Genomic DNA, 72,089 nt, shown 5'->3' with positions numbered 1-72,089 from the left:
AAGGCTAATTGATTTCATCTTCTTCCTCTTGCTCACAATTCTTCTCTCCCTTTCCTCCTTCTTGCCGAGACCTTGCTTGAGTGCTAGCACACTCTAAAGGTTTCTTCTCCATCTCTTGCTTATGTGGATACACATAGAGAAGTGTCTATTTTGACACTTTCGAGATCCGGCGAACCGAGGACAAGCGGGATTGCGAAGGGCTTCGCTACAAAGGTATAAAAAGGTTTATCCTTACGTAGATCTACTGTAGATCATAGTGTGATAACCCTTTTTTCACGTAGATCTAAGAGTAGATCTCGGTAGAAACTCGTATTTGTAGTTTTTGAAATTTTTCTTTGCACGGATCCATTGGCTTTGGGGCTTTCGGGGTTTCCGCGACGCGAAAACACGGTTTTCGCGGCCCGAAAAACCCAATAGTGGTATCAGAGCCACGTGCGAAGCTTGTACGAGTTTAGTTTTTGTTTTTTATGACAAAAATTCAGTTCTGTGATATTCTGTAATTTTATGGTTTGTAGAGTTTTTATGGGTATTTTTCTCGTAGAAGCGAAGCAAAGTGTTTCGGCACTTGTAGGCTTCGACTACCGAGAAGAATTTTTCAAAACGGCAAAGTTTCGCCCCAAAATTTTTTGGAACAGCGGGCTAAGGCGCTCTTGGATCGCTTAGGAGCAACTCGCGATGGTTAGATCGCGGGTAGGGGTACTGCCCCTAACCCCGCAAGGGGATTTGCTCCGCGATTGCACCCGAAATCGCTAATCGGGATCGCCGGGAAAAATTTACTCATAAAATCTGTAAAATTATATATAAAAAAATTACAGAAAATTATAGAAATATATAATTTTGAATTATATATTAATTTTGTGATAGTCATGGCCCAAACGACCCAAATTGGATTTGGAAATGTGTTGTAATTCATAATACGGCCTGCGTGCCGTTATGTGATGTGCGTGCTGTATTTATTTTATTTTCACGACCTGCGCGTCGTGCCTTTCTCTTATATTCTGGTTGTAAATTAGATTTAGACTCGAATATAACTCGAGTTTCAAAATTGTAATGTAAATTTTGAGGCGGTGGAAGGTCCACTCGAGACGGAGTTACGAGGAGGACGCGAGCAACACGAGGTGGTCAAAGGAAGGAGCTTGAGAAGTTGTTAACCTTAGGTTGACCATCCGATCTTCTCATTGGCTTGAGAAGATCGTAGTAGGGCCATGACATAATCACAAAATTATTTAATTAATTGCTTATATGTATGTGATGCATGTTTAATTAAGTAGTTAATTAGTGCCTAGCGATTAGATTAGATCTAAATCGTGCACAAGATGCACCCTTACGATTAGATTAGATCTACATCGTGTACAAGATGCACCCTATCGATTAGATTAGATCTATATCGTGTATATGATACAACATCGACGTTTAGATTAGATCTAAATCACGTCAACTCTAATGCCTACCGTGCCATGATACCTACCACTACCTCGATCGCATGCTGTTGTTGAATCTGCCAGAGCAGAGCAACACATACTATCTTGGTAGGGTACGGAAGGACAATCTTGGTCCTGCCTATTAACGCATGGGTGAGTACAACTCAATTAGATTGAGTAACTAGTTAACTCGATTGGATCGAGTACAACTATAGGCATTCTTCCAACGGTTGGAAAGGTAGGACAAAATCACGTTTATATTAATTCTCGGGCGTATTAGCCAAAGCTAACTCGAGTTTTAATATAAATACGGATTTTGATCCTATAAGCAAGAGTTGCATAGAGATGTAATTGGTAATCGTTATCTACCGATCATACTAAGTCTTGGGCGTATTAGCCAAAGTTAACTCAAGGGTTAGTATGATGTGGATCTTGTCCCACATGAATTATAAAATTCAGTGGGAGCATCATTTAGTTAAAGACCTAATTAAATGATTAAGAATATGATATTTATTTCTGTATTTATTTCTGTTGTAGAATTGTCATGACGTCGAACACGAACATCTTCTCTCTGCGTTCTGTCCTTAAGAAGGACAAGACAGCGCCGACGAAGCCAGCGAGAGACGAGGCCTGGGAAAGCTCCGTCGCTACACCATGCCGTTTTATTCCTTGTTTCATTTTTCTCTGCCACGTAACGGTTCTTTTATTAGGTTTTGCTCGCCGACCATGAACTCGAGCTTGAAGCAACATGAGTTGATGGGCGCTACGATATGGTTGAACATCTTTGTCACCTATATCAAGGACAAGCGGGGAACTCAAAGAATACCGGAAGATCTTAAGAAAAGAGAAATAAGATTTCTAATTCAGGTATACATGTTATAGAAGTCAACCTCTATTTCTTCATCGTGGGTATTAGATCCCGGATGTGCTTCAATGTACAAGCGCTGAGGAAAAGTAGAGCATTGACGAAGGTGAGATAGACCTACGAGTGGGCAATGGTTGCTGCTATTGCTGTAGGAACTTACCATCTATCTCTTCCCTCGGGCTTGTACTAGAATTAGATGATTGTTGTTACTGCCTTGACTAAGAACATAATTTCAGTTTCTTGTTTGGACAAGAAAGGATTTTCGTTCAATAAAGAACAAATGTTGTTCCGTCTTTTTACGATATGTTCTATTATAGTGCACCTCGATAAGCGGACTCTATATTCTAGACCTTGAGAGCCCTATCTATAACGTAAATACCAAGAGGTTCAAGTCAAATGACATGAACCAAACCTACTTCTGGCACTGTCGCTTAGGTCATATAAATGACAAGCGCTTATCCCAACTCCATAAGGATGGGTTCTTTGGACTCATTTGATTTTGAATCATATGAGATATCCGAGTCATCCCTACGAGGCAAGATGACCAAGACTCCTTTAGTGGGCACAGAGACTGATTTGTTAGGACTTATACATAGTGATGTATGTGGCACTTTCAATGTTGCTTTGCTAGAGGCGGTTATAGATACTTCATCACATTTCTTGATGACTTCAGTAGATATGATTATGTACTTGATGACACATAAGTCAGATCCTTTGAAAAGTTCAAAGAATTCAAGAATGAAGTATATAACCAATGACAAGAGTATTAAGATATTTCGATCGGATCGAGGTGGAGAATACCTTAGCTATGAGTTCCGTGACTACCTAGTGGGATTCTATCCCAACTCACTCCTCTGGAACACCACAGTGGAATGATGTATCCGAAAGGAGGAATCGTACCTTATTAGATATGGTACTATGATGAGTCACACAGATCTTCCGACATATCTATGGGGATATGCTCTAGACACGGCAGCTTTCATTCTCAACCGAGTTTCATCCAAGGCCGTGATAAATACACCATATAGGATATGGACTGGGAGAGATGCCCAGGTGTCTTTCATGAGGATTTGGGGTTGTGAGGCTTACGTTCGACGTCAAGTCTCAGACAAGTTAAAATCCGAAAAGTGCTACTTTATTGGATATCCCGAAACTAAGGGATATTATTTTACATTCCCAGAAAGACTCGGGTCTTTCTAGAAAGGGACTTTGTTTCTAGAAAGACTAGTGGGGCACGTTCGATCTTGAAGAAGTTCAAGTTGCGAACAATAGCACCGATGCCTCGATGGAAGTCGAACCACAAAGTGTTGTTGATGATGTTGTTCCATAAGGAGTTGAGGAACAACAATCAGTAGACATACCTCTTGGCAGGTCCGATATGGTACGTCAGCCTGAGAAATACTCATTTCTCTTGTCCGACCATGATGACGTTGTGCTCATGGAGGATGAGTCTACCACCTATCGGGAAGAGACCAGATTCTAGAAATGGCTAGAGGCCATGAGATCCGAAATGGAATTCATGTACACCAACCAAGTATGAACTTTGGTTGATCCACAAGGGTAAAACCCATTGGGTGTAAGTGGGTCTTTAAAAAACATGGATGAGCTTATCTATAAGGGTCGCTTAGTAGCTAAAGGTTTCAAGCAGTTTATGGTATTGACTATGATAAAACCTTTTCTCCAATAGCGATGTTTAAGTCCATTCGGATCATGCTTGCTATGCAACCTACCATGACTATGAGATATGGCGGATGGATGTCAAAAGCGCGTTTCTGAATGAACCAACTCGAGGATGTGTACATGACACAACCCGAGGGTTTTGTAGATCCAGAACATAGAGTATGCATGTTGCATAGGTCCATTTATGGACTAAAGCAAGCTTCTCGGAGCTGGAATCTTCGATTCGATGATGCAATCAAACAGTTTGGTTTCATCAAGAACGAAGATGAGCATTGTGTCTACAAGAAGGTTGTAGGGGATATAGTTGTCTTCCTCATATTGTATGTGGATGACATATTACTCATGGGAAGGACATCCCTATGCTTGATCTGTCGACCCGGCTAGGGAGTTGCTTCTCAATGAAGGACTTAAGTGAGACATCCCGCATTCTAGGATTCGATTTATAGAGATAGATCTAGAAGATTGCTAGAGTACATATATTGACAAGGTACTCCTACGGTTTGCCATGCAGAACTCCAAGAAGGGATTTCTGCCGATGAAACATGGCGTGAATCTTTCGAAGACTCAAGGTCACTCTTCTAGAGAGGAGAGAGACCGCATGGATCAGATCCCTTATGCCTCAGCCATAGGATCGATCATGTACGTCATGTTATGTACTCATATGCTTTGAGTATGACGAACAGATACCAGTCAGATTCAGGTGAAAGTCACTGGATAGCGGTCAAGAATATTCTTAAGTACTTAAGAAGGACTAAAGAATATTTCTTGATATATGGAGGCAATGATGAGCTAGCTGTAAAGGGTTACAGTGCTGCCAGGATGACTATAGATCGCAATCGGGGTTCGTATTTTGCATTAATGGTGGTCTTGTCGGTGGAAGAGTTCAAGCAGGATCTGATGGTGATTCTAACAACGAGTACATTCGCATCGAGGCGTGAAAGGAGGCTGGATCCGCAAGTTCATCATGAACTTGAGGTGGTTCTAGCATTCTTGACCCATTGAGCTCTATTGTGACAACAATGGAGCTATAGCACGAGCGAAGGAACCTCGCTCACACCAGGAAACCAAACACATACTCCATCTCATTCGAGAGATCATCGAGAGAGGAGATATGAAGATTTGCAGAGTACCTACAGAGGCTAACATTGCAGATCCCTTGACCAAGGTTTTGGCACAGAAGAAGCATGATGGTCACACTAGGTCATTTGAGCTTAAAGCCTACACTGATTGGCACTAGTGCTAGTGGGAGATTGTTAGCTAGAGCCCTAGAGTCAATCATTTGATGATTGTATTTTGGACTTATTGTATCATATTCTATATAAATAAAGACATTTGAATTTTGATTATTATACTTACTTGTATTGGTGTCAAATAAATTAAGTATAATAATGTCCTTGAGTAGATGGTTCTCACCTATATCAATCGGTTAGTTGAACCGATAGTGAGATGATATAGGGAATGCTACTCTTAATCATTCCTAGTCGAGTATTAATATTCAGGGACAATGTTAATGCAATAAGACTAGCATGTAGGACAACTCGATGACTTGATCTCACAAGTCATGGATATAGAGATATCAAGTTGACACATGGGTATACATTAGAGAATGTATACTGAATGACCCGCCATGAGAAAGTATCATGGATCGTTATATGAGTGTCATATACTTTCTCATGTGGCTATTAGTATGACTACTAGTCCTTAGACCTGAAGTCACCATAGATCCCTACATAAGGAGTTATGTACTTTGGTTTCGTCAAACGTCACCCGTAACTGGGTGGACTATAAAGGCGATTACTGAGTATATAACAAATTATGCAGAGGGATGTGAGTGATGTAGATGAGATATATCCCTCCTATATGACGGGAGAAACATCGGTATTCTTGATAGAGTGAGACCACGAAGTGCATGACCATGCCCAAATGAGTCAATATAGGATATTGAGCTCATTTAATTTAGTGAGTCTACTTGGAGTTCAAGATTTAGATTGGTCAGAGGATGACACGGTCTATGCCTCACATTGACCAATCTAGATGTCTAGGATAGAAGGACACTTGTCATATATTGTGAGGAGTCATAATTAGTAGTCACAAGGTGATGTTGGATTTCAACATTCTTGTAACTTGGGTAGTAATGATGTGTTGCTAGATACCGCTCATTACTTATGGTTTAGGGGCATTGCCAACGTTACAAGAACCTATAGGGTCACACACTAAGGGCAATTAGATGGAGACTAGGTTCATTTGATGAACCTAAATGATTAGGTTCATATGATGAACCAAATTGGATTAAGAGTAATCCAAAGTAGGTTAATTGAGTTGGACTCAAGTTGGTTCATGTGTTAAGTGAGTCTAATTTGGACTTAGACTCATTTAATTAATTTAATTCAATGAATATAGATTCATTAAATTAAAATTGGCTTGGACCAATGGTTAGATTAGATCAACCAAGGGATAGAAGTGGTCAAGTTTGACTTGACTTAAGTAGGAAGATGAAGAGTCAAGTTTTGACTTAACTTTGACTTGACCAATGTCACATCATCAAGGCTTCTTCATTTGGTCAAGTTTGACTTGACCAAATGCCACCTCATGGGTGTTACCAAGAGTTGTGACTCTTGATATTCCATGGAGGTTACAAGTCTTAATGTGGACGACCACTTTTAGTGTGAATGAAAGTTTTATTTTCATTCAAGGCTAATTGATTTCATCTTCTTCCTTTTGCTCACAATTCTTCTCTCCCTTTCCTCCTTCTTGCCGAGACCTTGCTTGAGTGCTAGCACACTCTAAAGGTTTCTTCTCCATCTCTTGCTTGTGTGGATACACATAGAGAAGTGTCTACTTTGACACTTTCGAGATCCGGCGAACCGAGGACAAGCGGGATTGCGAAGGGCTTCGCTACAAAGGTATAAAAAGGTTTATCCTTATGTAGATCTACTGTAGATCATAGTGTGATAACCCTTTTTTCATGTAGATCTAGGAGTAGATCTCGGTAGAAACTCGTATTCGTAGTTTTCGAAATTTTTCTTTGCACGGATCCATTGGCTTTGAGGCTCTCGGGGTTTTCGCGATGCGAAAACGTAGTTTTCGCGGCCCGAAAAACCCAACATCAATAATATCCTATAAGCAATCATTACATCTGGAAATATATCCATTGTTTTAAAAACTCTAATATTCGAATGAAAGATCATTTTTTTATTTGTTTCATAAGATTCACTTGATAACATTACGTGCAAAACTTGTAATTTTGAAAAAATATATATTTTACATCAATATCAGATGTGTCACCATTTTTTAAAGTATTTTCAAGATTCACACAAGAACTCATTAATACATCATTATCCAATGAAATTAATTTTGTAACATCATACAAGAATCAAAATATAGATTCGAAATATTACAGCTATTCAAACATATTCTTCAATTGTCCAAGAGCAATATGGGCCACTAAGAAAAAATAACCTATTCGAAAAGATTCTTTCGATGATTGATTTTCCCTTTCAATGTTAGCAATCTCATCAAAATGACTTTCTATAAATTTTACGTTTTTTAAGGAAATACAAGCTCAATTTTTATATAAGATGTTTTTTTTTTTACATCAACCATAGCAGAAATAAAATCATTTTTTCTAAAAAAGAAATAAGACCAGACAATTGTTTTACAACAACATCAAGACACATCCTTTGACTGTATTTTTTTGCTACGCTAATTTTATACAAAATATTATGCCAAATAACAAGGCTTAGTATAAATTTAAAAATCGAATGTGTACCAAATATAAAGTTTCAGCATCTCTACTTAATTTATTTTCTTCACTTATTTATGTTAATTTGAATAAAGTTTCTCGCATTTGGGAAGCTTGAAATAATATTACTTTGACTGTTTCAATAGGACTTTCCCATCTTGTAGTTGACAATGATTTTAAAATTACTCTATCAATATATTCAAGCAAAACATTTCATCTTTTTATTAAATTAGAGAGCATAGTATACATACATTGACATGCTCTTTAGTATAAGAACTTGTTATGTTACAGACAACTAAGTTAAGAGAATGAGAATCACATGACATGTAAAATGTTTAGGATTAGTGTCAAACAATATCCTTTACACACCTTTTTTATCTTTCATATTAGACTCATTATCATAACCTTGTCGTCTTACATTATCACTATCAAATTCCAAAGATTGTAAAACAACTTGCAATTCATTGAAAAGATTTAAACCAATTATATCTTCTACATTTACAAATTCTAAGAGTACTATTCTATTTTAATTGGAATTTCTGAAATATCTATATAACTTAATATGAGTCATTTGTTCTTTGTGACTTGCATTTGGTGTACAATCAAGAATTATTGAAAAATATTTTACCTCATTTATTTTTTTAATTATTGTATTCTTGACTTTGGAAGAGAGAATAGATATTAACCCGTTTTAAATTTTATGACTAAGATAATGATGAAGAATCTTTTTTTTCTTGAATGGGTCGAAAATGCTCTTGTATTATTCGATCAAAATTTGTAATCATTTCTGTTGGGGTTGTAAGGTTGCAAATATAGTCCTACATTGAAAACACATGGGAAATGTCATAAGTTTATAAGAGAAAGATGGCAATATCATGTCATTGTGGAGATATCTAAATTTTTTTCGATCTCAACAATTGGTATTAGAACGTTGGGAATAAAATTTTATCCCCCCAGGCGCCCGAAACCCTTCAAGGCGCCCTGACCAAGGCTATAAATAAAGCCTTGGTCCAGATCTTTTCATTAATTCAGGCAATCAACTCTGTATTCATTTATAGCAATAGTTCTGAGCTTTAAGTGTGTAAAATGCTTCTCCGCCTTCAGAGAAGGAGATCGTTAGTGCGCTTTTCATTGTCATGGATTAACAACCATCTTGGTTGTAACCAAGTCAACTGTTGAACCCCATGGTAGTTTTGATGTGATCAATCAAGTTTGTTAGGTCTTGCGTTGTATTTGATCCCTGTGTCTGAGTGAGCAGGAGCTTAGGAGCACAGGAAGTCGAGCGGAAGACGCAGCTAGCGAGAAGGACGGCACGGGAAGGGAGCCGACGGGCTCAAACGAGAGAGCTGCGGAAGAGTACTCGGTGGGCGTGAAGGCGCTTGGCGTTCGAGGGCGTTAAGCGACGAAGGTGCTCGAGGAGAAATTGGGTTGGGTGAGCCCTATTTTTGGCAATCACCCAAGATCGGAGCATCGGAGTCGCAACAAGCGGAAAGTCAAAAGAGCCGGCTTGGGCGCCTCGACTGTTGGGCGCCTGCGCGCTCAACCGGTTGGCGCCTTGACCAGTGGGCGCCTTGACCTGATTGGGCGCCAACAGTCAAAATGACCGTTTCGTTCGGATAGAGTTCTATCCGCTGACCGAGCCTTGAACCTTGTTGGAGGCGCCTTGGACCCTCGGATAGAATTTCGAAGCTATTTAAAGGCCCTTGGAGCTAGGAATTGAACAAGAACTCAAGCAATCAATACTCAATTCCTAGCAACTAAGTGAGCGTCTAAGTGTAAAAGGCTTCTCCGCCTCAAGGAGATTCGATAGTAGAGCTTTTCATCGCCTGGATTAACAACCTCCTTGGTTGTAACGAGGTTAAATTCTGTTTTTTTTTGTCTCTTTAATTTAGTTGTTATTTTATTGCTGATTTAATTAGAGTTGAAATCCGAGGAGGGTATAGTTTGTTTTTGTTTTGAGCAATTCACCCCTCTCTTTTCGCTGCCAACAAGTGGTATCAGCCTGATCGCCTCGGAAGGACTAACCGCCGAAGCACTACGATCAAGATGATGGCCGGAGCGAACATCCATCCCGAGTTTGAGATTTGCTATATGGAAGAAAAATGGAGGTATTTTTAAAACTGATTTTGATATTCTTATTACAATGAAATATGATTTTGCAGTAGAAAGACAAAGAAGAAAACACATGGAGCAAGAAGGAGCAAGTCGATTTCGTGGCAAACGCAGTGTTCTGCCGCCGCAAGAAGTAAATCGGATCGGAAGCTACGACTCGTGAAAGATCTCGGAAAAATTCACGGAGCTACGAGGTACTTGAGCGAAGCTAGCGCGACATCCTCGGAACCGGTTAACGAACCTCCGGATGAACCAAGGCGAGAAGGTAGCGCAACTCAAGCGAGAATCAAGGAGCTAATAACGCAACTAACGAACCTTGGAGAAGAGGTAACCAACCGGGACTCTATCCGGTCAACGCCTTCCCTAGAACTCGAGTGGGCTTCCTTAGTAGATGCGTATTACATCTCTAAGGACCTCGAGTAAGTACTTTAGAACAATTATTTTCCACTTTTGAACTTCACGAATCTCGGTTTGCAGAACCCATAGAGAAGACAAGTCGGAACATTGCCTTAAAGGCAAAGATGAATAGTTCGACTCCGAAGCCTCAATCGACGAATCCGAAGCGGCACTACTGGTAAGACGCTTCAATCGAAAGAAGAGGACGGTTCGTTGCTACAACTGCAACGAAGAGGGACACATCAAAGATGACTGCCTAAAACTAAAGAGAAAGGAGAAAGAAAGGGCAAAACCAAAATACAAGAAACCAGAACCCTCCAAGCACAAGAATCTGAAGGCTACTTGGTCAGATTCGTCAACCTCCGAATCGGAAGTCGAAGAATTCTCGAGCGATGGCCAACCATCGGAAGAAAGCGTCCGCTCGAGATGAGCATCGATGAAGGGGAGGAACATCAGAAGAAGACAGTGAAGGGGGAGCGTCACCAGACCAGGTAAGTAAGGTACGCAATCTAACCCCAACTCAATCTTTCAAATTTATCAAGTCTCTTTCTAAAGAGTTAGATCAATTAGAAAAAGAGAATGCTGAACTAAAGTTGAACTTAGCAAGAACATGCCCGTTAGAAATGTATGATCATATAAAATCAGAAAATGAAAATTTAAAATTAGAAATTGAAAAATTGAAAAATGATGCATGCTTAAAGAAATTTCCAAAGTCAAAAATTAGAACTTATGGTAAATTAAATTGGTATATAAGGAAGCATCAAGGTCAACTTAGAAAAATACCAAGAAACTATGTACCCCCTAGATTTTTGAATAATCCTGTAGGAAGGAACCTCTATTGGGTTCCAAAATCTGTGCTTAATTAATGTTTCAAAAATTAAAATCTTAAAGTGAGAGAATTAAACATTGAAATTCTTTATGGAAGCTTTGTGTAAGGAAGTGGTTGTTGCTCCAATAACCAAGAAGGCCTAGTGTCTCGCCACGACCTGGAAGCTAAAATATTGGAAGAAAATGTTTAATTAACTTTTTTGAAAAAGCATTAAACTAGAATCAAATAATGCTTTAAAAGTTTTTAAATCTTTTTCAATTCTAAAAAGTCAGATTGTGAAAATAAAAATAAATAAATAAAATATTGACTTAGAAAATTTTTTTCTGAAAAATTCAAAAATTTGACTTAGAATTTTTTTTTAGAAAAATTTATTTTTCCTTAGAATTTTTTTTTTCATATTGACTTAGAAATTTTTTTTTGAAAAAATTCGTTTTAACTTAATTTTGACTAGTTATTTGTTTCAGATTTTCTTAACCCCATTTTTTGCTGTGATCAAAGGGGGAGAGAAAAGTACAAGTTTAGGGGGAGTTAGAAAAATTTAAAATTTCTGTTATTATTTTTATAAAAAGTGTTGCAATTTTACTAATTGCAAAAATTATGTTTAACTTGTTAGTTTAGTTATTTTTCTTTAAAATTACTTTTTATGTCTATTTTAATCCTAACTTGAACTTGGGTTGATGCACATCAAAAAGGGGGAGATTGTTGAACCCCATGGTAGTTTTGATGTGATCAACCAAGTTTGTTAGGTCTTGCGTTGTATTTGATCCCTGTGTCTGAGTGAGCAGGAGCTTAGGAGCACAGGAAGTCGAGCGGAAGACGCAGCTAGAAGGACACGGGAGAGAGCCGGCGGGTTCGGTGCGTCCAAGGACGAGGGCTGCAGAGTACTCGGTGGGCGTGAAGAGCGTGCGGGCGTTCGCCAGGACGGAAGGCTGCTGAGGAGAAGGCCGGAATTGGGTTGGGTGAGCCCTATTTCGGTTGGCCGCAATCACCCAGATCGGAGCATCGGAAGTCGCAACAAGCGAAGTCAAAAGAGCTTGGATGCGCCTCGACTGTTGGGCGCCTCCAGGCGCCTTAAGGCGCCCCAGTGGGCGCCTTGACTGATTGGGCGCCAACAAGTCAAAATGACCGTTTTCGTTCGGATAGAGTTCTATCCGCTGACCGAGCTGTGGAGGCGCCTTGAACCTTGTTGGAGGCGCCTTGGACCCTCGGGATAGAATTTTCAGAGGCTATTTAAAGGCCCCTGGAGCTAGGAATTGAACAAGAACTCAAGCAATCAATCTGTACTCAATTTCTAGCAACTAAGTGAGCGTTCTAAGTGTAAAAAGGCTTCTCCGCCTACAGTAAAGGAGATTCTGATAGTAGAGCTTTTTCATCGCCCTGGATTAACAACCTCCTTGGTTGTAACCAGGTTAAATTCTATTTCTGTTTCTTTTTCTGTCTCTTTAATTTAGTTGTTATTTTATTGCTGATTTAATTCTGAGTTGAAATCCGAGGAGGGTATAGTTTGTTTTTGTTTTCAGCAATTCACCCCCCTCTTGCTGGTCTCCGCTGCACCAACATCAACTTCTGGTCTTATCTGATTCTTTTTGTTTTATTACTTTATTATTATTGCTATTTATTTTGAGTTGAAAATCTTGAGGAGGGTATCTTTAATTTTGTAGGCAATTCTCCACAATGGCATGATATTGTTCACTTTAGGTCTAAGTCCTCATGGTTTTGCTTTTGGGCTCTACCCAAAATGCCTCCTACCAATAGAGATATCTTTCTCTTATAAACTCATGATCTTTCCCATGTGTTTTTAATGTGGGAATATGTTTGCAACCTTGCAACCCTAACAATCCCCCCTCAAACAAAGGACTACATGCTCCCTAACGTTTGATCCTCGACCCACTAGGACTTCTTGCCCCTCGGTCCATCTGACCTACTAGGACTTCCTTGCCTAGCCGCAACTAGGACTTCCTGCCCCTCGGTCCATCCGACCTACTAGGACTTCCTTGCCTAGCCATAACTAGGACTTCCTGCCTAGTGTTTGGTTCTCTTGATCTGGACACGGGAGCTCCCACTTCTTCGTTCGAGGTCAATATTTCATCACATGGTTCGATTGGATCATGACTCTTATGCACAGTCGACGGTTAGTCCTTCTGGCAGTCCGGGCTCTGATATCAATTGTTGGGATCGAAAAAAATTTAGATATCTCCACAATGACATGATATTGTCCACTTTAGGCCTAAGCTCTCATGGTTTTGCTCTTGGGCTCTACCCAAAAAACCTCCTACCAATGGAGATATCTTTCTCTTATAAACTCATTATCTTTCCCATGTGTTTTCAATGTGGTACTATGTTTGCAACCCCAACAATTTCAAGTAAACCAAAAAAATTACCATTACCATCTTCATAAATTTTGTCATGTGTACCGCGAAATGTCAAATTATGTATAGTAAGACATTTGACAACAACAGTTATTCTTAGCTTAATGTATTTTTAATATTTTGTATCCTTTTCAATTTGTTCTTGCATTTCTTTATCAATTGTGAATGTTTTCTTTAATCTCATTGTAGTTCAATAAAAGCTCTCAGATTAGTGTGATGTTCAACACTATTTTTATATTGTTTAAGTTTGTCACATATATATTTTTAGTCATTAATTCCTTTTACTAAATTACTTTTGATATGCATTACTTTATTACTTTACACAACTTCTAATAAATACAAAATATTTTCTCCAATTCTTTCAAATATACTAATCATTTTTTATCATGAGTCTCACCATTTAATAACATTTGAACATAGTAAGTTATAGTAAGTTTGAGAAAAATGTCAAGATTTTTTATCTAAAGAAAATTGGGGAATACATTCTCTTTTAGAACTTCTTTTAACGAGTAAATATCTCATTTTTTGTAATTAAGATTACCCTAAATTCTTGGATTAAATATGTTCAAATCATATCTAGATGTTGAACATTAATATTTGTTTGTATGCTCATTGATAGGGTTGTAATACGTGGACTCAGAAGGTAACGTGGTGGTCAAAGTCAATATAAGGTGGCAGTTATACTCTAGAAGGAGTAAAATCCTCTCATCCAGCTTTGATTAATCATTCAGTGCTAAGCTTCTTAGATTCCACCAGACCGAGTTATAATCCGGTCGGGGAAAGGTGATCAACCCTTAAGTTGAGCAAACTGGGGAGCCTAGTGTCTCAAGGGCAGCCAGATCTTAAGGTGATTAAGCTTAAGGCCGGTCGACCTTACATATCGGTCGGAATGATTGACTCACTACACAACATACCAATCATAAGTGACAGTGTGTATGTGTATCCGTCTAGTCTCAGAATAGGATGAATATACATATCCTGGCCATATAAAAATTCGGTCGGGCAATGATATGACGTAGTTCAGCTCAATATACTAACCGAACTTCTCATAACATATCTGCATCTCTCGGTAGCCCATTCTAAGTCTGGGCAGGAAAAGGATGACCGAGCCTGTAGTACCTATCCTCATATTACCACTCGAGCGGGATTTCAGTAAAGCATATGCTATCAGAAGGACTTCTAGGGAGCATGAGACACTATATTATTTCTTGAGCAGATTTCCAACATGACTAAGACATTATATCACTCTCAAACGAATTTCTCAAGGTAGCGCAAAATATAACAAAGCAGCTTAAAGACTAGCCAAAATATACTCAGCGAACATCAACATAATGAGGCGGTCAAATTAAGGATCGGTCGAGATACATGTAGACACACGATAAATCAAAATGCAACTGAACATCTCAACAGGGCAGTCGACTTAAGGATTGGCCGAGTTATGCTCAACATATAGCATTATCCTAACCGATAGCCAACTTAAAGACCATTTGAGACATATTCAGCAAACTATATCAACCTAACAGGGTGGTCGGCTTAAAGATCAACCAGATTATATTCAGCCAATGACATCATCCTAACTGAGCGGCCGACTTAATGACCAACCGGATTGTATTCAGTTAAAGATACAAGTATATCAACTTTATTAAAGAAATCAAAATATGAATGTTCTTGTCGGGAATCTGAGAAGAGGGGGTTGCCGGAATGACGTGGTTGGAATGTTGACCGCATCTCCATGACTCGGATGGTGAGTTGTCTTATGTGTTGACCAAGTCATCAGAAGACCTCCGGTCAACACTACTTGCAGCCAGCGACCGGGTTGCCCGATCTCTGGTATCCCAATGCTCGAGGCGGGTCCCACAAATATATAAGCAGTCGAATAATAGTAGAACCATGAAATAAATATAGGATGAGTATGGTGGCGTATCCTGGCCCCGGGGGGTGTCCTCGGACGAATAGGTGAGCTGGTCGCGCTGCTGATCGAGTCGTCACGACCCTGAAGGATAGATGTGTCAGCTGAGAAGCCAGATCTACCTGCCTGGGGGCCGAGTGTGACCTGGATCCGGCAAACAACATGTCGGCCGATAGATAATAACGGCACGTCGGCCGAGAGATGACGTCAGCATGCAGGCCGAGATATAATATCGGCCGCAGACCAAACACACCACAATGGCGCGTAGGCCGAAATACAACGATGGCTCGAAGGCCAGACCAGTGCCGAAAGCGCCCGTTGGCGTGGATCAGATGCCGGCTCGACGTTGAAACTATACGGCAGTGTGGATCGGAGGATAACAACAGCTGTGAAATCAGCGGAGGTCGTGGATCGGTCGATGGATGTCGCCGGGTGTGATGGTCGAAAGAGGAACGACAATGAGGAACGCGGTCTGGCAGCTGACAAAGGTGGCGAGGTGACTGGCCGGCAGTGGTGCCGATGGTTGAAGGTTGCTCGCCGGAGGCTGTGGAGCAGGCGACAACGCTGGGAGGCAGAGGCGTAGCTGGTGGCGTGCTCTATCGGAAATGAGGCCAAGTTGTCGTGCATAGAAGTGATGTTTGTCGCCACGTCCGCACGAAGAGGCGACGTAGGGAGTCGCCTGCGGGGTCGCCATCACTAGACGAAGAGGCAGAGTGAGCCCGTCTTCGTGACGCCGGCGGGCGTGAGAGAAGAAGAAGAAAGAAGACGGCGGAGGCGATGAGGAGCGACATCGAGGGCGGGGTCGGCGTGGAGAAAAGGAAGACGGCGGTCCCTCCCTCGTGCCCAGGCGACGGTGGCCGCAGAAAACCCATCGCCCCTCCTGTGCTTGGCGGCATCCTCTCTACCAAAACCCCCTCCTCTCTCGCTGGCGTGATGAACAATGCCCTCTTAAAGCAAAATCCTACTCCTGTTAAATGACCCAAACACCCCTATCTTTTCTCCTATTTCCTATTAAGTCAAGAGATATATCTGCATCACAAGCCTTCCCTTCAAGTCTAGTTGAAGGAGGCGCGAGTCCGACTGATTAGACTGTCTATCACAAAAGCTGGATCACTCTCGATCATAGAGTCAAATCGTGAACCCCTCATATAATGTCGCGCAAGCGATCGCTATAGTAATGGTTTCAGACGAGAGATGGTAGTAACGCCAAGCGAACTACGGAAATGGTACCAAGTCGATAACCGGATAGATGCTGGGCGAGCGGCAAAAACGTCAAGCGAGCGACGAGTAAATAATTGTCAATCAAGGACCAACAAGACGCGAAGTGTGCCACAGCGAAGATGTCGACCGGACGATTGAAAGGATGTCGATAGGGTGTAGAGACGTTGGGTGAGCAATGTCGAGTGCACGACCGCGAAGATGCCGACTGAGAGGTCAAGAGAATGTCGACCGGATGATCGTAAAATGCGACTGGGCGACCTAAAGAATGTCAAGTGCGCGACCTAGTTCAAGCGCGTGGCCAAGCGGACGACCGAGCGATACCGGTCGGATGGCTACCAGAGTGCTGAACGAGCGACCCAAAGAATGTCGACCAGTCGATCGTAAATGCTAGCCTGGCAATCGAGTAATACTGAGTGAGATGATGCCGAGGGGGAGAGGATCGTGAGAGCAAAAAGCACGACGTCAGTGTCCCGAACGGGTGCGAGGCTCATGCGACCAAGGGGCATGGAACCCGCAGGATACCCTGGTCTGAGACTAGTGAAAATACTTCAGTCCTAGACCGATGGCAATACACTAGTCCGAGATCAGTAGAGATACTCCTATCCGAAATCATTGGAGATAGCTCGACCCCAAACGGGAGAGATAAGATGCTTTGATATGCTCCGTGACCAGTGAAAATCGCTCGACTCCGAACGGAGGGAGATAGAATATCCAATAAGACTGGTCCATGACCAATGAAAACTTCTCGACCCTCAACGGGGGAGATAGAATATCCAATAAGACTGGTCCATGACCAATGAAAACTGCTCGACCCTCAACGGGGGAGATAGAATATCCAATAAGACTGGTCTGTGACCAGTGAAGACCGCTCGACCCCGAACGAGGGAGATAGAATATCCGCTAAGACTGGTCCGTGACCAATGAAGACCGCTCGATCCCGAACGGGAGAGATAGAATATCCAATAAGACTGGTCCGAGACCAGTGATGATCGCTCGACCCCGAACGGAGGAGATATGAGATTCGATAAGACTAGTCCGAGACTAGTGACTGTTGGAGTGTATACTGAAAGCCTAAGCTTTGTAAACATTCATTATGAATAAAGAATCACATTTGGTCAAATTTTCTACATTTAGTTGTAGTTGTTCAATTAATTTATATTGTAGATAATATAGTATGTGGTGTCACATACAGAAGATGATATTATCAGTACCTTATAAATTATAAACAGTAGCTCACGACCAAAATGGAAAGGAACAAACCATTAGAAGGTCGTAGTGTAATTAGGTATCAGTTTATCTTGACTGTATAATTACACTAGTACACTCAGAGTGTATTGAGTAGGACCATTTGAGGTCGTTTCTTTTATACTGACTTTATAAAGAAACAAAGACCTCGGTTATTATGGAAGTGTGTGCTCTTAATCCTAATATAATAACAAGCACATATATTTGATATTTATTTCTTTAATTTATCAATGGGTGAGATTTAGTTCGATAAATCAATAAGCCCGATAAGTTGGGAAATGGTATCACTTATAGTGTGTGTTGTTGATTATAGAATGAAACTGTGTCCTAGAGATACTAGGTTGAGAATGTCCTCAAGAGGAGCTCATAAAGATTGTCATGTTAAACCCTGCAGGTGGACTTAGTCCGACATGATAATAAGGTTGAGTGGTACTACTCTTGGACTTAGATATTAATTAAATGAGTTGTCAGTAACTCACTTAATTAGTGGACATTCGATATCTTAAACACAGGGAGACTAACACACTCATAATAAGAAGGAGCCCAAAAATGTAATTTGGGATTGGTGCGGTAGTTCAATGATAGTTCTCTAGTGGAATGAATTATCATTGATAAAATTAAGTTGTGTGTTCGGGGCGAACACGGGATGCTTAATTTTATCGGGAGACCAAAACTAATTCCTCCTCTCGGTCCCTATCGTAGCCTCTTATTTATAGAGTTCTATACCCACCTATACCCATCTTCTATACCCACCCAATGGGGGCCGGCCAAGCTAGCTTGGGAACAAGCTAGGGCCGGCCTAGGTATAAAATTGGGTGGCCGACCCTAGCTTGAACCCAAGCTAGTAGGGCCGGCCAAATAAAATTAAAAAGAAATTTAATTTTAATTTTTATTATTATGTGGAAGATATATTTTAAAGAGAATTAAAATTAAAATATTTCTCTTGTAAAAGATCTACAAAAGATTAAAGAAAGAGATTAGATCTCTTTCCTTATTTGTAGATTGGAGAGATGTTTTATTTTTTCTTTTAAAATTATTCACATGTTGATAAAATTAAAATTATAGAAATTTCCTTTTATCAACCATGAAGAGATTTTAAAGAGAAATTTTATTTTTTAAAATTTCCAGAAACAAATTAGGAAAGTTTTAATTGTTGATTTAAACTTGTCCGATTTGCTTCCTCTTGATGTGGCCGGCCATTAGAGTTTATTTGGAAAATTTTATTTTATTTTTCTCAAATAAATCATGTCAAGGAAATTAAGGAAATTTTATTGTAAATAAATTTCCTAATTTGCCTAGGCCAAGGAATATAAAAGAAGGGTGAGGGGTGCCTTCAAGAGACACAACCTCTATTGTTTTCTCTCCTTTTCCTTGGTGTGGCCGGCCACCCTCTCCCTCTCTTCCTCTTGTGGTGGCGAATACTTCATCTTTCTTGGAGTTCTTGTGGTGGCGGATACTACTTGGAGAAGAAGAAGAAGGAGAGAAAGCTAGCATCTCTTGGAGCTTGGTTAGTATTTTGATTTTCTTCTTTGGTAAAGTTCTTCATTTGTGGCCGAACCTTGCTTGGAGGAGAAGAAGGTGGTTGGTGGTTTCTCATCTTGGTAGATCGTTGCCCACACAATGTCCGAGGTTAGAAGAGGAATACGGTAGAAGATCAAGAGGTTTTTCTACAAGGTATAACTAGTAATTTCTATTTCCGCATCATGCTAGTTATTTATGGAAATAATACCAAATACAAGAGGCTTACGTTCTAGAATTTCGAATATGTTTTTCGAAGTTGTGTTCTTTTGTTTCTTTCTTTTCCTTGTGATTTGATTGTTCTCTTTGGTTAACCTAAAGTTATTTTAGGAAATTAAATATTAGCTTTCTATTAAAGGTTTTGTCTAGTCGGTGGTGGTTGCTCCCATATCCAAGAAGGCCATGTGTCTCGCCACGTCAGTACTGGGAACCTTTTATGAAATTAATATTTAATGGAATTAATAACTTAAGGAGACTTGGGTCGAACGTGTTAAGTTCCGCAGAGATCCAAGTCAAAACCTAAAGAACATATAGATTAAGTTTTGGATCAAACGTGTTAAGTTCAGCGATCCAAAATTTAATTTAAAAGAACACATGGTAGCTAGGAAAAGGTTCGAGACCTTTGTACAAAATTTTTATGCAGTGGAACCTATAGGTTCTTAGTAGCAACCAACAATTGGTATCGAGCTAGGGTTTTGCCTCGTGTATTTGGTATTTAGTTTAATTATGCACATGTCATACATAATTTAGGCGGGATAATAGTAGGATGTGCTAACTTTGTGGATGAGGATCCAACTATTATGGCTTTTAGTTAATTATGTGTGTGATTGGACCCTTGGACATGTCAAGGGCAATTTAAATGTGTGTGCATGATTGTATTAAAATAGCAGGAGCCGTATTTAGTTTTATTAGGATTTTATTTTTGATCTAGATACATGTACATTCCTTTTATGGAATATAGGATCAAAATGTAAAATTCTATTTATGTCATGGATCGAATCTTGCAAAGCGTGGAACCTTCTAAGGACCAGAGGCGCAGTGGAACTAGGAGCAAGATGGATGCAACAATTAGACCCGGTGGCGGTGGCCAAATATGGCAGCAGCTTGGATGACAACACACGGAGGACAATTAAAGATAAAAGCCATAATAGTTGAAAATTAGATTTTCTATTTATTGCTTTTATATTGTGGTGTGTTAGTTTACAAGTTTAGTAGGCTAGCATAGTTAAAATTCCTCATTTATAAATAACTAAGTGGGAGAGGGATTTTAAGTAAATCCCATGGTGTCCATTCTTGGTTTGTAAGTGATGCAAACAAGCTTGCGTTGGCTCGAGTGCCTTCCTCCATAACGGATGAGCTTGTTTGCGGATCACTAGAACAGACTTCCATTTTTGGATGACTATAGGAAGTTAATTAGAGCGTGTGATCTTCCCCAACGGAAGGGGCATAATCTTATTAATGGACTTAGTGTCAAGTAATGGTGTACACTTAGACACATCTAATAGTATCCTCCCCACGGAGTCACTGCTATTATTTGTGTGACCAATAATACCAACTATTAATTTTATTTGTCAAAAGTTAGGTTGACAAGATAATAAAATTAATGGGTTAAAACTCTCCTTTTACAAATGTTGAATTTGTATCGTCCACACTAACGTGGCATACAAAATTCACGGTGTTTTAAGGTGTTGGTTAATTTAAAATAGTATTGTTTGAGGAATCAATATTATTCTAAATTTAGAGTTCGACCAAAAGTTATTTGTGATTCTTAGGATGTCTTTCAACCCATCGTCCATCATACTTCAACAAAATAGACTTATCGGGACTTAACTACATAGATTGGAAAAGAAACACGGACATTGTTCTTCTTTGAAAGCTATAAATTTATCTTGATGAGCATTGCCCGATGCACCCTCTTGGTGAATCTACCCAAGAGGAGATTGAATATCATAGGAAATGGGTAAAAGCAGATGAGATGGCACGGTGTTACATTTTGGCTTCAATGTCAAATGTATTGCAACATCGGCATCAAGATTTACCAACGACCTATGATATCATGAACAATCTCAAGGAACTCTTTGGTCATCGGGATAGGGCTTCTAGGCAAGAAGCCATGAGAAAGATAATGACGGCCACCATGCAAGAGGGTACTCCTGTAAGGATCATATCCTAAAGATGATGGCTTATCCGAACGACATCCTTGGAGGAGAAATTGATGGAAACCCGGATCGATATGATCCTCCAAACCCTACCTAGAAGTTTTGACAGTTCCGTTTGAACTATAATATGAATAAAAGGATTTATTCATTAGGGGAACTACTGAACTTGAAGCAGAAGGGTTATTTCGTCACAATGCTCAAATTCACTATGCCGAAAATGGTTCTACTTCTAAACCGAAAGGAAAGAAGAAGAAGAAACAAGTTGGTTCAGCAAAGAAAGTGAATAAAGAAGCCGAAGGGCAAGTGCTTCATCTGCAAGCAGGCAGGACATTGGAAGGCGGACTGTTCTCGTAAGAACCAAAACAAAGGTATATCTCATACTCTAGTTGTTGAAACATGTTTAGCGGTGTTATCTACCAACACCTGGTGTGTAGATACGGGAGCCATGATCATGTCTGCAATTCCTTGCAGGGGTTCCAGGAAACCGACGACTATCTGAAGGGGAGATTACCGTCTACATGGGCAATGCTACTAAGGTGGCAGCTGTTGTGGGAGACGTCTACTTATCTTTTAGTAGAAATAAAAATTTGATTTTAAGAAATTGTCTTTATGTACCCGTTTTAGAAAGAATTTAATTTCGGTTTCTAAACTGCTTTTAGATGGATATTCGGTTTCTTTCAATGTGATGTAGTTATTAAAAGAAATAAAGTGATTATCTTCGGTGCATTAGTTGGCAATTTGTATACTTTAAATCAATTTCTTCCACAAAGCAAAACATGGAAATTTATAACTCATCTTCTAATTCTAATAAGAGAAAAGAACCTTGAAATGAACCAAGCATATCTTTGGCATCTAAGGCTTGGTCGTATTAACATAAGTAGGATTCGGAGGCTTATAGCCGATGGACTTTTGAGTTCATTAGAGTTTGAAAATTTTCCAACTTGTGAATCCTGCTTAGAAGGTAAAATGACCAAAAGGCCGTTCAAGGCCAAGGGTATAGAGCCAAAGAAGTGTTAGAATTGGTTCACTCGGATTTGTGTGTCCTATGTCCATCCAAGCGAGAGGAGGTTTTGAATATTTTGTCTCTTTCATGAGCGATTATTCAAGATACGGATACATTTACCTAATCGCAAGTCCGAGTGTTTTGATAAGTTCAAAGAATACAAGGTTGATGTGGAGAAGCGATTAGGTAAAGTATCAAGACACTACGATCGATCGTGGTGGCGAATACCTCTTAGGAGAGTTTAGGAATTACTTATCGAAGGCGATTCAATCCCAATTATCGCACTGGAACACCCCAATGAAATGGTGGCAGAGCGAAGGAATAGGACTCTTATGGAGATGGTTAGATCGATGATGAGTTATTCGAAATTCAAATTCGTTTTGGGATATGCTCGGAAACAGAAGTTATCGCTCGAACTTAGTACCTTCTAAATCGTTTCTTCTACTCCCATAGAATTGTGGAATGGCGAAAACCCAGTCTAAGACATATTCGGATTTGGGGTAGTCCAAGACATGTCTGAAACCAGATCTTGATAAGTTAGAATCTCGCACTGAAGTTCGCGTGTTTGTAGGATATCCCAAAGGAACGAAAGGTGGTTTATTTTATAGTCCTAAAGACCGGAAGGTCATTGTTAGCACCAATGCCCGCTTTTAGAAGAAGATTATATAATGGATCACAAGCCCAGAGGTAAAGTCGTTTTAGAAGAACTTAGAGGACATGTCTTCTTCAGTAGGACAAGATGAAGTACCACAAGAGGCAACACGTGTCACACATGATACACAACCACGCAGATGTGCCTCGTCGAGTGGGAGGGTTGTGAGGCAACCTGAGAGATTCATGTTTTGGGAGAGTCTTCGGACTTGATCCGGGTAAACATGAACCCGATCCCCATATAATGAAGCACTCCAAGATATGAGCATCTTGGCAAAAGGCGATGAATTCGAAATAGAGTCTATGTACTCTAATAAGGTCCGGGAGCTTGGAACCACCGATGGTGTAAAAGCTGTTGGATGCAAGTGGATCTACAAAAGGAAAAGAGGGATGACGGGAAGGTAGAAACCTTCAAAGCTAGGCTTGTTGCAAAGGGTACACTCAAAAGAGGAATCGATTATGAGGAGACCTTTTCACCAAGAGCCATGCTTAAGTCTATCCGGATACTCTTATCCATTCGCTCATATGGATTATGAGATTTGGCAAATGGATGTCAAGACGACTTTCCTTAATGGAAGTCTTGAAGAGAACATCCATATGAAGCAACCGAAGGGTTCATTGAAAAGGCAAAGAGCATCTAGTGTGCAAGCTCAATCGGTCCATTTATGGATCAAGCAAGCTTCAGGTCTTGGAACATCCGATTTAATGAAGTAATCCATCATATGGATTTATTCAAAGTCCGGATGAGTCTTGTGTATATAAGAAGTGTAACGGAAACGTGATGGTATTTCTTGTACTATCGTAGATGATATTTTGTTAATTGGCAACAATGTCAAGGTATTATCGGACGTAAGGGTATGGTTGTCCAAACAATTTGATATGAAGGACTTAGGAGAATGTGCACACATTCTTGGGATCAAAGTTATAAGGGATCGTAAGAAAAGAATGTTGTGTCTATCCCAAGCTTCATATATAGATACAATCCTTGCTCGTTTTAGCATGGGAATCCAAGAAAGGTTTCTTACCTTTTAGACATGGAGTAGCTCTATCTAAAGAGATGTCTCCAAAGACATCGAAAGAGATAGAGGACATGAAAGAAGTTCCTTATGCTTCGGTTGTAGGAAGCCTAATGTATGCAATGCTATGTACGAGACGATATCTGTTTTGCCGTGGGCATGGTCAGGAGATATCGAGTAACCCAAGACAAGGACTGCGGTAAAGCATATATTAAAGTACCGAGAAGGACTAGAGATTATATGCTAGTTTACCAAGCAGACGATCTGTTCCCTGTGGGTTACACGGATTTCAATCAGATAGGGAAATAGTAAGTTTACATCGGCTATGTGTTTACTTTAGGAGGTGGAGCCATTTCATGGAGGAGTGTTAAGTAGAAATGCGTTTCAGACTCAACCATGGAAGTTGAGTATGTGACCCTCTGAGGCAGCCAAAGAAGCGGTATGGCTCGGGAACTTTCTAATGGACTTAGACGTGATTCTGGTTTGCCCAAAATCATCATAATTTATTGTGATAATAGCGGTGCGATTGCAAACTCGAAGGAACCATGAGCTCATAAGGCAAGTAAACATATAGAGCGCAAGTACCACCGATACGAGATATCGTGAGCGAGGAGAAGTTGTCATCGCCAAGATTGCATCGGCGGATAACTCGGAGATCCTTTCACTAAGGCCCTTAAGCTTTCGATCGGCATGTGGAGGAATGGGAATCAGATGTATGGTAGAAGATATGGCAACTTAGTCATTAGTATAAGTGGGAGATTGTTGGAGTGTATCTTGAAAGCCTAAGCTTGTAAACATTCATTATGAATAAAGAATCACATTTGGTCAATTTTCTACATTTAGTTGTAGTTGTTCAATTAATTTATATTGTAGATAATATAGTATGTGGTGTCACATACAGAAGATAATCATTACCTTATAAATTATAAACAGTAGCTCACGACCAAAATGGAAAGGAACAAACCATTAGAAGGTCGTAGTGTAATTAGGTATCAGTTTATCTTGACTGTATAATTACACTAGTACACTCAGAGTGTATTGAGTAGGACCATTTGAGGTCGTTTCTTTTATACTGACTTTATAAAGAAACAAAGACCTCGGTTATTATGGAAGTGTGTGCTCTTAATCCTAATATAATAACAAGCACATATATTTGATATTTATTTCTTTAATTTATCAATGGGTGAGATTTAGTTCGATAAATCAATAAGCCCGATAAGTTGGGAAATGGTATCACTTATAGTGTGTGTTGTTGATTATAGAATGAAACTGTGTCCTAGAGATACTAGGTTGAGAATGTCCTCAAGAGGAGCTCATAAAGATTGTCATGTTAAACCCTGCAGGTGGACTTAGTCCGACATGATAATAAGGTTGAGTGGTACTACTCTTGGACTTAGATATTAATTAAATGAGTTGTCAGTAACTCACTTAATTAGTGGACATTCGATATCTTAAACACAGGAGACTAACACACTTATAATAAGAAGGAGCCCAAAATGTAATTTGGGATTGGTGCGGTAGTTCAATGATAGTTCTCTAGTGGAATGAATTATCATTGATAAAATTAAGTTGTGTGTTCGAACACGGGATGCTTAATTTTATCGGAGACCAAAACTAATTCCTCCTCTCGGTCCCTATCGTAGCCTCTTATTTATAGAGTTCTATACCCACCTATACCCACCTTCTATACCCACCAATGGGGGTCGGCCAAGCTAGCTTGGGAACAAGCTAGGGCCGGCCTAGGTATAAGGTGGCCGACCCTAGCTTGAACCCAAGCTAGTAGGGCCGGCCAAATAAAATTAAAAGAAATTTAATTTTAATTTTTATTATTATGTGGAAGATATATTTTAAAGAGAATTAAAATTAAAATATCTCTCTTGTAAAAGATCTACAAAAGATTAAAGAAAGAGATTAGATCTCTTTCCTTATTTGTAGATTGGAGAGATGTTTTATTTTTTCTTTTAAAATTATTCACATGTTGATAAAATTAAAATTATAGAAATTTCCTTTTATCAACCATGAAGAGATTTTAAAGAGAAATTTTATTTTTTAAAATTTCCAGAAACAAATTAGGAAAGTTTTAATTGTTGATTGAAACTTGTCCGATTTGCTTCCTCTTGATGTGGCCGGCCATTAGAGTTTATTTGGAAAATTTTATTTTATTTTTCTCAAATAAATCATGTCAAGGAAATTAAGGAAATTTTATTGTAAATAAATTTCCTAATTTGCCTAGGCCAAGGAATATAAAAGAAGGGGTGAGGGTGCCTTCAAGAGACACAACCTCTATTGTTTTCTCTCCCTTTTTCCTTGGTGTTGTGGCCGGCCATTACCCTCTCCCTCTCTTCCTCTTGTGGTGGCCGAATACTTCATCTTTCTTGGAGTTCTTGTGGTGGCCGGATACTACTTGGAGAAGAAGAAGAAGAAGGAGAGAAAGCTAGCATCTCTTGGAGCTTGGTTAGTATTTTGATTTTCTTCTTTGGTAAAGTTCTTCCTTTGTGGCCGAACCTTGCTTGGAGGAGAAGAAGGTGGTTGGTGGTTTCTCATCTTGGTAGATCGTTGCCCACACAATGTCCGAGGTTAGAAGAGGAATACGGTAGAAGATCAAGAGGTTTTTCTACAAGGTATAACTAGTAATTTCTATTTCCGCATCATGCTAGTTATTTATGGAAATAATACCAAATACAAGAGGCTTACGTTCTAGAATTTCGAATATGTTTTTCGAAGTTGTGTTCTTTTGTTTCTTTCTTTTCCTTGTGATTTGATTGTTCTCTTTGGTTAACCTAAAGTTATTTTAGGAAATTAAATATTAGCTTTCTATTAAAGGTTTTGTCTAGTCGGTGGTGGTTGCTCCCATATCCAAGAAGGCCATGTGCCTCGCCACGTCAGTACTGGGAACCTTTTATGGAAATTAATATTTAATGGAATTAATAACTTAAGGAGACTTGGGTCGAACGTGTTAAGTTCCGCAGGAGATCCAAGTCAAAACCTAAAAGAACATATAGATTAAGTTTTGGATCAAACGTGTTAAGTTCCGCAGGCGATCCAAAATTTAATTTAAAAGAACACATGGTAGCTAGGAAAAGGTTCAGACCTTTGTACAAAATTTTTGTACATTGGAACCTATAGGTTTTCCGAGTAGCAACCAACAGTGACGACCGCTCGACCTCGAACGGGGTAGATATGAGATCCGATAAGACTGGTCCGAAACCAGTGACGACCGCTCGACCCTGAACGGGGGAGATAGAATATCCGATAAGACTGGTATTTGACGAGTGAAGACTGATCGACCCCGATCGGGGGAGATAAAATATCCGATAAGACTTGTCCGTGACGAGTGAAGACCGATCGACCCCGAACGGGGGAGATAAAATATCCGATAAGACTGGCCTGAGACCAATGACGACCTTCACATGGGTTTAACGTCGTCGCTCGATGATCTTCACAGAGGTTTAACGTCGTCGCTCGACGGTCTTCATATGGGTTTATAGTCGCCGCTCGACTTCTAGAGCCTATGACTCTAATATAACTCAAATCCGGTCGATCGGCGCGGGAGCCTCTGACTTTGAGCCCATGTCTCTAATATAGTATAATCCCGGCCGATCGGTATGGGAGTCTTCGACATTGAGCCCGCGACTCTAATATAATATAATCCCGACCGATCGGTACAGGAATCTTCGACATTGAGCCCGCGACGCTAATATAATATAATCACGGCCGATTGGCACGGGAGTCTTCGACATTGAGCTCGTGGCTCTAATATAGCTTAAATTCGGTCGATCAGCACGGGAGTCTTCGACATTGAGCTCGTGGCTCTAATATAACTTAAATCCGGCCGATCAGCACGGGAGTTTTTGATCGAGGACTTGTGGCAAATTCTATGGTCGAAAGAGAAAATATAACGGAAAAACTGACCTGCCGACCAGTAGAGGATCTGACTCAATTTCTCGACTCCCGAATACCCGTGGAGTGAGGAGAATATGATATGCTCGTCGAAACTTACCAAGGTCATGAGTATGGTAGAATTTTTCGACGTCATCCATCTTCACGTTCCAAATCAGGTGAAGTTCCCACAGACGACGGCAATTATGTTCCTGTCGGGAATTTGAGAAGACGGGGTTGCCGGAATGACGTTGCTGGAATGTTGACCGCATCTCCATGACTCGGATGGTGAGCTGTCTTTTGTGTTGACCAAGTCATCAGAAGACCTCCGGTTAACGCTACCAGCAGCCAGCGACCGGGTTGCCCCGGTCTCTGGTACCCCAATGCTCGAGTCAGGTCCCACGAATATATAAGCAGTTGAATAATAGCAGAACCATGAAATAAATATAGGATGAGTACGATGACGTACCCTAACCCTGGGGGCCCCCTCAAATGGATCAGTGAGCTGGTCGCGCTGCTAATCGAGTCGTCACGACCCTGAAGGATAGATGTGTCAGCTGAGGAGCCGGATCTGCCTGCCTGGGGGCCGAGCATGACCTGGATTCGGCAAACAACATGCTGGTCGAGAGATAATAACGACACATCGACCGAGAGATGACGTCGACATACAGGGCGGGATATAATATCGGCACGCAGGACGAACACACCACAGCGACGCGTAGGCTGAAATACAACGATGGCTCGAAGGCCAGACAAGTGCCGAAAGCGCCCGTCGGCGTGGATCGGATGTCGGCTCAGCGTCGAAACTATACGGCAACGTGGATCGGAGGATGACAACAGTTGTGAAATCAGCGGAGGCCGTGGATCGACCGATGGATGTCGCTGGGTGTGATAGCCGAAAGAGGAACGATGATGAGGAACTCGGTTTGGCAGCTGACAAAGGTGGCGAGGTGTATGGCCGACAGTGGTGTCGATGGTTGAAGGTTGCTCGCCGGAGGCTGTGGGGCGGGCGACAACGTTGGGAGGCAAAGGCGTAGTTGGTGGCGTGCTCTACCGGAAATGAGGCCAAGTTGTCGTGCATAGACGAAGAAGATGTTGGGGCCAGTGATGTTTGTCGCCAGGTCCGCACGAAAAGGTGATGTAGGGAGTCGCCTGCGGGGTCGCCAACACTAGACGAAGAGGCAGAGTGAGCCCGTCTTCGTGACGTCGGCGGGCGTGAGAGAAGAAGAAGAAAGAAGACAGTGGAGGCGATGAGGAGCGGCGTCGAGGGTGGGTCGGCATGGAGAAAAGAAAGACGGTGGTCCCTCCCTCGTGCCCAGGCGGCGGCGGCGGCGGCGGCGGCAAAAAACCCATTGCCCCTCCTGTGCTTGGCGGCGGCCCCTCCACCATAACCCTCTCCTCTCTCACTGGCGTGATGAATAGTGCCCTCTTAAAGCAAAACCCTACTCTTGTTAAATGACCCAAACACCCCTCTCTTTTCTCCTATTTCCTATTAAGCCAAGAGATATATCCACATCAATGAATATACCTAAAAACAATAATGATAATTGATAAAAAGCATGTGTTTTCCTTCTTAAGATTTATGGGTTCCTTGAGTTGATACAACTAAAAGCAAACGGTTCGTAATAATGCAATTTATAAAAATGATAAATAAGAAAAAGCGTAATAATGCAATTTATAAAAATGATAAATAAGAAAAAGCATGTACGAAGGAATTATAATATAGAATTAGAGATGTAAATGAACCAAACCGCTCATGAGCTATTCGAATTTCGATTCGATAAAAGTTCGTTTAAGCTCGTTTAATGATGCTCGTTAAGTTAAACAAATTAAGCTCAAGTTTCACAATATTTGACTCGTTAGCTTGTGAACATGTTCGTTAAGCTTATGAATCAACTTTTAAATAAAAAATATAGTAGTTTTGATATTAAATTTATAGATTTTACGCTCTTCGTATAAAACATATAGATAAATATATTAAATTTATTTATTAGAATAAAATTATCAATTTTAATAAGAATATTTATAATTTTTTTAAATATATAATTTAATTTTTAATGAATATTTAAATTTATTAAGTTTAGGCTCGATAAAAATTTGAATAAGCTCATGAGTCATGAATATATTCGTTAAATAAAGTTCGAGCTCATCTCGATTATAAACGAGTCAAACTCAAACATTCAAGAGTTCGACTTGGCTCGATTACACCCTTATACAGAATGACAAAAACAAAACATGATTAATAAGTAAAATGAACAACATGAGTGTTTACCGGCAAGGGAGCTTTATTGCGGCAAGGGATGGCAGCGCACAACGGGGAAAATCAATAAGGGAAGTAACTTTTCGATCTGCAAGTTTAAATTCAAAGAGAAAATTTATAGCGACTAATTCTATCCTTTAAAAGTTTTTTCTATCTGAAATTTATATTTGCCGGCAATGGAGCTTCGTCGTGGTGAGGGAGGGAGTCGGGAGGCATGCGCCTAGCTTCATCGCGACGAGTGAGAGAGGCTCGAGGGAGGGCACGACAAGAGCCTACGTCGTGGGGAGCTTCGTTGCAGGGAGCTTTATCACGTTGAGGGAAGGCACGACGAGAGAGGGTCGGAAAACCTACATTCGCGAGAGGACAGGGAGAGAGCCAGAGAGAGCTCATCTCACCGAGAGAGGGTGCCTTTGAGAGAGGGTTTGTAATCATCGCGGTGAGAGAGCTCTTTGGCGAGGATAATCATGAGGGCGAGAAAGTGCTAGGGTTTCGATGAGGAGAATAGTGAGAGTTTCAGCGAAGAAAAGAGAAAAAGTTGATTATATATATATATAAAAGTCGAGGTTTGTTTGGCTTGGCGACACGCATGGGTGGCATGTGTGGACACCTCTCACTCGGGGAGGCGCCTCCCTGCGTGAGAGGCACGCCCACGCGTGTTGCCCAGACTAACAAATTCATATAAAAGTCATCCTATCAAAATTCAATTAAACATAAATAAAAATGAGTAAATTTGACAACTCAAGAAGATTGATTAGCCTAATTCAACCAGTTGAGTGTGAAATGCTCAGGTTGACTGTGCCATGCAGATTTGAGTATGCAAATCGAGCTAAGAGTGTTGGTGTGAAAGATAGTATTAACATGGGTTAGTCAGACCTATCAAGTAGGAAAGACTAATCGAATCAGAAAGATCAATTAAGTTGATAGATCAATCTAATTGAGCTAATGATGCGGATTAAATTTTTGAAAGTCATGATTTGTTTTTTTTTTATTTGGATATTAGAATGAGACGTTTGATTTGAATAGAACCACGTTGATTTATGGTCTTTAGGTTCTGTTTTTGGACGTTCTGAATATTTTTTTTATTATTTTAAATAATTTTTATATTTTAAATATTTAGAGTATGTTTTTTAGGAATTAACGAATTCAATAACTTGCACTGTGTCAGTTAATTAGAAATTAACGAATTCAAGTTAGTGCTGCGTCAGTTAATTAGACACATCTAATGATCAAACAGGTTGGATGGTCTGAACGTACCAATTGAGTCTCATTTTTAAATTTGGGGGTGTGAGATTTATAGAAGAAAAAAATATAATAAGATAATTTCTTTTTATTATATTCTTATTACATTTCTAATTTTATTTAGATTCTCTTCGATCTTCACTATATCAAATGCACCCTGATTAGCGGAACCGCCGATCTAATCAAATTTTAAATAGATTACGCCAAATCTAACACAATATTCTGAGAGGGATCAGATCGAGGTACATTGTATCCGATCAATCATCTAATCCCGTCTCACAACCCCCACTAAGCACCACGTGGCTTAATCATCTCTAAATATCGACGAAAAAGCATACGATCTTATCAGATTACAACTTCCAGCCAACAATCGACACGTGGCCGATCAGTCGACGGTGCGGATTCTCCACCCACCTTCTTCGCCCACGCGCACGCTCAAAAAGGAATCTAACTTGGATCGGTTCCGCCTCCATCGAATGGAACTCTAACTCTCCATACCCACAACCATACTGTGATGTTATTGCACTTCAAGCTCGGACACCAGTAGTTACCATTCATGCAAAAACTCGCACAGTTGGGTCTTCCCCAATTGTGCCTATAAATGCCCCAATTGCGCCTTAGTTTCAGTCAAGCATGGCCGGAGGCTACTGGTTCCACTTTGCGATGGAGGTCGCGCCGCCGGAGATCGTCCAGGTGGAGAAGCTAAAGGTGCCCAAGGTGCTGGAAACGATCAAGGAAGAGGATACCGAGCCAACTGAGGACGATGTGGTCGAACCGGAGATGACTCCTGCTGGATTCAGCAGGGGGAGGAGGATTGATCTGAACTGTCTCTGTTCTTCCTGTCTTGTACAAAACTAACGGAACTTGTTTTTGTCTCTTCGCTTTCATAATTGCCTCAATGAACATCAATCCAATGAACACAACATAATCTTTATTTACATGATGCCAACAGGGGAATTCATAGTACAAATCGAAAAGCAAATCCATCGCCTAATTACACTGTAATCTATAAAGCATTACAGATCGAGAGACAAACTAGTTAATGAACTTGTTTCTATCTTGCTTCGGTTAAGTCTCTGATTTCTGGTTTCAGTGACCAGAATTTGCATCATTGTTGTTGTCAGAATTGCTACTTGAATTGTGCACCTCGTGAGGCGTAAATCGCCATGGAATTGAGCTGCTAAAGTTCCTTTGTGATCTCCTGGATCCCACAGAATCGCCGGTCGCAGACGCAGTAGAATTTTCCTCCATTGCCGGAAGCTGAAACCGGCACACCGGGCAGGAATTGTGCAGTGCAAGCCACGGCAAGATGCAATCTTTGTGGTAGATGTGCTTGCAGGGCATCTGTTTTGCCACACCGCCGGCCTCGAAGGCGTCCCAGCACACGGCGCACTGGGATCCCTCGGAGCCAGCCGGTTCAGGCGAGACCTTGATGTCCGGCAGGGCTTCAATGGAGGATTTAGCGGCGGGCGGCGAGCCGTAGCGATTGGGATCGTTCTGCGCGAGCTGCTGAATCAGAGTCTCGAGGTCGAGGTCCATGAAGTAGTCCCCTGTTGTGTTTCCTCCGTTGCCGCCGCCGCCGTCGAGGACGGCATCCTGGAGGAAGAGCAAGGGACTGAAGGGAGAATGACCGGGAGAGACCGGGCTGAGAGCGTCGGCGGGCTCCATCGGCCTGCGGAGCTCGAAGCTGTCGGAAGAGGACACAAGGAAGGGGAGCGGAGAGGGGGGGCCAAGGAAGGGGTTGTCGCCGGAAGCGAGAGGTAAGAAGGGATCCAGAGTGCTAAAAGGAGGGGCGAGCGGAGGGGTATGGGACTCCTCGAGGAATCCGCCACGGCAGAAGGGGCAGGCGAGGTCGCCGGCGACAGAGGAGAAGAGAGGCACATTGTGGCGGCATCGGTGGCAAAAGTACGAACGGAAATCCGCGCTGCTAGGCAATCTACCGGAAGCCATGGCGACGGCGAAGGAAGAGAGAGAGAGAGAGAGAGAGAGAGGCGGCCGTGGAAGGCAAATGGAGGTAGGCGGCGAGGTTTTGAAGCGTACGGAAGCGAAGAGACAGAGAAGAACGCGCCCAAAGAAGCAGGACCAACGTACGGCCATTGGATACATTCTGTGGGCCAGCCGCAAAGGGAGAGGTAGCTGAGCTGGAAATCCATCGTCCCCAACGTCGTGTCCCAAACGATTCGAAACGATCCGAGGATGGTACTTCGTGTCCGAGGTCGTAGCTTCGGTGCAACGAGTGGAATTGCCAAATTTGGGATTCGCCTTGTTTTAACAAAATCCCACAAGATTCTTTTCTTATATCCCAAGATGCCCATCTTTTACTTAAAACTTTTGCTAAAAATAACTAAATGAACCGAGAGTATAGATAATGTGTGAGTTCTAAATTAAAGAGTGATATAAGGACACATCTTCATATGCCTAAGAGTTCTTTTAATTACATGGTTGAGAAAAAAAAATGTTCGTTTGATTTATAGATTTGGGAATGAGAGAATGAATTCATTTTTAAATTTTATGTTTGGTTGATAGAAATAAAATTAAAATTTTGAAATGAAACTTAAAAATTTGGGTATAGCTATTTAACCAAGCGTCACCTAAAAATTTTAGACGAAAATATCATTAATATATTTGTTCAATTTTTCTTTCATTTCATTCTCTCTCATTGTTCTTTCTCATCATACTTTCTCTCTCCTCATTCTATCGTCACACTTTCTCTCTCAATCTCTTCGATTATACACTCTCTCTATTTTCTCTTTCATCACAGTTTCTTTCTCTTCATTCTCTCTCATCATACTTTCTCTCTCATCATGCTTTCTCTTCCATCACACTCTCTCTCCTCAATTTTTCTCATCATACACTCTCTCTCATCACGCTTTATATCTCATCATACTTTTCTGTTCTCAATCTCGTCCATTACACATTTTCTCTCCTTATTTTCTCTCAGCGCACTTTCTCTCTTCATTCTTTTCTATCACACTTTCTCTATAATCATATTTTCTCTCTCCTCATCTGCTCTCATTATGCTATCTCCCATTAGACTCTCTTTCGTTATTTTCTCTCATTATACTTTTTACTGTATTAATTATTGCTCATCACATTTTCTCTTTCATCATACTTTCTTTTTCATTATTCTCTCTCATTATATTTTGCTCTCTCATTTAATTTTCTCTCCCATCTAATTTTTTCTTCTTATTTTACTCTAAATGTAAAAAATAAAAATTTTAATTTATTACGATATTAAATATTCAATTAACCAAATATTATTTTTAGGAGTGATATTTATGCTCATATCCATTCTTATTCCATCATATTATAATTTTTATTTTCATTCTGATTTCTAAAAAAAAATCAAACGCCACTTAAATATATCAATACGGTGGAATTTAGTTGCCCGTAGTCGAGTACAGCTCGGGCCCAAGATCACTAGACTTTGAAGCCAAGCCAAATTCGATTCTCGAGCTCAACTTCTCCCAAGGACCCAGTATCCATCCCAATTTCTTCCTTTATGAGCCCGGCCCAGCCAGCCCATCTCCGTAATCGCAGATTATTACGGATTATCGTATTTATTTCTAATGTCATTTAGGTAAGATTTAAATTTTATAATGGTATATGTAGAAAACTAAGATATAAAATTGCAAATATACAAAATAGGAGGATAGGTATGTAATTTTCTCAGCTACATTTTGCAAAAAAGTATAGATATAATTGAGTCCGAATGTGAGCCATACACAATCCATATTTGTTCAGCTGCTGAGCTCCACTCGAGTGCGATACGCATCCATGGCGACGACTAGTTTCTCCCCCTGCGCCGCCGCCCGGCCGCCCTCTGCCTCCTCGCTGAACCGGCATCTGGACCCCAGCCGCCGAATCTGCCTCCCGCCGCATCGCCCTCTTGCGTCGACTGCGCCGTTGAGGGCGTGGGGGCTTGCGGCGACCCCGTTGCGCGCCGCCCCGGCGAGGATCGCCATCCGCTGCGGCGCGCTCGCTCAGATCGGCCAGAGCGAGTTCGCCACTGAGGTGCTGGGATCGGAGCTCCCCGTCCTGGTGGAGTTTGTCGCCGACTGGTGCGGCCCTTGCCGATTGATCTCCTCCGTCATTGAGTGGGCTTCGCAGGTTTCTGCTTTCTTTAATTATTTCTCTCTCTTTTGTTGTGTTAATTTCGTGTGCCGTATCAGAGAATTAGTCTATTTCTCCATTGTTGTTTGGTTCCCCTTGTCTGGAAGCTTAAAGTTAAGATCAAGTAGGTGACGAAAAACGTATTCCTCCATTTCTACTTTAATCGGCAGAATTCATTTGCCCTCAATTTTGCTTTGTTCTCTTGCCCTCTTTTTCCTTAATTTCCTTTCACTCTCTTGCCCATGCACACAAACAGGCCTACACAAAAAATTTCTTTGATTTAGATGGTATTAAATGTTTGAAATGAAAAATCAGGACTCCTATGAACTAATTTCCATAAATCTCCAATCTTATGAGTGTTGCAAATGTATTCTTTGATTCGAGAAAGTAGAGGGTGGGTTAGATTTTGTTTGGATCCCAATCCACAAGTTCCTCTGAGACCATTCGATAGGATTGAAGATCACTCTAGCACTGCTTGATAAACCTTCCGGCTCAAACCACACACTTGTTGATCCAAATCTAGTACCTGTGGAATACTAATAATCTTAGCTATAAGTCCTCACGGTAGAATCTTCATCTGTCTGCTGCAGAGAAAAATAAACCAACTCAATAATATGAGAATAAAATGCAAGGAAACTAGGCATACCATTGTCCACACTTTAAATTTGAAAGCCCTCTCAATCCACTCTAGATGCTTTCTCAACACCAACAAAGAGACAAGAAAATCCTCAATTCTAGCATTCACTGGACATCAAAAAATTTCCCATAAGAAAATCTTTTTCTTTAAGAGAAAGATGGTTCCCATAGTTCTAAATGCACACCACAACATTTCTAGGTTCTTCAATGCTCCAGTGGCGAAAAAATCACAACCAACAAAAAATCCAGTGCAAAACTTTGAAAAAAATCTTAGAAAATATCCCGAGAAACCCTAGAAGAGAGATTATTGGTTTTAATCGGGTTAATTAGGTTGCACCTATACATTCAATTGTTGCTGGAGCACGTGCTAGGCCTATTTGACTCAACAACAGCACAAACCTAACGATCTCCACCACTGTGTGTTATTACTATACAACTCCATCTAATACTCTAAGTTGATCCTCTAGAGTAGTCCTACTCATCTTGGTCTCCTTTACACACACCAAAGTCATATGATCCACGTAGTGGTACCCTCTAAATCTAACTGTCTTAGTGAAATTAGATTTCTTATCTTTCGAATAAATGTCATTTGTCCTATGATGTGTTGTGCTCCTCCAGGTGAACTAAGTCTTACTGTATCAATGCCGTAGACTTCTACCTTGAGTCATCATCCTAACTGTTGTATGATCACACATATAATAAATGTGTAGCAAACATTTAATCATGTAGTCTGAAGTCAAATACCCAACTACAGAAGGTACAATCTTTTTCTCTAAGATGGTAAGAACAGCAATATCATCATCTTTGATTGTTGGCACACACCCTTGAATTTCTACCTTCTTCTCTAGAGAGACATGCTCATATACCTAACACTTGTATTATTGAACACTGCTGAAGATTTAGGTTTCAATTTAGATCTGTGTTGTTGAGATCTTTGCTTTTGTGATTGTCTCTCTTCTTGCCCTCGCTTTGTCTAACTAGAGTACTCTACAATTTTCAAATGATAACTTTTCCATTCCTTGAGCAATATATACAATAATTTATTTGTCACTTCATGTATAGCCACCTATATATATCTCTTGTCAACAAGGAGAGTCTACAAAAAGATTAACAAACAAGTAATGAATAATTGTACCTCCCCAACCATGGTCAACTCATACACAACGTTTTAAAATGTGTTTAGATGCTTCATTAGATCTCAATCATTTGCCATATATATAACCTATATAATCCTCCTAAGATGGACCTAGTTACTAAGACTACTAACATGAAGCATCCCTTCAAAATTTTTCATGACACCTTATTTTAAAGTCTCACTAGACATACTATTCTCAAGTCATTGATGGTTTTGTCTCCATCATCTTCCAATCACTCTTGTTGATATTTGATGGATTGTCTTTCTCTTTGCTAAGTGGAGTACCTCATAGACTCTGTATATCAACAAATTAGATACCCTCAACTACCGCAGATGAAAACTGGACTTCCTACTAAATCTCTGAATATAAAAGCCTACCATGCTTACTGAAGTATTTGTCATTCTCAGATAATCTTCTCTCATTTCATGATATTTGTGAGCATAAATCAACAATTGATGATAATTCTCTTCCACAGTACCATGCTCAGGGCTGAGGGCCTCATAACAAGGATCTCTTTATGCATTATAATTTATTATTTGAGAATTATTATAAGGAAGTTTCTTGTGGGTTAGGGTTCCAACTTCAAGTGATGCATCAGTGAATCATTAATGAGTGCTGTAACCAGATTCAGTTCCATTGAGAATGGCATTAACCTTGAAATTATCAGATTTAAGATGACACTATTTTGTATACATTGTTGTTTTCCCATTAATTATTAGGTTAAGGTATATACAAGCCATATGACTCCAACATGAAATCCCTGCATCTAGCCATTCCTCATACATATCATGATTATAAATATGACCATGGTGAAGGTGAACTTGGCTTTTCATGAATTGCTGGTTTTTAGCTTTTGGTTTTATTAGACGTTTCTAACCAGATAGCCCACATCTTTAAAAGGTTTGACATTCATACCAGTATACCACTATGCAGTTTAAGATAGCATTCAGGATGGAACTAAATTAGCTGTAAATTTTCAAATTTCAAATTTCAAATTGCCTGAGTGGGGATTTGAAACTTCTAGGAATACAAGGGAAGATTAAAGGTCGTCAAGATTGATCATGATGCAAATCCCAAGTTGATTTCAGAGTACAAAGTTTACGGCTTGCCATCACTCTTAATCTTCAAAAATGGTCAAGAGGTTCCAGAAAGTAAAAGAGAGGGTGCAATCACCAAAGTTAAGCTGAAAGAGTACTTGGACAATTTTTTGGAATCCACATCTGTAGCCTAACCTCTTCTCAGCTCATCTTGACGTAGACTATCGTTAATTCATGATGCATCAGAATCTATATATCTCTCTGTATAAAAATCGATGTGTGCTGCTGCTTTGGCTGCAGGTTTTAGAATTGGCATGGAAACTAAAATTTTCATTCCTGTTGCAGATGCACGATACCCCGAGTTTTTTTGCAAACACCTTTAATTACATTTGTTAATATGAGCCTTCGCAATCTTAAGCGGGGCCTTGAGCTGGAAATTCTCCTAGTCTGATGATAGAATTCCTTTACTTCTAATCGAAACTACCTGAAACTTATGTTTCTCTTTGCCTTTTCATTCTGTCCATATCTTATCAAATATTAGTGCATAATACTTTATTTAAGCTGTTCGACTTTATTGTTTGTCGGCATGGAATCGAGCAAGTATTTTGCATTACTTCTTGATCTTGTCTGAAAATAGTGAAGACAGCGGTTTGGAAATGTGTTTCTATGGTTAAACGTGTAAAGATTTCACTTCACCTTACAAAACCAAGAACGTCAGTGTCGGGTTAGAGAAAGGGTTCTCAGCATTGGTCCTCCGATGTTCAAATTAGTTACCAACAACAGTGAAGAGTAAAGAAAATTGTACCAGCATCACAAATGGCGCATATCTCCTTCGATACATGGACCTTCCTTTATATAGTGACACTATAGCGTATGTGCACATTTCTCAAAGCACATGCACGCTTTCCGATTGTCATATGAAAGGACAAGTCAAGAAAATATTTCTAATACTTTTCCTTAACAGAACATGTAAATCCCTAATATGACAGTGGAAATTTTCGCTGAACGATTTATCTATTGACAATGTCCTGCTATCAGTGACACAAACTCCCAGAAGGATATAATGAGCTAAGCAAGAGGTCTCACTATTTGGCCAAGCAGGGGAGCTGCTCGGCCGGGATCCCTCGCCCGATCACTCAAGGTTCTTCTCCACGATCGCTCGGGTGATGGGTTCTCCTCGTGCGGTCGGACAGACGGTCCAGTCGGACTAGCCCTTATAGCGTCGTCACAGTTGTGAACATACGTTCTCTTCTCTCTTTAGTCGTTCGGCAATCGGATCATTACCTATCGCCCAACTGAACGAGCGATCTGATCGGACAAGCCTCCGGACGACACCTTGATACTGGGTCCTCCTTCTGCTGAGTGGGCGGCCATGCCCGATTGGACCCCTTAAGGCCGATCCACTTGTTGCCACTCTCTCGGCAAACTTTGGAGACTCAGCGATTCTATGTCTTTCACCGCCTTAATTTTGACCTCAACGTCGGCTATTTTTCCCATTTTAACTTATCCCTGGTTGACTCCTTTTACCACCGCATCACTTCTAATCATAAAGATAAGATTGGTACACTGCTTGCCATATTGTGTGGGGATCAATGAATTCTAATGCCTAGCCATCTTTTGTTGGATGTTTCTAATATACTATTCTGTAAATTTATCACGTGATTACCGATTCGGCTACGCCCGGTCATGTTTCTGATATGCTATTGATTGGATGACATCTCGATCGACCATGCTTGTATACACAAATTTCAAATAGCTGGTAACATTTAAATTTAGCCAAATAATTGCGCATTGTAGTATTATTTCAAATAACTGAGTAATTGTGAAATCTGATTGTCTTTTAGCAGGTACCAGCCTATTCGAAGAACATACTCGATATGCATTACAAGTAACCATACGAATTATCGACACCCGAAGGTCCACTCGACGATGGCTGAGAAAATGGCTTGGTAGGCTTCTTCCCAATAACCTGGCCGCCGGTCAGACCTTGAGGATTTGATCCATCACCACTAGTCCCTGCACTCGTGATGTCATGGATGCTCGTCCTCCTCCGATCTTTGTTCATCGAGTTCAGCCGGATAAAGTACTTCTGTGCATGGCTCGCCACCTGCGTCGGTGTTCTCGATACTACGAAGTTGCGAGAAATGCTCCTCCAGTCGCCTTTGCCATACTTAGTAAGTCCAAGAAGAAACAACCTGCGGAAGATCCAGCAAAAATAAATCATTTTAAAATTATGATGTCGGACTAAATACTCTTGAACTTTAAAATAAAAAATTACTAAAAGTAGTAAAAAATTATTCAGAGCATCCTACAAAGTTATAAATAATATTTTTATTTTATGATTTTGTTTTTTTTTAATTTTTTATTTTCTAATCATTGAATTTACGATAATTTATCAAAGGGCGTATGTAGAGATCTGAATTTATTAAAACACATACCCTACTTTGATATTTACCAAAAAACACACCTTTAAGTATACTTCTTATTTTACCCTTCTGATAATTTGACTTTTTATACCGTTTTTCTTTTCTCTATTATGTTTATCGCTCTTCTCTTTTTTTTATCAGCATGCAGAAAAAAAATGAATAACGTTAGTCAATTTTTGAATAACATTTTAATACATTTGAAAAGTAAAAAATAAACAATGAATAACATATTTGAGCTCCTTGTAATTTTAGAAATCCACTGGAACTAAAATGAGTGTAATCGGAGTTCTCTAGGTCGATCAGTGAGTTTCGATCAAAACTCACTGATGGACCTAGAGAGCTCCGATTGCACCCATTTTAGATTCTATGGATTTCTGAAAGTGTAAGGAGTTCAAATATGGTGTCCATTATTGATTTTGACTTTTGATAGATGTTAACTTGTAAAATGAAAAAATCATTAAAAACGCCTACGTTGGGCCTGATATGGAATCATATCAGGCCCGACGTGGGCCTGATATGGAATAATATCAGACCCATGTTGGGCCTGATATGAGTCCATATCAGGCCTAACATGTCCTCTTTTTTTTACCGATTCTTTGATTTTATATATTAACATCTATGAAAAGCTGAAATAAATAATAGATACCATATTTGAAATCCTTGCAACATCAGAAATCCATCCAATTGCACCCATTTCAGTTCCTATGGATTTCTGATGTTGCAAGGATTTCAAATATGGTATCTATTATTTATTTCAGCTTTTCATAGATGTTAATATATAAAATCAAAGAATCGGTAAAAAAAAGAGGACATGTTAGGCCTGATATGGACTCATATCAGGCCCAACATGGGTCTGATATTATTCCATATCAGGCCCAACGTGGGCGTTTTTTACGATTCTTTCATTTTGCATGTTAACATCTATCAAAAGCCAAAATCAATAATGGACACCATATTTGAACTTCTTACACTTTCAGAAATCCATAGAAACTAAAATGTGTGCACTCGGAGCTCTCTAGGTTCATCAGTGAGTTTTGATCAAAACCCACTGATCGACCTAGAGAACTCCGATTACATTCATTTTAGTTCCAATGGATTTCTAAAATTGCAAGGAGTTCAAATATGCTATTCATTGTTTATTTTTTGCTTCTTCAAATGTATTAAAATGTTATTCAAAAATTGATTAATGTTATTCTTTTTTTTTCTGCATGTTGATAAAAAAAAGAGAAGAGAGAGAAACGTAATGGAGAAAAGAAAAATGGTATAAAAAGTTAAATTGTCATAAGGATAAAATAGGAAGTGTACTTAAAAAGGTGCGTTCTTTGTTAAATATTAAAGTAGGATACGTATTTTGGTAAATTCAGATCTCTACATATGCTCTTTGGTAAATTGCCGTTAAATTTATATAAGTTAATTCTATGAAAAATAAATAATAATAATTAAAACGAAAAATTATAACCTGTGTTCATCCTCAGTCCATGCTATGCCTTTCCTACGCTCTCGTTCTGCTGGAGATGCTCTGCCGCCATGACTGGAGTCTCCGAGAGCATGCCCGCCCTTCTTGCCGTCGCTGCCAACGTCGCCGCCATCTGAGAAAGAAGACGGATAGTGAGGTAGAGGAACTCTACCGGCCTCTATGCCATCGACGTCCTCCACCAGAAGCTCGTAGTGCTCCTTCACTTCTTCGACACTTTTCCAGGCACAACGGCGGCGATTTTCATCCACCGGTCGACGCAGTCCTCCTCCGGGTAGGCCGCTAAGCCATTCTCGAACGCCTTCTCCTCCTCTCTAGTCCAGCAGGAGCCGCAACGATCCACCTCCATCACCATCCAAATAAGGGATGGAAGGAAGGAAGGAAGGAAGGAAGGAGAAGAGGATCACTCGAATTTGGGGGTTTCTGCAACTGCAAGACAAAGACAGAGGAGGATAATTGCGAGGGTTCGGAGACTGAAAGCGACCAGAGATGGATTGGATCATCCGAGAAATGAAAAATCGCAGTAAAAAATTAAAAGTTTTTTTTTATTAGTAATTAATTAGGCAACGAAGAAATTAAGAAGATGTTCAGCATCAGAGGACAAAATATTATGATTAAGAAGAATCAATGATGAATATAAGCCACCAAACTCACGTCTCCTTGGTCCTCCAAAGAATTCTTGACTTTTTGACGTAGTCTACTGAGTTGACTTTTGATCATGTTGGATTTTTTCAAGTAATAAGGAGTATGTAGGAAGCACCATAAGATCGAATTTATATTATCATTATGGTAAAATAGATTTAAAATTAAGTTATCTTATAATTTAATAAGTGTGATTGAATTGGTAAAAAAATCCTAAGTGATCTTAAGCAAAGGAAAAGTCTTAGTTGAAACTAGGCAGATGGAAAGTTCTAACTACGGTTAGACAACGAAATCCTGATTCGGAAGACTGGGCAAAGTCTTAGCGGGTCGAGGACTTTGAGTGAAATCCTAGAGTCAAGGACTCTAGGTGAAAATCCTGAGTCGCGGACACTAGGTGAAAAACTGGACAGATCGTAGATCGGACGTTCAGCATGAAGTCCTGAAGTCTCGGACGCTGAGTAAAAGTCCAGACGGTCTGAAGGACCGATTTAGAAAAAGGTAAACTCTCCTGAGAGGAATAGGTGAGGACATATTCCCCGAAGAGGGAACAGTAGGTGTCAAATTCATATTTTATTTATTGTTTATTATTTATTATTTATTATTTATTGTTTATTGTTTATTGTCTGAACTAATCTTATTTTGCATAAAAAATGAAGTTGCAAAATGATGGTCTAGATGCCCAGGAAGCCTTCGCTAAACAGTAGCCCGGGTGAGGTCTCGATCGGGCAGGCACCCTCGCGGTCCGGGCACCCAGAGATGCTCCAGGCATTTGGGCGATCAAAAGATTACTTGGTTAAAATCGGGGAAGTTTATTAAAAATTAAATTATATATTTAGAAAAAAATTATAGTATTCTTATTAAAATTTATAATTTTTTTCTAATAAAGAAATTTAATATATTTGTCTATATGTTTCATAAGTAAAGTACAAAATTTATAAATTCAATATCAAAACTATTATTTTTTTATTTAAAAATTGATTCATGAGCTTAACGAACATGTTCACGAGCCGAATATTGTAAAGCTTGAGCTTGGTTTATTTATCTTAACGAGCCTCATTAAACGAGCTCAAACGAGCTTTTATCGAATCGAATTTCAAATAGCTCATAAGCAGCTTGGCTCATTTACACCCCTACGCTAGACTAGCCCTAACGGCAAGCCATCAAAAGGAAGACGAAATCAGCTTAAAGATGATCATTGATGAAGGGGAGGATCATCAGAGGAAAGCTACAATGAAAGGGGAGCATCAGAATATGAGGTAAGTCAGATATGCGTCTTATCTCCTGAAAAGTCGTTTAAATTTATTAAGACTCTTTCCAAGGATTTAATAAAATTAGAAAAATAAAATATAGATTTGAAAAGACAATTAGCCAATGTATTCCCTTAGATTTGTCTGATAATTTAAAATTAGAAAATGTCAAATTGAAAATAGAAATAGAATATTGGAAAGATCATGCATGCTCAAATAATCAAGATATTAGAAGATATAATAGTTTAAATTGATATTTTAAATACTATAAGGGTTAAATTAGGAAAATATCATAAAAATATATTCCTAAGAAATTTTTGATAAATCCAGTAGGTAGGAACCTGTACTGGGTTCCAAAATCATATTTAGGTTAACTGTTTTTCTGGACTTAGGGCTTTCAGAAAGAAAATTAAATGTTTAAATTCTTTAAGAGGTTTTGTCTAGAAGTGATTGATGCTCCAATAACCAAGAAGGTCTAGTGTCTCGCCATAACCTGGAAGTCAATTACTGAATTACATGTTTAATTGACTTACTGTGAAGCATTTAACTAATATTTTAAATTTTTGTTAGAAAAATAAATCTGATAATTAAAATTTGTTTAAGTTTATTTTTTTGTGAAACGTTAATCTAAACAATCTTTTCAGTTAGACTTTTTTTTTTTAAATGCAAATGTTTTAAATTTTGCCAAAAAATTTAACACTTTTTGTGAAATTTTTCTGTTTAACCCTTGCAAAAATATTTATTCAATTAAAGGAGTTTTTTTTTGTTTTTACCTTAGGCTTTAAATTTTCAAAAGTCATTTTAAAAGTACTCCATTTTTAATGTGATAAAAAGAGGGAGTAGTAAAGATTAAGTTTAGGGGAGGGTAGCACAATAATTTTTAAATTTTGGACTTAATTTTTGTACTTGCAATTTTTTTGTAAAAATTATAACTACTATTTGTTTAGTTTGACCCTAACTTAACTTGGATTTACTCACATCAAAAAGAGGGAGATTGTTAGTACCCAAGGCAGTTTTGATATGATCAACCAAGTCAGGTTAGGTCATGCTGGTTTTTAACTCCTGCGTCTAAGTGTGCAGGAATTTAGGAGCACAGGAAGTTGAGCGAAAGATGCAATTAGCGAGAAGGATGACACGAGAGGGAGCCGACGGGCTCAGTGCTGCGGAAGAGTATGCGGGCAGACGAGAAGGAGGCGCACGACGTTTCCAAGGGACGAGAAGTCGAAGCAGAAGATTGCTCGAAGGCCAGAAGTTGGGTTCGGGTGTACCCTATTTCAGAAGGCCGAGATCACCCAAGTGGAGTTGAAGCCGGAACGGAAGACCCGGACCTAAGCGAGCGGAGTCGGAGCAAGACCCCAGACCAAACAAGTTAACAAGCTATTAACTTGGGTCTGGGCGCCCGGACCGTGAAACTTATCCAGATCACGTCAAGCACGATCCGTTGTGATGGGGATAAAGTTTTATCCCCTCCAGGCGCCCCGACCAGGGCTATAAATACAGCCCTAGTCCGAGAAGCCTAGATAGAACACTTGTAAACGATTTCTTTTGTCTGGCTTCGTATTTTAAGTACTTCAACTTGTTGGATCGAAGATTTCGATAGAGGGAGGGGAGGGGGGGTGAATATCGATTAAAAAAAACCTAGAGCGCACAACGAAAAGGTAAAGACAAAAAAGTAAAGCAACGCTAACAAAAGTCATTTTTTTACTTGGTTCGGAGCCTGTGTCGACTCCTACTCCAAGGCCTGCACACAAGGGTGCTTTCGATAGGCAATCCACTAGCAATTCGAAATGAATGTTACAAAAGAAGTACAGGAATTACTTAGCAAGGAAAAACTGACAATAAGAAAAACAAACAAACTAGCGCTAGTCGGAGAGTCTTCGCTGCGTCGCAGGAGCACAGAAGAGCATATCGTAAGTTCTTGTTATGACTCTAGCCTCTACTCTTCTTATATAGGAGGTTCAGAGCGTCTGGATCCTTTCGGGCACCCTGAATATGACGTAGCCGAGCCAACCAGGGATCTCCATGTGACGAAATGACATTTGGGGATAAAATTCACCTCCGGGCGCCCGGATCCCTTCCGGGTACTCGAACCCTTGTTTTCCAGCGGTTTCCTTCCTGCAAGAAAACGTTAGTCCAAGACAAATATATATCCTGCAAAATAGAGTGTTAGCACAGTTTATCATTAAAAAATAATAGTAATTAGATTCCGTCTCCTCAAGATCGGAATCTAGTCAGATCTTGACTTAGATATCCGAAATGGATCTAAGTCGGATCGACGCCTAATGTTCCCTTCCCGGGAACGCGCCCTCACAGTCACTCCCCTCCAGTGACTTACCTTCACTTACCTGCCAGACGTCCGGTCAGCCCTTCGACCCCGTCTGGACTTCGTGTCAGCTACCTGGTCAGCTCGTTGACCTAGCTGAGCTTCCCTGCAACACTGAGTTAGCATAATATTAACAGAATTCAAGTATAACCTAGGGTTACCTCCTGGGGTTGCCTAGCTTCACTCACTAGGACTTCCATTGCCTGGCTTCACTCACCAGGACTTCCTCCACCTAGCTTCACTCACTAGGGTCTGGCTTCACTCACTAGGACTTCTTCCACCTAGTTTCACTTACTAGGGCTTGACTTCACTCACTAGAACTTCCTCCATCTAGCTTCACTCACTAGGGTCCGGCTTCACTCACCGGGACTTCCACCACCTAGCTTCACTCACTAGGGCTCGACTTCACTCACCAGGACTTCCACAACCTAGCTTCACTTACTAGGGCTCGACTTCACTCACCAGGACTTCCACAACCTAGCTTCACTCACTAGGGCTCGACTTCACTCACCGAGACTTCCACTTTACCTAACCTTTGGTTAGGACTTACCTTTGTTAGTCATCTAATCTTAACTAGACTTCTCTCTCCCAAACATCAAGTCATGTTTGGGTCAACCCTTGGTCATATTGTCAAACATCGAAACCCTAGAGGTCAATTGCACCAACACAACTGCTGTAAAATGCTTCTCCGCCTGAATGAGTGTTTAGTGCGTTTTCAATTTTCTTGGACTAACAACCTCCCCGTTTGTAACCAAATAATTTCCTTGTGTCTCTTCTTTTTAATTTTAGTTTCTTAATTATTTTTATGTAAGTGTTAATTCTTATTAAGCCGTAAAAGATCAAGGAAGGTTCGCTTTGTTTTACAGGGATATTCACCTCTCTCTAGTTAGTCTCCGAGGGTCCAACAACATCTTTTAGTTGCACCCTCATTTGAAGAAAAGATTCCTACAAATATGTCATAGTTGGGGATCGAACCATGGGTGCCTAGATGATAACTTGGATGTCCTATCGCGACACTATAACCCCGGGGACAAAAATGATAACCCCAATTAGCCTCATTGACTATCCCTGGGGTGACCGACCCCCATTAAAATTTTTCACCGGCCACCAGAGTAAATCGAAAAGTGCACGCGGCCGCCAGCCCAGAAACCCAACATCCTTTGATTGCACCCCCCATTTGGAGGAAAAATTCCTATAAATACGCCATAGATTGGGATCAAACCACAGGTACCTGGGTGACAACTTGAATGTCCTACCGCGGCTCCATAGTCCAAAAGTTAAAAGAATAATAATCTCAGCTAGTCTCATTGAATATTCCTAGAATGACCAGTTCAGCCCTATAAAAGTTTTCCACTAGCCACCAGGATAAATTGGAAAGACCCAACATCCTTTGATTGCACCCTCTATTTGAGGGGAAAAAATCCTACAAATACATCATATTTATAAATCGAACCACGACTATATAGGTGATAATTTATATATCTTACTGTGACATTATAGTCCTTTTGGGACGGGTGAGACCTTTAAGTGCACATTATGATGGGTATCATTAAAAAATTACTCTTGATTTAATTATCAAATAAATCCAGAGCACAAATCGATTTTAAAACTTATTTATGTTTTATCACATCAACAGGAGGTAGGTGTAGAGATCTGGAGAAGCACTAAAAGTCCAATCATTCAATATAAACAAACAAGTAAAGAATCCATCCAACAGCTGAAGGGTCGACTAATGAACCATGAAGCAACCTCTCTCCATCTCTTATTTCTTTAACTTATTTCTTTATATAATGAAGTGTGTATTATTTTAAAAGTAATGAAAAAAAAATCTCGAAAATATATCTATTTTTCGAGTAATAATTTATGATAATCAGGAAATTAAAATGGCCATGGAAATCAAAACTTGAGCCTGAATCTGCATCTGTTCGATCGGATGCTGACGTCGGAGCTCGTGGTCAAACTGTTGACCACGAGGGCGCAGCGGACTTTGAAGGTGGTCCGCCGGAGCCGGAGCCTACCGAACTTGACTCTGACCGGCACGTTGCCGCGGACGGCTAACGGGATCATGCCGCTCTGCTGCTGCTGGAGCAGTTCGGACACCAGTTCGCTCCCCATCTGCGTCTCGCCGGTGAGGAGCACGTTCAGCACCGTCGTGTTCCTGTGGCCCTGGTAGAACGCCGGGAAGCTACCGGCGCAGAGCTGCTCGCCGTTGTACCTGTTTCAAGATTGGATTTTGTCGCCGATGAGAGCTAAAGCAACTAGTAACGATGAGTAAATGAATGGTTTTGAACGGTACCATGAGCTCAGATGGCTGCCGTCGCCGTAGTAGATTCCGATCCTCTTGTTCGGGTTCCGCGCCGTCACGGTCACGTTGAAGGTGGCGGTGATGGTGCTGTTGGGGCCGATGGTGAAGTTCGAGATCCTGAGGCGGTCGACCGAGTACTTGGGAAGCTTGGGATCGAAGACGAGGTAGAGAATGCCCGCGGTGGCGGCGACGGCGACGACGAGGACGACGAGGACGAGCAGAGTCCAGCACATGCACCTGCAGCAGCAGCTCCGCCGTCGCCTCGGCGGCGGCAGAGGGGCCGCGGGCAACGTTCTCTGCGGCGGCGCCTGTTTCTCGCGGCTGGAGAAGACCGGCGACAGAACAGATGGAGCCGATGGCGGCGGGGACTCGACGCTCACCGGGTGGATTCTCTGGTACTCCGCCATGGCGCTCTGTGGAAGATTTGTTCTGGGGGGTAGAAGAAGACTTTTTATAAGCATCCAGTGCGCAATTCTTGACTCTGTTCTTCAATTTTTGTGCAGGTCTGGCTGATTTTGATTTTTAAAATGGTTGAGTTGGTGGATTTGAGGGGTTTTCCTATTGTTTTAGTTGGCATTTCTGCCTCCAACGCGAACAACGCGGCGTGGAATGAAATTCAACGAAGAATTTTGTGGTTCATGTGGAGAAAAGAAAACAGGAAAGAAAGAAAAAACAGAGTAGATTTGAAGCTTCGTCAGCAAATTTGTAGCTTTTGACTGGAAGTTTCTGATAAGAAGTCAAGGACATGGATTTGATCTGAACCACCAATCAATCTCTCGATGACTTTCTCGGTTTCTTGTATTGCTGGGCTGCTCCGGTGCTCCCCTATCTGACAGTGCATAGAAACTTGTGCAAATGAAAGAGTTCTAAAATGAAACGATGTCATTGTTCAATATTATTATTTTGTCCGTCCTCGCGGACGGTGGGATGGTTAAATTATTAAGTGTTATCGTATTAAATCATGGGTTAAAATTTGACGTCTCTGAATATGTTTTTTTTTGTCATTAATTAATAAGTATAATGATTAATAGTTATTTATAATTTATTTTTTTACCTAGGAATTAGTTACTAGGAGTGAACATAATAGTTATTTATGATTTTTTTTTTTTTTTTATGTGGACTACGAATGAGTTAGTATGGGTAAACAAATACATATTAGTATCTCATAGAGTCAATTCTATGAACTAAGGTAAATTTTATATTGTAATAATTATGATTGTAATTACTATAATCGTACAGTAGCTACTATTGTAATTGATGCGGCACATTGTGAGAGGTAGCTACTACTGTAATTGATGCGGCACATTGTGAGAGATCCCATAGATAACATGGGTCAGTAGTTAAGATCATGTGGTCGTTAAAGTTAAGATGAGGTGGCAGTCTAATCGGCAAAATTTTCATTATAAATTCAACCGACCCTAGAACCGGTTAGACATACGGGACTTAGTTCTCCACTTCTTATGAGCAAGACTCCCAGCATAAACTCGGACGACACTAGAGTCGATCGGACATACGGAGCTCAACTCCTCACTTCTCTTGGGCACAATTCCTCACTTCTCTTGGGCACAACTCCCAGCATAAACCTGAACGGTCCTAAAGTCGGCCAGACATACAAGCTCAGCTCCCCATTTCTTTTGGGCACAACTCTTAACATATAGCCACCCGACCTAAGGACCAGTCAGACAGCCAAACTTAGTTCCTCATTTCTCTTGGGCACAACTCAGAGCATAAACCCAGATGACCCTAGAGCTAGCTGGACATACAGAGCTCAGCTCCCCACTTTTCCTGGGCGCAAGTTCCAACATATATCTCTGCCTGGTCCTAGAGCCAGTTAGGCATACAGACTCAGTTCTGTTAGATGGAGTCGCACGTGAGAGGGGAGGTGAATCACGTGATTTTTGAAAAACTGATATTTTTCGATTTTTAAGAACTCAGTACGCAGCGGAAAACTACAAGAAAAGATGGAAATAGAAAAGCAAGTAAAATAACACACGTTCAGTTTTATTTGGTTCGGAGCCTTTGGCATCGTGGATCTATCGATGAGCAATCCACTAAAATACCTTTTCTTGTACCTCCGGAAAAGAGAATCGAGTACAAAAAGATAGAACAAGTGCAACATCCCTGCACTTGTCCTATTATAAATACTTAAATACACAAATTACAACTCGTTACCCAACACTTTTGAAGATTGCCAGCTTAGGCTCTGTATCGGTCGATTCCTCAGCAGTAGTCGGGTGCAACAGCGTCGTAACAAAGTCACAATAGTAGGCCTGAGCAGTCGGAACCTCAATCGGATGCGTAGAAGCTTGTATGTGAGTTGTGTCTTAAATCATGCATAAACAGGACTTATATAGGTTGTGGAAGGCGCCTTCAACCTCCTCCAAGGTGCCTCCACAAGCAAATATTATCCCCCTATCTTCGATGATGATAAAATTTGCAAACTGCAAGTTTTATCCATTGAAAGGTGCCTTCAAAGCAAGCTCAAGGCGCCTTCCACTGCTTTAAGGTGCCTCCAACTGCTGGTTCGATACAGCAATCTTCTGAAAGCTATAACTTTTGACTCCAAATTTGGAATCAAGCTCTGTCAGTTGCTACGCATGCAGAATTCAAATATCTACATTTTTCTCTACAACATAGGGTTAGAAAAATATATTCATGAATATTTTATAAATATTTATGAGTTAGATCATGTCTTCGTGAGACCAGAATCAAGTCAGGGTCTCAATTTAGGTTTTCGAATCTGGACTTCGCACCAACTATCCGGTCCCGCAAACCTAGCTGGATTTTAGCCCGGTGTCCTATCCTTTGGACTCGTCAATTCCTACACACTCGGTAAAGCAATTAGAAAAACACCACATCTAACTTTAACCTATTTGTCATACATCAAAACTAGATTATTAGTACAACCTGCACCAACAAGTTCCTCATCTTTTCCTAGGCGCAGCTCCCAACATATGTCTGCCCAACCTTAAAGCGGGTTGGATCTCTTCTAGGAGATAACATTGTCAGAGAATTACAACAGCTTGTCAGAGAATATTTGATGTGAACCCAACGAGAAAGATATCTCAAGAACCCACAATGAATTGAAAACAAAAAGAAGGAAGGTCTAAAGACGATAAGATGGATGAAAGAAACCTCGACCCAATGCTTAGAAAAGCATGAACCTTGGTATACGAGATGGAAGACGCCACAACCTTGGGATTGAGGTTGATAAGTCTTTGAACGCCACAAGGAGATGCCTTGATAAGTTCAAGTTCAATGAAGAACCAACAAGCGAGAGCCTCACCGTGCTTTAGATTGGAAAATATGTCAAAGATACATGTGTGGCTGACACCCCCTTTATTTATAGCTATAAGGTGACCAAAAAACCCTAAAAGGCCAAAAGAAAGCCCATTTAGTAAAGACCTATGTAGACTACTTAGCCATTTTAATCTTATGACTTTATTACAACCCAAATAAAAGTAGAAATTGAGTCTAAATTAAGCCTACATATCCCTACTACATAGACATGAGACTTAAGTGCTAATTAAGCTCATCTAAGGCTTGAATTAGGTTGACTATGCCGAATGACTTGCTCTTGGTCAAACCTTCTTCAATGGTAGCTTTGGCCTTGACATCTTCAATTAGTACATTAAGTGTTTCCTTCATCTTTCTAGTCTTAGCCCTTGTAATTGAGCCTCTATTGATGCATAATGAATCATCATTAACATCTAGAGTGGGTTGACCATGATCCATATCGTTAGCTTGTTGCTCTCTTTCTTTGACTCTATCAATATTCCACTACTCTGACATGTACCCGCTGCAGAACCTTCCTTCGCTTGGAGGAGAGCTACTATACATACTCCAACACCTGACACACTTTGATACTAGACATTCTCTGCCGTCTCATTATTGTGGAGGTTATTAGAGACGGTATAAAAAGAGAGATCTTCTTCGTTGGCCAGGTAACTTTTACACTACACGCGTACACACACATCAACATTACTATTCTACTGTTCATCTTCTCCATTTTTTCGCTCAACTACTATTCTGACTTGAGCATAGGAGTGTCTGCGCTAAGGACCCCCTCCCTGGTTCTCGTTCTAGCGTTCCACTTTGCTCTCTCTGTGGCGTGCACAGGTCTATCCGCGTCAGCAAGGTCTTAGTCTCCCCACAGTTTATGGTGAAGTCACCCTGCCAACTCATCATCTTTTTTCACTTTCAGACGGGATCAGTAACTACTATAATGTTGTAGTAGCATCTATAATTTCATAACTATTATCGTTTCATAGTTACTCCAATATGAATATTATTAAACAAAATAAGTCTGTATTATAATAGCTATGAAATGATAGCTGCTATACTGTGAATGTTAAATGAACAAGTTAAATTTGTATAGTAGCCGTTATAATTTTATAATTGTTACAATGGGAATGATAGCAACTATAAAATTGTAATAAGTACTGATCCTATCCGAAAGCGATGAAGACAGCTGGTTGGGGATGTGACTCCACAATTGACCGTGTGAAAACTCCACTTTGCTCTGTAAGACCAAGAATGTAAGTGCTGGGCTAGAGAAGAGGTCCTCGACGTTGGCCCTCCGACGCTCAAGTCAGTCACTGGAATAGTAGAATTGTTAGTTAGAGCCCTAGAGCCAATCATTTGATGATTGTATGGACTCATGTATATCATATTCTTGTATATATATTAAGGAATTTGGTTTTTGGTTATTATGCTTATTTGTATTAGTGCCAGATAAAATAAGTATAGTAACGTCCTTGAGTAGAAGGTTCTTACCTATATCAATTGATTGGTTGAATCGATAGTGAGATGATATAGGGAACACTACTCTAATTCATTCCTAGTCGAGTATTAACATTCAGGGACAATGTTAATACAATAAGACTAGCATGTAAGTCAGCTCGATGACTTGATCTCACAAGTCATGGATATAGAGATATCAAGCTGACACATGGGTATGCATTAGAGAATGTATACTGAATGACCCGCCATGAGAAAGTATCATGGATCGTTATATGAGTGTCATATACTTTCTCATGTGGCTATTAGTATGACTATTAGTCCTTAGACCTGAAGTCACCATGGATCCCTACATAAGGAGTTATGTACTTTGGTTTCGTCAAACGTCACCCGTAACTGGGTGGACTATAAAGGCGATTACTGGGTATGTAACGAATTATGCAGAGGGATGTGAGTGATGTAGATGAGATCTATCCCTCCTATATGACGGGAGTGACATCGATATTCTTGATAGAGTAAGACCACAAAGTGTATGGTCATACCCAAATGAGTCAATATGAGATATTGAGCTCATTTGATTGAGTGAGTCTACTTGGAGTTCAAGATTTAGATTGGTCAGAGGATGACACGGTCTATGCCTCACATTGATCAATCTAGATGTCTAGGATAGAAAGACACTTGTCATATATTGTGAGGAGTCACAATTAGTAGTCACAAGGTGATGTTGGATCTCGACATTTCTTGTAACTTGGGTAGCAATGATGTATTGCTAGATGCCGCTCATTGCTTATGTTTCTAAAGGAGTTTAGAAACATTGCCAACGTTACAAAAACCTATTGGGTCACACACAAAGAACAAGTGGATGGAGATTAAGTTCATATGATGAACCAATTGGATTAGGTTCATATGATGCACCAAAGATAGGATTCAAATTAGACTTATTGAGTTAGACTCAATTAGATTCAATTGTTGAATGAGTCTAAGTTAAATTTGATTCATTGAGTCAATTTATATTAATGAATTGAGATTCATTAAATTGAAATTGACTTGAATCAAAGGTTGGATTTAACTCAACAAGGAAGACAATTGGTCAAGTTTGACTTGACCAAGTAGAAGTTGAAACATCAAGTTTGACTTGATGTGTTGCCACATCATAAGGATGACTCATCCTTGCCACATCACATGCCACCTCATGGAGGTTACAACACTTCCCATTCCATTTAATGTGGCCGGCCACATTAAATGAGGGAGTTATGTGTGTGGCCGGCCACACTAAAGGATGAGTTGTTTTTCATTTAGTGGGTATTGATGTGTGGTAATTGGATCATCTTCTTCCTAGTTTTCTTCCTCCTTCTTGCTGCTGTTGCCGTGACTTCCATGGTGAGGAGAAGGTGGTTGAGTGAATCCAAGAGCAAAGGAAGAGTGAAGGTCACAAAGGAAGGATACTACTAGTGAGTGTATAAGATTTCTTTTTGTACCTTCTTCTTTTCTTTCTTTCCAATCCCATTCGAGAGCTCTAGAAAGTGCTAGCACACTTGGGGCTCTCTTCTCCATCCTTTGAGTGTGAGAGACACTCCTTGTTCGTGTGGATATCATTAGAGGAGTGTCTACGTTGACACTCTCGAGATCCGACGTACCGTTGGACGAGCGGGATTTGCGAGGGCACGCATCGAAGGTAAAATGTTTTCTTTGTAGATCAAAGTATTAAAACTCGTACTCGTGTTTTTCCGGAAATGTTTTCCTTGCACGGATCTACGGCTTTGGGTGATTCGAGGTTTCCGCGACGCGAAAAGCGGTTTTCGCGGCCCGAATAACCCAACAGTGGTATCAGAGCCACGTGCAAGGCTTGTACGAGTTTAATTTTTGGTTTTATGAAAACTAAAGTTTCTGTAATTTTCTGTAAAATTATGATTTTATAGTTTTTATGGGTAATTTTTCCGTAGAAGCGAAGCACAAGTGTCTCGGCACTTGTAGGACCGGAAAGATTTTCCCAAAACGGCTTCGTTTTGCCCCAAATCCGTTTGGGACAGCGGGCTTGGGTGCCATTAGATCGCAAAGGAGCAACTCACGATGGTTAGATCGTGGGTAGGGGTACTGCCCCTAACCCCGCAAGGGGATTTGCTCCGCGATTGCACCCAAAATCGCTAAAAACGAACCCGCCGGGAAGATTTTTCCGAAACGGCAATGTCTCGACCCAAATTTTTTTGGGACAGCGGGTTTAGGCGCTGTTGGATCGCAAACGAACCCTCGCGATGGTTAGATCGCGGGTAGGGGCACTGCCCCTGGCCCCGCAAGGGGATCCGTTCCGCTAAACGGGACCGCCGGGAAATTTTACTCGTAAAATTGTAAAAATTATTTTAAAAATTATAGAAAATTATGAAAATATATAATTTTGAATTATATATTAATTTTGTGATAGTCATGGCCCAAAACCCAATATAATTGGATTGTGTTGTAATTCATAATACGGCATGCGTGCCGTGTTGTATGTTTTATTTTTCCGCGACCTGCGCGTCGTGCCTTTCTCTTATATTCTTGTTGTAAATTAGATTTAGACTCGAATGTAACTCGAGTTTCAAATTGTAATGTACAAATTGGAGCGGTGGAGGGTCCACACGAGACGGAGTTCCGAGGCGGGCACGAGCAACACAAGGTGGTCAAAGGGAGGAGCTTGGAGAAGCTGTTGACCCTAGGTTGACCATTCGATCTTCTCATTGGCTTGAGAAGATCGTAGTAGGGCCATGACTAAATCACAAATATATATTAATTAGTTAATTGCTTATGTATATGATGCATGTTTAATAAGTAATTAATTAATTAGTGCCTTACGATTAGATTAGATCTAAGTCGTGCACATGATGCACCCTTGCGATTAGATTAGATCTAAGTCATGCACAAGATGCATCCTTCTCGATTAGATTAGATCTAGATCGAACCAACTCTAAATGCCTAACCGTGCCGTGATACCTATCACTACCTCGATCACATGTATTGTTGAATCTGCCAAAGCAGAGCAATACATATTATCTTGGTAGGGTACGGAGGGACAATCTTGGTCCCGCCTATCAACGCATGGGTGAATACAAACTCAATTAGATTGAGTATTCCTAGTTACTCGGTTGGATCGAGTCAACTATAGGCATTATTCCAACGGTTGGAAAAGATAGGTCAAAATCACATCTATATTAACTCTCGGGCGTATTAGCCAAAGCTAACTCGAGTTTTAATATAAATACGGATATTGATTCTATAAACAAGAGTTGCATAGAGATGTAATTGGTAATCGTTACCTACCGATCATACTAAGCCTTGGGCGTATTAGCCAAAGCTAACTCAAGGGTTAGTATGATGTGGATCTTATCCCACAAGAATTATAGAATTATGGGAGCATCATTTAATTAAAGGCCTAATTAAATGATTTTAAAAGAATATGATATTTATTTCTGCAATTTTTTGTAGATAACCATGACGTCGAATACGAACTCTTTCTCCCTGCTCTCCTTAAGAAGGACAAGCTCAACGAGCAAATTTCCTGGACTGCACAGGAACTTGAGAATAGTTCTCACTCGGGAACGTAAACTATACGCTCGAGCACCCATTCGAGGCTCCTCCGCCATCGCCACGCTGAAAGCAAACCGAGATGCTTACAAGAAGCATCAAGATGACGATTAGATGTGTCCTGTCTTATGCTCGCAACCATAAACTCGAGCTTGAAGCAACATGAGTTGATGAGTGCTTACGATATGGTTGCACATCTTCGTCAACTATATCAAGGACAAGCAAGGCCGGAAGAGGAACTCCAAAGAATACCGAAGATCTTAAGAAGAAGAGAAATAAGATTTCTACTTGTATACATATTATAGAAGTCAACCTCTATTTCTTCATCGTGGGTATTAGATACCGGATGTGCTTACATTTGTACTAATGTACAAGCGCCGAGAAATAGCAGGGCATTGACGAAGGGTGAGATAGACCTCACGAGTAGGCAATGGAGCACGAGTTGTTGCTATTGTTGGAACTTATCATCTATCTCTTCCCTCTGGACTTGTACTAGAATTAGATGATTGTTGTTATGTGCCTGCCTTAACTAAGAACATAATTTCAGTTTCTTGTTTGGACAAGAAAGGATTCTCGTTTATAATAAAGAACAAATGTTGTTTTGTCTATTTAAATGATATGTTCTATTGTAGTGCACCTCTAATAAACGGACTCTATATTCTAGACTTTAAGAGCCCTATCTATAACATAAATACCAAGAGGTTCAAGTCAAATGACATGAACCAAACCTACCTCTGGCACTGTCGCTTATGACAAGCGCTTATCCCAGCTTCATAAGGATGGTATGCTGGACTCATTTGATTTTGAATCATATGAGGTATGCGAGTCATGCCTACGAGGCAAGATGACCAAGACTCTCTTTAGTGGGCACAGCGAGAGAGCGACTGATTTGTTAGGACTCATACATAGTGATGTATGTGCTCTTTCAATGTCGCTGCTAGAGGCGGTTATAGGTACTTCATCACATTTACTGATGACTTCAGTAGATACGGTTATGTGTACTTAATGACACATAAGTCCGAATCCTTTGAAAAGTTCAAAGAATTCAAGAATGAAGTACAGAACCAGCTTGGCAAGAGTATTAAGATACTTCGATCCGATCGAGGTGGAGAATACCTTAGCCATGAGTTCCGTGACTATCTAGCTGAGTGTGGGATTCTATCCCAACTCACTCCTCCTGGAACACCACAGTGGAATGGTGTATCCGAACGGAGGAATCGTACCTTATTAGATATGGTACGATCTATGATGAGTCACACAGATCTTCCGACATATCTATGGGGATATGCTCTAGACACGGCAGCTTTCATACTCAACCGAGTTCCATCAAAGGCCGCGATAAAGACACCATATAGGATATGGACTGGGAGAGATGCCCAGGTGTCTTTCATGAGGATTTGGGGTTGTGAGGCTTACGTTAGACGTCAAATCTCAGACAAATTAGGACCCAAATCTGACAAGTGTTACTTTATTGGATATCCCAAGGAAACTAAGGGATATTACTTCTACATTTCCAGTCAGCACAAGGTAGTTGTGGCAAAGACTGGGGTCTTTCTAGAAAGGGACTTTGTTTCTAGAAAGACTAGTGGGAGTGCGTTCGATCTTGAAGAAGTTCAAGATGCGAACAATAGCACTGATGCCTCGATGGAAGTTGAAATGGAACCACAAAGTGTTGTGGATGATGTTCCACAAAGAGTTGAGGAACAACAACCAGTTCAAGTAGACATACCTCTTAGGGTACGTCGTCAGCCTGAGAGATATTCATTTCTCTTGTCTGACCATGATGACGTTGTGCTCATAGAGGATGAGTATACCACCTATCAGGAAGCTGTGATGAAACCAGATTCCGAGAAATGGCTAGAAGCCATGAGATCCGAGATGGAATCCATGTACACCAACCAAGTATGGACTTTGGTTGATCCACCTGAAGGGGTAAAACCCATAGGGTGTAAGTGGGTCTTTAAGAGAAAGACTGACATGGATGGACTTATTTATAAGGGTCGCTTGGTAGCTAAAGGTTTCAAGCAGATTCATGGTATTGACTATGATGAAACCTTTTCTCCAGTAGCGATGTTTAAGTCCATTCGGATCATGCTTGCTATTGCAGCCTACCATGACTATGAGATATGGCAGATGGATGTCAAAACCGCGTTTCTGAATGGAAACCTGCTCGAGGATGTGTACATGACACAACCTGAGGGTTTTGTAGATCCACAGCATACTAGCAGAGTATGCAAGCTGCATAGGTCCATTTATGGACTAAAGCAAGCTTCTCGGAGCTGGAATCTTCGATTCAATGATGCAATCAAACAGTTTGGTTTCATCAAGAACGAAGATGAGCCTTGTGTCTACAAGAAGGTTGTAGGAGATATAGTTGTCTTCCTCATATTGTATGTGGATGACATACTACTCATTGGGAAGGACATCCCTATGCTTCAGTCTGTCAAGACCTGGCTAGGGAGTTGCTTCTCAATGAATGACTTAGGTGAGGCATCCCGCATTCTAGGGATACAGATCTATAGGGATAGATCTAAGAGATTGCTTGGCCTAAGTCAGAGTACATACATTGACAAGGTACTCCTTGGTTTGCCATGCAGAACTCAGAAGGGATTTCCGATGTCACATGGCGTGAGTCTTCAAGACTCAAGGTCCCTCTTCTAGAGAGGAGAGAGACCGTATGGATCAGATCCCTTATGCCTCACCCATAGGATCGATCATGCACGCCATGCTATGTACTCGACCGATATCTCGTATGCTTTGAGCATGACGAGCAGATACCATCCAGGTGAAAGTCATGGATAGCGGTCAAGAATATTCTTAAGTACTTAAGAAGGACTAAAGAATATTTCTTGATATATGGAGGTAATGATGAGCTAGTTGTAAAGGGTTACGTGATGCTAGCTTCCAGACTAGGATGACTATAGATCGCAATCGGGTTCGTGTTTTGCTTAAATGGTGGTGCCGTGAGTGGAAGAGTTCAAGGACACAGTAGTCGATTCTACAACAGAGGCCAGTATATTACTGCATCAGAGGAGGCAGTTTGGATCCGCAAGTTCATCACTGAACTTGGGGTGGTTCCTAGCATCGCTAACCCAGTTGAGCTCTATTGTGACAACAATGGAGCTATAGCACAGGCGAAGGAACCTCGCTCACACCAGCGGACCAAGCACATACTACGGCGCTTCCATCTCATTCGAGAGATTATCGATAGAGGAGATGTGAAGATTTGCAGAGTACCTACAGAGGCTAACATCGCAGATCCCTTGACCAAGGCTTTGACACAGAGGAAGCATGATGGTCACACTAGGTCATTAGGCCTTAGAGCCTATACTGATTGGCACTAGTGCTAGTGGTAGATTGTTAGTTAGAGCCCTAGAGCCAATCATTTGATGATTGTATGGACTCATGTATATCATATTCTTGTATATATATTAAGGCATTTGGTTTTTGGTTATTATGCTTATTTGTATTAGTGCCAGATAAAATAAGTATAGTAATGTCCTTAAGTAGAAGGTTCTTACCTATATCAATCGATTGGTTGAATCGATAGTGAGATGATATAGGGAACACTACTCTAATTCATTCCTAGTCGAGTATTAACATTCAGGGACAATGTTAATACAATAAGACTAGCATGTAAGTCAGCTCGATGACTTGATCTCACAAGTCATGGATATAGAGATATCAAGCTGACACATGGGTATGCATTAGAGAATGTATACTGAATGACCCGCCATGAGAAAGTATCATGGATCGTTGTATGAGTGTCATATACTTTCTCATGTGGCTATTAGTATGACTATTAGTCCTTAGACCTGAAGTCACCATGGATCCCTACATAAGGAGTTATGTACTTTGGTTTCGTCAAACGTCACCCGTAACTGGGTGGACTATAAAGGCGATTACTGGGTATGTAACGAATTATGCAGAGGGATGTGAGTGATGTAGATGGGATCTATCCCTCCCATATGACGGGAGTGACATCGATATTCTTGATAGAGTAAGACCACGAAGTGTATGACCATACCCAAATGAGTCAATATGAGATATTGAGCTCATTTGATTGAGTGAGTCTACTTGGAGTTCAAGATTTAGATTGGTCAGAGGATGACACGGTCTATGCCTCACATTGATCAATCTAGATGTCTAGGATAGAAGGACACTTGTCATATATTGTGAGAAGTCACAATTAGTAGTCACAAGGTGATGTTGGATCTCGACATTTCTTGTAACTTGGGTAGCAATGATGTATTGCTAGATGCCGCTCATTGCTTATGTTTCTAAAGGAGTTTAGAAACATTGCCAACGTTACAAGAACCTATTGGGTCACACACAAAGAACAAGTGAATGGAGATTAGGTTCATATGATGAACCAATTGGATTAGGTTCATATGATGCACCAAAGATAGGATTCAAATTAGACTTATTGAGTTAGACTCAATTAGATTCAATTGTTGAATGAGTCTAATTTAAATTTGATTCATTGAGTCAATTTATATTAATGAATTGAGATTCATTAAATTGAAATTGACTTGAATCAAAGGTTGGATTTAACTCAACAAGGAAGACAATTGGTCAAGTTTGACTTGACCAAGTAGAAGTTGAAACATCAAGTTTGACTTGATGTGTTGCCACATCATAAGGATGACTCATCCTTGCCACATCACATGCCACCTCATGGAGGTTACAACACTTCCCATTCCATTTAATGTGGCCGGCCACATTAAATGAGGGAGTTATGTGTGTGGCCGGCCACACTAAAGGATGAGTTGTTTTTCATTTAGTGGGTATTGATGTGTGGTAATTGGATCATCTTCTTCCTAGTTTTCTTCCTCCTTCTTGCTGCTGTTGCCGTGACTTCCATGGTGAGGAGAAGGTGGTTGAGTGAATCCAAGAGCAAAGGAAGAGTGAAGGTCACAAAGGAAGGATACTACTAGTGAGTGTATAAGATTTCTTTTTGTACCTTCTTCTTTTCTTTCTTTCCAATCCCATTCGAGAGCTCTAGAAAGTGCTAGCACACTTGGGGCTCTCTTCTCCATCATTTGAGTGTGAGAGACACTCCTTGTTCGTGTGGATATCATTAGAGGAGTGTCTACGTTGACACTCTCGAGATCCGGCGTACCGTTGGACGAGCGGGATTTGCGAGGGCACACATCGAAGGTAAAATGTTTTCTTTGTAGATCTACTGTAGATCAAAGTATTAAAACTCGTACTCGTGTTTTTCCGGAAATGTTTTCCTTGCACGGATCTACGGCTTTGGGTGATTCGGGGTTTCCGCGACGCGAAAAGCGGTTTTCGCGGCCCGAAAAACCCAACAAGAAAGACGGTGAAAAAGTATAGCAACAAAAAGAGTGTGATACAAATAACGCATACCTCTGTGCGTCGCTGTATGGACCTCCTTTTATATAGTGCCCTTGTAGCGGACATGCACGCTTCTCAATACGTGTATACATTTTTCCAACTGTCCTATGAAAGGATAAGTCAAAAAAGTGTCCTTGACACTTTTCATTAACAGGGCATGCAAATCTCTGACATGACAATGGAAGCTTCTGTCATGCGATTTGCCGGTGGACCATACCCTATTGTCAGCGGCACTAACTCCAAGAATGATATGATGAGCTAAGCAAAGGGTCCCACTATTTGGCCGAGTGGGGGAGCCGCTCGGCCAGGATTCCCTGCCCGATCACTCAAGGTTGCTCTTCTCCATGGTCTCAGCTTAGCAGGTCGTTCCTCTCCCAACCGGATAGGCAGTCCGGTTGGACTATCCTTCATTTGGTCGTCACAGTTGCACACATCTGTTCTCCTCCCTTTATTCGTCCGGTTGATGGGGTGTTGTCTCTCGCCCGGCCGGATGAGCGAGTTGGTCGGACGAGTCTACGGGTGGTACCTTGATCCTGGGCCCTCCTATTACTGAGTGGGTACTAATTTCATATCCAATCGCCCCATTGCCATCCGCTCGACCAACTTTGGTGACCGGGTGATTCCTTTGACTGCATTGACTTTGACCTCCACATTGTCAGCTTTTTCCACCTTTAACTCGTCCTCGGTGTGCTTCTTTTACCACCGCATCACAAGTCTTCTCCTCAAGTATGGTCAAAGGAGGTCGTAAGTCTGACTGACTGGATGAGCAGTATCTTCACCGACTTATCCACCTAATCGGACATTCTCCATTTTAGAGCCATTGCTCAGTTGGCATCTTAATTAATCAAGAGTTTATAGTCGTCGCTTGATTTTAAGTTTCGCCGATCAAGGGTTTATAATCACGGATCAACTTTGCTCGGATTTAGAGCCGCCGCTTAGCTGTGGTGAATACTAAAGTTGCTTTATGCCATGAGTTTAGAGCCACCGCTTAGCTATAAGACAGAATGACTATTCTCTAGTGAGTCACTCTATGACAATGTCTCTAGTCGGCCTCTTCTCAATCAGAGATTGCTGTTGATCGGGATGCTTGTCGACGACACTTAGCGATGTTTCTTATTTCCCGCCGCTTCCTTTGGCGAGTGAGTATCTTATAATGGCCGCTGACGTCATCCCTGTAGGGGATCGGTGGCCGGCTTGAAGGGGGTTGGATAGACGGCACCCCCAAATTAATTGCTTCCTACACTATGTTAGCTTGCACAGCGGAATAATACAAATAAAACAAAAAAGCTAAAGACTAAAGGAAAGAACAAGAAAGCAAACCGCTAACACGTTCATTTACGTGGTTCGGAGATAACTTTCTCCTACTCCACGGCGTGTCCGTAAGATGGACGATCCCTCAATTCGTCGGTGGATTAGTCCCCGACAAACTCCGGCTAGCTCAACCTCCTTGTGGGTGGAGAAACATCACCACAACTCCAACCAAGACCTCTTGGCACACAAAGATCTCTTGAGCACAACAGACTACTAATTAGACTTTAACCAAGTCCAATTTCGTCAGCTATAACCAAGCTCCCAAGCTTTGGTTATATAGGCCGCGGGTTGAAAACCCCGCCTACTAGTCGACTGCCAAAACATGCAGTCGATTGCCCTCTGTGGAAATTCGACTGTTACATCCCAACGGCTCGATACCAATCGACTGCTAAAACTAGCAGTCAACTGCCCACACTGACCGAACGAACAGAACCATTCTATTCGCTCCCAATCGACTGCACCAGTCGACTGCTAAAACATGCATTCGACTGCTACAGTAACGCTACAGTACTGCTACAGTAAGGCTACTGTAAACCCCTAAACCTATGATTTTACTCCGAGTATAATCTCTCGTGCACTCATACCCTCACCCTTATGACTCACTTGACGCTTCTTTGAGCTTTGACCTCTTGCCTTCAAGCCTACTTCCTTTGGCTCCCGTCCCTTGGATGCATTCAAGCTCGCGGCTCGTCCCCAATGTCATCCTTGGCGTATGCCTCGAAGTCGCTTCCCTCGGCCCTTGTCCTCGCTGCCTTGTCCACGATCCATCGGATGCTCCATCCTTCACCGGACCCGAAGTCATCAACCTGAGTCACATGTGTATCCTACAAACCTACACAACTCAAATACACATATCAAATACAAGGGTGAACATAACTTAAACCATTTGCCCAAACATCAAAACACATGGTCGCACAGACCATTGGGATTGCTCCAACAATCCCAATTTCTTGAAAACTATGTAAATCTCCGGCTATTAATGTCGAGCATGGCACCCATGCCCTTTAATTAAGCCTCATTAATGCTCCCCATAACAGAGCACCGTGTGCCCCATTTTCTATCGCCGCACGTTTGATGTGACAGACAAATATTTGAGATTGATGTGACGGACACCTTTTCAAATTCAATGACCAAATTGAGGCTTCGTTTTCCACAGCCCTCGATCGGACGACTCATAGCGGTCGCCCTTAGGTTTTTTAAAGTCTTATTCATCATCGTTCTTCTACAGTTCTACTTCACCGCATCTTCTCCCTTGCGCGTGCTCTCTGTCAATTTTCCTCTCCCCCCATTCATCGCTGGCGATATTTCTCAGTAAGCTTTTCTCTTCCTTCGTTTGCCCGATCTTTGATTTTCATCGACTTTTCTATGGTTTGTTCCTCTCCTCCTCCTCCTCCTCCTTCGTCCGTTGCCAGACTGTGGAACACTTCCACGACATCTGACTTCAATGACGATGAAATCATGCAAATGCAGATGACTTATGATATCCTTGATGACTACCAAATAGCTATCCCCATTGAGTATGCCCCCACACGCCGCCGGGCGACTTTCTTACCTTTTTCAAAGACTAGTTTTTAGCCGGTCTACGCTTCATGATCCACCCATTCTTTTTTGAAGTTTGTAGATATTTTCACATTCCTCTGCTCCAATTAGTACTAAACTCCTTTAGGCTTTTGTACGGTGTGATAATCTTATTCCGCCTGTATGGCATCTCGCTCGTCCCACGCATCTTTTATTGCTTCTACTACCCTAAGCTCTCTGAGGCGGGTAGTTTTCTTATACAAACCCGAGTGGGCTCTATATTTTTTGATAAAATATCTTTTTCCAACAGGCATTGGAAGGAGTATTACTTTTATGTTCGACTTTCCGAGCAGTCATCATTTCTGACCGACTGGCAAATGGAGCTGATGAAGCCTCTCGCTCTGCACAAGTATCGTTGGGAGCTGACCTACCTCGAGGCGGCCGCTCAGCTCGTCGGCTAGAAATATCACATAGATAAGCTATTGCATGAAGGCGTTTTGTATGTTTTTGGGTTGAGTCTCGTCCGCTCTCGGCTGCCCGACTAATTAGGTAAACTTTTTCTTCCTATATCACCTTAGAATCTAACTAATTTTACTTTCATTTTTGCAGCCGAAGTCATGTTGAAGTCTCTGCTGAGTGGCAAGAGCAAACTCTCAGATGCCGAGATCAATGCTCGCAATGCGGCCGAGCTGGAGAGTCGCGAACTTATGTTGGTCGAAAGTTTAGCTAATCAAACCGACGAGGCAAGCCAAATGACAAGGAGCAGCACCACCGCTACCACTAGGGAGCTTCCTCCCATGCGACCCTCCATGGTCCTGGTGGTCGTACAGTCTGAGTCCTTGTCGACCGAGTCTGCGGGCTTTGACGAGCCATTGCTTCAGTTCCAGTAGAGAAAGAGACTCCGCTAGGAGGGGGTCTCCCGCTTTGGAGCTCAACACTTGCACCCATGGAAGAACCTGCTTCCCGAGCCCTGTCCGAACGGGGTGAGAGCTAGTCTTCTGTCGTCCCCGAGAGGACGACTGTTTTTCCAACGCCCTCTTCATCCGATCGAACTCCATCATTGCTCGAATTGCTGACTAGTGCACTTCTAGCGCAGTCAGTTTCCTTCTTTCCCCTACTGGTCGATCTAGGGGCATCAGTCTCCACAATCCGACCCTCGAAGTCCAAATCAAAGGGTCAGGTGACCTCAGAGCCCTCCGATCTGATCAGCTGTAGACATTTAACATCTCTGATCCGCCTACCTACTGAAGGTTGGCGTGCTCCCGGTGATGACACGCCCCGATCGTCAATAGTGTCTAATATTGTGGTAGTAGGTCATCCAGGATCCCCTGAGAGAATTGCTTGTTGATCTGTTCGGGGGAATCATCAATGCTTGGTGTCTTTCCCTTCCGTTCGTCCCGAATAGGCGCGTCATCTGAGGAGGATCCTTGCTATCTATCCACTCGACCTTGTTCCTCTGAAGGGGTGTGGAACAACGCTCGGTGAAAGGGGATCAGCGCATTTGGTGCATCCCCATATGTGTCGATTGACTTCTTGTTTGCCCTCCAGCAGATATATTTTTCGCTCGGTCTCTATGGTCGACCTGCTGTCCCGTTGTTGACATCGTGGGTTCATTTGCTTGGTGCTCGACCATCGCCTGTTGTTGCTACTCCACCATCTTGGTCGCTCGTGCTTGTATCAGCATGTCCAATTCTTCCTTCGTCAATGTCATGGTCGTAAGTCGTCCAACGTCCTTTATCTTCACGTCTCGGATACAGGTTAAGTTCCTACAGATTGCGCCAATATGATCCTATCTGAAAGTGGTAAAGACAACTGGTTGGGGATGTGGCTCCGCGATTGATCGAATGAAGACTCCGCTCCGCTCTATAAAACCAAGAACGTCAGTGTCGGGCCAGAGAAGGGGTCCTCGATATTGGCCCTCCGACACTCAAATCAGTCACCAGAATAATAGAAAGAAGACAAAGAACTGTAGCATCACCAAGAGCGTGAATACAAATAACGCATACCTCTGTCGGTATATAAACCTCCTTTATATGGTACCTCTTTAGTGGACATGCACGCTTCTCAGTGCATGTGCATGTTTTCCCAACTATCCTATGAAAGGACAAGCCAGAAAAGTGTTCTTAACATTTTTCTTAATATGGAGTACAAATCTCTGACATGACAATAGAAGCTTCCGCTGTGCGATTTACCGGCGGACCATGCCCTATTGTCAATAACACTAACTCCCAGAAGGATATGATGAGCTAAACAAAGTGTCCCACTGTTTAACCGAGCGGGGGAGCCGGTCGGCCAAGATTCCCCGCCCGGTCGCACAAGGCTATTCTTCTCCATGGTCACTCGGCTCAGTAGGTCATTCCTTGCTTGGCCGGACAGGCGGTCTGGTTGGACTATCCTTCATTTGCTCGTCATAGTTGTGCACATCTGTTCTCCTCCATTTATTTGTCCGACTGATGGGGTGTTGTCTCTCGCCCGACCGAATGAACGAGCTGGTCGGGCGAGCCTCCAGGTGGTACCTTGATCCTGGGCCGTCCTATTACTAAGTGGGTACTAATTTCATACCTAATCGGCCCATTGTCATCCGCTCGGCCAACTTTGATGACTGGATGAATCGTTTGACCGCATTGAATTTGACCTTTACATTGTCAACTTTTTTCACCTTTGACTCGTCCTCGGTGTGCTCCTTTTACCACCGCATTAGGTACCATGTGAATATTGTTGAGCAGGTTTAATGCTACTGAACTCGAACCCAAGAAAGAAAGCAAAAAATGATGTGTGAATGTAACTTATATTAGTTTCTCTACTTGCATGAGCTTCATCAACAAACAAGGAGTTTACAGTGATTTGGAGAAGAAAATGACTAATTCTCATGGATCCTTTAACAAAAATGTCAAAAAAGAAAAGAAAAAAAGAATTGAAACAACGATAAAGACTCCAAACAAAAGGAAACTCTGTGCGGAACCATTTACATGGGAGAAATTTTGTGATGACTTTTGATATCATCTTGAGTTGTTGTATTCAGGATTGGCAATCTGAATTGGAGCAGCAGGAATGCGACTCCACCATTCCTTGACCCTCCTTTCCAACTTCTCACTGCTCGGTTTCCTCAGCGGCATCCTTCTTGTGTAAACCTCAAGAAGCACTAGAGCTAGAAGGTATCGGAAAGGCGCCATGGAGAAAGCTACTGCCACAATGACCAAGGAAGCAGCAACATGGGGGGTCGTCTTGAAATCCAAATCCTAAATTAGAATACAATCGAAGAACTTGACTTGTGTAAATTTAAGACACTAAGAAGCAGACCTGAGGAAATGCTAAAAGGAGAGCTCTTAGCTTAAGAAGAGCGATAGTTCCTGTTTGGACGTTTGTTTGAAGCTGAGATACTCCATCTTGTAACATTGATAATAACTCGACTGCACTCCTACTTGGTGGAGGTGAAACTCTGAACACTTCGGCGGGTTTTCCGATATTATGATGTTTATGCCAGAACATGCAAAGAGCAAGAGAAAAGAAAATGCATGGCATGGTGTACCAGATCCAACCCCTGGGATCATAAAGCCAGACTCACTAATTAACATAATAAAGATGGAAGATAATTAAGTGTAGGCTTGCAATTATCACTATTAAGTCATATTTAAATCTGAGATTCACTGAAAAGCTAAGGTTGAGCCACAATTCAGATATTTGAAATATATGGAATGTGAAAATACTTCATAAATAATGACCCGCATTTAGTAGTTCAAGTTCTTCGCAGAAGAAAATACTTCATAAATTTCAAACTCTCTTGCAATTTACAGATACCACAAATTCTAGTATCTAGTAAAGCAATTGAGCCTGGAGATATTAGCATGTACTGTCTAATAACAACAGATAGGAAACAATATTAGTATGTGTATTACCAAAAATCATCAAAGATTTCATATTCAGCATAAATGTAAACTACCTGTAAAGAAGAAATAAGAGAGAAAATAGAAACACTCTTGATTTAAAGGGATCCTCCCATGAAGCTAAAAACTGGAGAAGTTTGCCCATCTCCGATAAAGGAAAAAGTAAATCCTGCAACACAAAGATCAAATTATCTTTTTAACTTATCCGCACACCCCATAAGAAGCCATATAAATTCTAAGTTCAGCAGAATTAAAAGATTCAAATTTTGACATTGGAAAGTATCTTACTGAAGTCCACCCAAGAAAATGTTTCAACTGTTACCCAACCAAAATAAAGTTAATATAAAATTCTCCATCGAGCAACATGAAGAGCAAACAATTTTTTCACCAAAAAAAGAACTGTCTAATTGGACCATTAAAAAGAAGGATACTTAGCACTAGCCTCGGTCCTTTTAGTTACTAAATGGTATCGATCCATATATAAAGCACCAAAAGAAATCCAAAAAGTTGTTTGGAATAAACATAACGATGTCTTGCTAGCAAGTTGAAGTTCTCATAAGAAGACAGGTAGCTTATTTAAGGCAATAGTTAATTGAAAATTCATTAACTATGACAATAGCAAGATACATTAGGTGTTCAATTTTACAGTAAATCAATGAAACCTCAACTTGACAATCCAGTAGTGCTAGTAAAGTTAACAAGCATGATTTCTTTCTCTGATATGTCAACCCAAGTGTCAGGATGGTAATTCAAAATAATCCATCAGTTAACTTTTCACCATCTGGAACATCTTAAAAGCTTATTTGGTAGTCTTATTTAAAAATGAGGAAGAGAGGAAAACCACGCATCTTCTTGGGGTTTTGCAAGGAATAGCGGCATTATGTTTTCTTACATCCTCTAGGTTTTCAAATTTATTGAGTTGGATTATTTGGATGTTTGTTTCTTTTCAACTATTTTTGTTGGAAAAGTTGTGTCCTTTCTTGTACTACTCTGTATTGTTTTGTATAGTGTATACTTTTAGAATTCTCCTCCACTAGGTGTAACCACATATTGTGATGAAGTAGATAAATCTTGCATTGTGATTTCTTGGTTATTTTCTCTTAATCTACATAAGGTCTTGGATTTTCTTTTGATGAACGACCGTTGAAAAGAGTTCTACCAGCTTATTTTCTCAACACTATGATACTTTTTCTGCAATCTCCTTGTAAAAACAGCACACTCACTACTCTAATTCAATTGACCTTAATTTAACATGCTTATAAGAAGCTGAATATGCATATTTGAAGTGCATAAGCATACCTTAATCACAGCTAAGTTTGTATTTATGTCCTCTACTTTGACCTGATAAAATGTTGCGCGTGCTGCCTCAACGCTGTTGGAATAGCAAAATGATTCTCTGACAGCAGTTTGTAGTGGACATGTCTTACCAACATGAACATTACCAACCAAAATATCATTCGCTGGATTATCTTCCTTCCTCAGTAGCGAAAAGCCCATTCTTGTAAGTGCATATAGTGAATCTGGTAGTGGACCAACTAAGGGCATCTCCTCTGATATAGCCAGAAGGCCAGCATGATTCTGAAATTCCATCTGCATCAGCTCCAAGTGGCTATATAAAGCTTCCAAGATTTTGTCTCCTTTTGGAAGTTTTTCAGCTAAGTTAAAAGCAAGTATACTCTTAAAATGTGAGAGTGTGCTATGAAAAGGATTTTTCACAGCACGATATCTGAAAATGCCTAAAATTGCCTTAGAAAGAGCTTCTTCCTTTTGAAACCTTTTCAATTTGTACTTCCTTATAAATTTATGTGCATTAAGAACTTCCTGAATGATTGAAAACCAGTAATCCCTGTGTGAATGACCACTGAATTGGGAAAATTCTAAGAAAATGGGCTCTGCACTGCAAAAAAGGAATTAGATAAACCTCTAGCAGTTATGAAGGCAACTATGTTTTTTGATAGTAAAAGAAGAGGAAGCCAAAACTAGTTTTGGGGGTTGTTTGCTTACACAGAATCTGACTTGTACATGACGGCCTTATCAAAAAGACGAGCGCCCCATGGCCCAGTTAACTCACGCTTAACGACCTGCCTCAAGTCCTTGGACAAGTCATATTTGACTGCTTTGTCATATGAAGCAATCCCTGATGCTTCAAAATATAGAGCATGGCTAGTGAGTGTCAGCCTTCCTGCCATTAAAAACATCCTTCTAAAGCTTTTATGTTGATCAACAATATACCTTTACAAAAAAGTAATACCAGGAGAAAGGTGCTTAACCAGGTTTTGTTGATGTCCCATTATGTTGCATAACAGATTTAGTGTCAGAGTCTAATATAATTTCCCCATCAGTTAGGTTAAACTTGTAATTGTTAGATTTTCCTGATACATTCTTCATTGATTGAAGCAATCTGCAACATACAGATGAACAAATGAACATAATCAAGCCTCAAACTGTGCCGTCATATCCTTGTCAAAGATTTGCATATGTTCTAAACCAATGCTGTAGTATTACTTGACTAAAAGGAGTCAAAGACCAAATTTTCTTAACATTATAGTTCTCAAAGTAATGCAAAAGAGCAACCTTATTGTGTAGGGAAAAATAAACTTTCTTCAAATTGTAACTAAAATTGTACTCCATGATGAAAATTAAAACTATAAAAGGTGTATTTCTAGCATTTTCATATAATAGAAAAAAATCAAAAAGTTTATATGAAAAGTTGTTATATACATATATTAAAATGAAATATCCTGGCAAGGTTAGTCTATTTTTCTACCTCTAATACCTCATAAAAAAATTAAGGTTGTGAACTTGTGATATTTCACTCTCTCCGTAGCTACAGATTGCTCATAAATACCCTTTTGAAAAAATAT

At 40.8% G+C, this 72,089-nt stretch overlaps 4 protein-coding genes and 1 pseudogene across 4 annotated transcripts in view; 1 reads left to right on the top strand and 4 right to left on the bottom strand.

The window, feature by feature from the left end:
- Positions 1–32,603: 32,603 nt before the first annotated feature.
- Positions 32,604–33,611, bottom strand: LOC122026769 (E3 ubiquitin-protein ligase RING1-like). The gene has a single exon (XM_042585490.1). It carries the CDS (start codon positions 33,609–33,611, stop codon positions 32,604–32,606), a length of 1,008 nt encoding a protein of 335 aa, XP_042441424.1.
- Positions 33,612–35,225: 1,614 nt separating this feature from the next.
- Positions 35,226–38,873, top strand: LOC122027755 (thioredoxin X, chloroplastic-like). The gene is made up of 2 exons (XM_042586762.1): positions 35,226–35,624; positions 38,424–38,873. Exons 1-2 carry the CDS (start codon positions 35,292–35,294, stop codon positions 38,628–38,630), a joined length of 540 nt encoding a protein of 179 aa, XP_042442696.1. The 5' UTR covers positions 35,226–35,291; the 3' UTR covers positions 38,631–38,873.
- Positions 38,874–40,136: 1,263 nt separating this feature from the next.
- On the bottom strand, positions 40,137–42,833 carry LOC122027754 (annotated as a pseudogene).
- Positions 42,834–48,281: 5,448 nt separating this feature from the next.
- On the bottom strand, positions 48,282–49,367 carry LOC122027237 (NDR1/HIN1-like protein 6). Its single transcript, XM_042586165.1, has 2 exons — positions 48,845–49,367; positions 48,282–48,763 (listed from the first exon to the last, which is right to left on the bottom strand). Exons 1-2 carry the CDS (start codon positions 49,312–49,314, stop codon positions 48,445–48,447), a joined length of 789 nt encoding a protein of 262 aa, XP_042442099.1. The 5' UTR covers positions 49,315–49,367; the 3' UTR covers positions 48,282–48,444.
- An 18,973-nt stretch (positions 49,368–68,340) lies between these two features.
- LOC122026768 overlaps positions 68,341–72,089 on the bottom strand; it is an 8,658-nt gene continuing 4,909 nt past the window's right edge. Inside the window, exons 5-10 of the mRNA XM_042585489.1 lie at positions 71,496–71,626; positions 71,230–71,407; positions 70,525–71,122; positions 69,238–69,281; positions 68,642–68,882; positions 68,341–68,580 (exon numbers count right to left, since the gene is read on the bottom strand). Of these exons, the coding sequence (XP_042441423.1) occupies positions 68,341–68,580; positions 68,642–68,882; positions 69,238–69,281; positions 70,525–71,122; positions 71,230–71,407; positions 71,496–71,626 (1,432 nt within the window). The remainder of the gene's footprint in view (positions 68,581–68,641; positions 68,883–69,237; positions 69,282–70,524; positions 71,123–71,229; positions 71,408–71,495; positions 71,627–72,089) is intronic.

This window comes from Zingiber officinale, chromosome 10A (genome assembly GCF_018446385.1).
Source record: "Zingiber officinale cultivar Zhangliang chromosome 10A, Zo_v1.1, whole genome shotgun sequence".
NCBI lineage: Eukaryota > Viridiplantae > Streptophyta > Magnoliopsida > Zingiberales > Zingiberaceae > Zingiber > Zingiber officinale.
The sequence above is the reverse complement of the archived record's forward strand: the minus strand, read 5'-3'. Positions and strand labels throughout refer to the sequence as shown.

Excerpts from the sequence above, each read along its gene's own strand:
- LOC122026769 (XM_042585490.1), bottom strand. The coding sequence starts at position 33,611 with ATGGCCGTACGTTGGTCCTGCTTCTTTGGGCGCGTTCTTCTCTGTCTC.
- LOC122027755 (XM_042586762.1), top strand. The coding sequence starts at position 35,292 with ATGGCGACGACTAGTTTCTCCCCCTGCGCCGCCGCCCGGCCGCCCTCT. Across the intron at positions 35,625-38,423 it reads TCATTGAGTGGGCTTCGCAG|GAATACAAGGGAAGATTAAA; the intron begins GTTTCTGCTTTC and ends TGAAACTTCTAG.
- LOC122027237 (XM_042586165.1), bottom strand. The coding sequence starts at position 49,314 with ATGCTTATAAAAAGTCTTCTTCTACCCCCCAGAACAAATCTTCCACAG. Across the intron at positions 48,764-48,844 it reads GGCAGCCATCTGAGCTCATG|GTACAACGGCGAGCAGCTCT; the intron begins GTACCGTTCAAA and ends ATCTTGAAACAG.